Source organism: Olea europaea, chromosome 10 (genome assembly GCF_002742605.1).
Source record: "Olea europaea var. sylvestris chromosome 10, O_europaea_v1, whole genome shotgun sequence".
In the NCBI taxonomy this organism is placed as follows: domain Eukaryota; kingdom Viridiplantae; phylum Streptophyta; class Magnoliopsida; order Lamiales; family Oleaceae; genus Olea; species Olea europaea.
Genome location: NC_036246.1, coordinates 31,541,895 through 31,613,983, shown reverse-complemented (window position 1 = coordinate 31,613,983; position 72,089 = coordinate 31,541,895). Strand labels below are relative to the sequence as shown.

General features: G+C 34.8%; 7 protein-coding genes across 14 annotated transcripts in view; 4 read left to right on the top strand and 3 right to left on the bottom strand.

Annotated features, from left to right (window-relative positions):
* Nucleotides 1–29,957: 29,957 nt before the first annotated feature.
* On the bottom strand, nucleotides 29,958–32,777 carry LOC111401841 (wall-associated receptor kinase 2-like). The gene is made up of 3 exons (XM_023029773.1): nucleotides 31,852–32,777; nucleotides 31,471–31,596; nucleotides 29,958–31,401 (listed from the first exon to the last, which is right to left on the bottom strand). Exons 1-3 carry the CDS (start codon nucleotides 32,711–32,713, stop codon nucleotides 30,344–30,346), a joined length of 2,046 nt encoding a protein of 681 aa, XP_022885541.1. The 5' UTR covers nucleotides 32,714–32,777; the 3' UTR covers nucleotides 29,958–30,343.
* Nucleotides 32,778–35,309: 2,532 nt separating this feature from the next.
* Nucleotides 35,310–46,174, bottom strand: LOC111401839 (2-succinylbenzoate--CoA ligase, chloroplastic/peroxisomal). 4 transcript variants are annotated; one of them, XR_002704123.1, is made up of 12 exons: nucleotides 45,855–46,174; nucleotides 45,180–45,252; nucleotides 44,739–44,904; nucleotides 44,551–44,649; nucleotides 43,901–43,998; nucleotides 43,498–43,691; nucleotides 43,031–43,158; nucleotides 42,416–42,786; nucleotides 42,052–42,266; nucleotides 41,807–41,968; nucleotides 35,852–36,256; nucleotides 35,310–35,716 (listed from the first exon to the last, which is right to left on the bottom strand). XR_002704123.1 is itself a non-coding variant. In XM_023029769.1 (11 exons), the coding sequence occupies exons 1-10, from the start codon at nucleotides 46,052–46,054 to the stop codon at nucleotides 41,842–41,844; spliced, it is 1,671 nt and encodes a 556-aa protein (XP_022885537.1). In that variant the 5' UTR covers nucleotides 46,055–46,174; the 3' UTR covers nucleotides 35,310–36,256; nucleotides 41,807–41,841. The 4 variants fall into 4 exon arrangements, 2 of the variants coding, with proteins under 2 accessions (XP_022885537.1, XP_022885538.1); XR_002704124.1 differs by having other exon boundaries at nucleotides 35,879–36,256; XM_023029769.1 differs by having other exon boundaries at nucleotides 35,310–36,256.
* LOC111400547 (caffeoylshikimate esterase-like) lies at nucleotides 35,569–36,534 on the top strand. The gene has a single exon (XM_023027952.1). The coding sequence runs from the start codon at nucleotides 35,569–35,571 to the stop codon at nucleotides 36,532–36,534; it is 966 nt and encodes a 321-aa protein (XP_022883720.1).
* Nucleotides 46,175–46,263: 89 nt separating the features above from the next.
* LOC111401840 (protein FAR-RED IMPAIRED RESPONSE 1-like) lies at nucleotides 46,264–50,830 on the top strand. The gene is made up of 4 exons (XM_023029771.1): nucleotides 46,264–47,417; nucleotides 48,209–50,361; nucleotides 50,446–50,583; nucleotides 50,696–50,830. The coding sequence occupies exons 1-2, from the start codon at nucleotides 47,405–47,407 to the stop codon at nucleotides 49,240–49,242; spliced, it is 1,047 nt and encodes a 348-aa protein (XP_022885539.1). The 5' UTR covers nucleotides 46,264–47,404; the 3' UTR covers nucleotides 49,243–50,361; nucleotides 50,446–50,583; nucleotides 50,696–50,830.
* On the top strand, nucleotides 49,378–49,986 carry LOC111400546 (protein FAR1-RELATED SEQUENCE 1-like). Its single transcript, XM_023027951.1, has one exon. The coding sequence runs from the start codon at nucleotides 49,378–49,380 to the stop codon at nucleotides 49,984–49,986; it is 609 nt and encodes a 202-aa protein (XP_022883719.1).
* A 3,678-nt stretch (nucleotides 50,831–54,508) lies between the features above and the next one.
* On the bottom strand, nucleotides 54,509–59,041 carry LOC111401837 (ADP-ribosylation factor GTPase-activating protein AGD12-like). The gene is made up of 9 exons (XM_023029768.1): nucleotides 58,865–59,041; nucleotides 58,207–58,288; nucleotides 57,696–57,777; nucleotides 57,369–57,444; nucleotides 57,076–57,239; nucleotides 56,544–56,682; nucleotides 56,074–56,208; nucleotides 55,280–55,375; nucleotides 54,509–55,004 (listed from the first exon to the last, which is right to left on the bottom strand). The coding sequence occupies exons 2-9, from the start codon at nucleotides 58,232–58,234 to the stop codon at nucleotides 54,723–54,725; spliced, it is 1,002 nt and encodes a 333-aa protein (XP_022885536.1). The 5' UTR covers nucleotides 58,235–58,288; nucleotides 58,865–59,041; the 3' UTR covers nucleotides 54,509–54,722.
* A 10,434-nt stretch (nucleotides 59,042–69,475) lies between these two features.
* LOC111401836 (nuclear transcription factor Y subunit A-7-like) overlaps nucleotides 69,476–72,089 on the top strand; it is a 4,547-nt gene continuing 1,933 nt past the window's right edge. For 4 of the 5 annotated variants that reach the window (XM_023029766.1, XM_023029764.1, XM_023029765.1 and 1 more), the window contains exons 1-4: nucleotides 69,476–69,621; nucleotides 69,965–70,015; nucleotides 71,700–71,833; nucleotides 72,024–72,089. The exon at nucleotides 72,024–72,089 is cut by the window's right edge and continues 21 nt beyond it. In XM_023029766.1, the coding sequence (XP_022885534.1) occupies nucleotides 69,988–70,015; nucleotides 71,700–71,833; nucleotides 72,024–72,089 (228 nt within the window). In that variant the 5' untranslated portion in view covers nucleotides 69,476–69,621; nucleotides 69,965–69,987. The remainder of the gene's footprint in view (nucleotides 69,622–69,964; nucleotides 70,016–71,699; nucleotides 71,834–72,023) is intronic. The other variant, XM_023029767.1, reaches the window with a different exon arrangement.

The window sequence follows — 72,089 nt, the reverse complement described above, 5'->3', positions numbered from 1 at the left end:
CCTCAAAATTGAGGAGGGATTCCTTGTACACTAACAATATCATTTGCCTACTATCGCTCATAGCCTTTTTCAACTCACTCTCTTTTGTATAGAAGTTGACCTTTGGCTTTTCTCTCCGCTCAGCTGACTCTTTTTCTCTCCTCTCAACTGACTCCTTTTCTCTCCGCTCATGTGGCTTCTCTCTCTTTTCTCCACTCTCAGCCACCTCACTATTTTCTCTCTTATTGATGGTTTCACTATTGTCTCTCCTTTTTCCTGACTCTCTTATTCTCTCGTCTTCCTCACTTTTCAGCTTGATTTGATCTCCATACACTTGTGCTGGTGTTAATGGCGCAAGAGTAATAGTCTTCCCATCCTTGACAAAGCTATAACGATTCCTATATCCATCATGTGTGACCCTTCTATCATATTGCCATGGTCTTCCTAACAAGATATGACCCAAGTGCATAGGCACCACATCACATACTACTTTGTCACTATAACTCCCAATTGAAAAATTAATTAAAACTCTTCTATTCACCCTAACTTCCCCACTTTCATACAACCATTGCAACTTATAAGGCCTAGGGTGTCTTAACAATGCTAGTCCTAATTTCTCAACTAAAGTTGTGCTAGCTACATTCATGCAACTCCCACCATCAATAATCATACTACATACCTTATCGTTGACGAAACATCATGTGTGGAATATATTTTCTCGCTGCTGCTCCGAATCATCCACTTTGACTTGAGTGTTAAGAGCTCTCTTTGACACAAACGATTCCCCAACAGCAAACTCCAATTTTTCTTCTTCTTCAACGTACTCCAATGCAGGCATGTCCTCAAACTCTCCTTCACTTTTACTCACCACCTCTCCATTATCCAACAACACCATTACCCATTTATTTGGGCATTGAGAAGCAATGTGCCCTGACTCCAAGCATCTGAAACACTTGATGTTTCGGTTCCTTGATGGTTGTGAATCTGTTTTGGATGCTGTTTTGCTAGCACTTTTTTCTTTCCCTTTCTGCCACTCATTCCTACCTTTAGGTACATCTTTATCACCTTTGTTGTTGTTGTTTCACCCTGGCTTCCAAGATGGATTAACACTTGAAGTTCCTAACGGCTGCCTAGCTGCCCCTTTCCCCTTCAGTTGTCTCTCTACCTTCATAGCCACATGCAACATGTCTTCCAACTCTACATAATGTTGCAACTCCACTACATTGGCAATTTCCCTATTCAACCCATTCAAGAATCGTATCATGGTAGCCTCCCGATCCTCCACCACATTGGCCCTAATCATGAGTATTTCCATCTCCTTATGATAGTCCTCTACACGTTTCGACCCTTGATATACACCTTGCAATTTTTGATGGATCTTGATAAGTGTGTTTTTGCACACTTATTTACATCACAAACATGACTTAAATACAAGTAAAATGATTGAATTGTGACTTAATTTTGTTGAATTCATGCAATGTAGGTGATTCTATGGAAATAGTGGAATTCAAGAGAAAACAGACGAAAAAGGACCAAATTGGAGCAAAATGAAAATTCAGGGACCAAATTGCAATTATCTGAAAGTTGATCCGATGAACACATCAAGCAATTGATCAAGCTAAGTACCAATTGGAAGTTATAATGGAACATTGGAGCAACTAGAAACAAGAGACGAGGTCAAGGAGTGAAGGAATGAAACTTGAGGATCAAAATGACTCAATTTGGAAGTTCACTCTACTATGCGGTCGCATAGTAGAAAAGCTATGCGGTCGTGAGTAACCCTCCAGGGATTAAAAATGCCAAAATCCATATGCCTATGCGGTCGCATAGGTATAATCTGTGCCCGATTTTTGCAGTTTCCTTATATGATTGCAACTCCTTTGATAACCTAATTTCGACGGGTTTAAATAGTAAAAAACGTCCAGAAGCCAGAAGGAACGAATTGGGAGGCAAAAACATTCATTTTGGAGAAGATTTGAAGGCAAGAACAAGGATTGACGCGAAGATTTACAAGATTTCTTCAGGATTTCTTCAAGTTTTTATAACCTGGTGATGTATTTTATTCAAAACTTGATAGATTTCGTTATTTTTATCATGATAGGCTAGATTTCTGTAACTAGGTGATCGATGAACCATGTAATTATTATTAAACCTGTTATTTCATGACTTTGAATTCATAGTTCGATGGGATTATTTGAATGAATTATATTGATTTATTTGTTTCCACAATTAATGTGCACTTAATTTGTGTGAATTTGGTGGTTTAATTCTGAATTTGAGAAAATTGGATTAAACTCGACATATATAATTCATCATAGGGTCCGATAGGGGATAGAAATATACCCTTATGCCCTATATAAATCTTTAATTGCTCACAAAAAAAATACATGCCTTCTTGTATAATTGCATCCGTCATAGAAATATAGACTGGTGATTTATGAGAATAAGTTCAATATATCTCAAAAGAGAGTATTGAATAGATTTAGGAGCATTGATTTGTCAAATTCTCATTGGATTATCAAAATTGTGAAATTAGGGTTTACTTAATAATTATTTGGGGATTCGTGATCCTAGTGCATTCGTTTTACATAGATTTTCATAAATTGACAATACATTTCATTTATTTTCATAACATTTCGTAATTGAGTCATTCGTTAAGTGAATTTGAGTAATTAGGGTTTAATTTGAAATTAGGGTTCTTCAATTTGGGGATTTCTCCCAAAATTAGGGCTTTTAATTCTAAAATTCATCTTAAGTCAATTAGTTTCGGTTAAGGCTAAAATATATAAAATTGAACTACTCTTTCTCTGTGGGACAATACTCGAACTTCTAAAGTCCACTTTATTACTTGTCACGACCCGTACACTTGCTGTAATTTAAATCAAAAGAAATATTTCGTGAACAGATCTCTCGATAATAGTGGCTAGGAACAAACTTCTTTCTCATCAATGGCTTCAATTCCTCCCAAGTGCTGATTGGTCTTCCCCCACTCCTACGTTGTGAAGTAATCACTTGATCCCACCATAAATTGCATAGTCACTGAACTCCAAAACTGCTAACTTCACCTTTTTATCCTCCGAGTAGTTATAACACTCGAAGATCATTTCAACCTTCCTTTCCCACTCCAGGTATGCCTCGGGATCACTTCTTCCTTTGAATGAAGGAACTGTCATTTTTATATTTCCCAAGTTTCCATCCAACTCATCCCCGCGATCATTCCGACCCCGTCTGTCGAACCTATCGCCTCTATTCCTCATCCTTCCCATCTCAACACCGTGAAATTCATCTTCACCCATGTCACTCCCATATCCATACTCCTCTTGCCTTTCTCTCTTAGGCTCCCATCTATCCGGTCCTTTGGCATTGGATACATCCACTCGATGCCCTCGACTAAGATTAGCCACCGATGTATCTAATCTATTCATCCAAACCTCCTGCTTCTCCAACCTATCTCTCACATCTCCAAATGCCCTCTCAAACCTCTGCACCAAATCCTCCAATGCATTGTTATTATTGCCTTGTCGGCTTGAGTTTGATTCTTCCCTTTTTGACATTCTAACACTAAAAATTTTATTTTACTGCCTCACCTAAAGTCACTCGGAAACACACAAGGGCTTTTACCCTCTATTAAGCTCACCTCTCTGCCTTTTACCACTCAGTTCTTTCAACAATTACTTCTAAGAACAATCAATAAACTCAATCAATCAATCAAATCGTGTAGAATTCCCCAAACCGGATGTGACTCAATAATTGTAACAAAGGACTCAAAGAAAACTTTTAAAACTTGACTTAAATTGAAGGAATGGAATGATTCAATGTGTCCAAGTAATTTAGAAATGATATTGAATAATAAAAGTTGGTATTTGACAGATCAATAATATTTAAATTTTTTTACTGTATGGATGAACAGTACCGTACGGATGAACAGTTAAATTTTTTTTTCAGATCCAGAAATCAATAATAAAACCAACAAAGAAAACGAAAACTGATTTGGACGAAAATTGAGCCCAGAAACAGAATTTGAAGATTTCTGATGAAACTTTTGAATCAAATGATCAAGAAAAACTTCTGGACATAAGAACACAAGGAATTGAAAAAAAAATTAGAAAACAAAGGATATAACCTGATTAAATTGGAGCCAAAGCTCTGATACCAACCCCGAAGCAATGGAAACTACGAAACCCACAACGAGATTGATGCAGAACCCAAGAACGCCAATACTAACCCGGTTTTGGATCTTGAACCCCAAAAATTGAACCAAGAAACCCTAGATTACCTAAAACTCCTTGATTACAATTAAAAGAACCCACAATCAAATTGTTTAGAACGCCACACGAAATTGAATCTTGATAAGTTCCAAGATTGTTCAAGAAGAACAAGAAATTGAAAGAACAAATTCTCTCTCTATAATATTATTCAAGCAAAAGTCAAAAGTCCTTACAATGAAAAGTATTCTCCTATTTATACTAATGAGCAAAAACGTCCAAAACCCATCAAATTATGGTAATAATTTGATTTCATAAGAATTCTATCGAAATTAGGAAATTCGGCTAAAATTGGAAAATTCGTCAAATTTTTGGCTTGTGTGGCCGCATGGTGTATTTCCATGCGGTCGCATGGTTCAACAAGAAATGTCATATTGATTTTTGGTATGCCACCGTGCGGCCACATGGTGTTTTTCTTGTGCGGCCGCACAGGCTTGTTTTCAGCCTCCGATTTTGTCGCTTGATAACAAATTGATCCAATTTGATTTGGCCTTCGACCCGAACATGAAAGTTGCTCCATTTTGAGTCCCGAACATGGTTCCATCAATGGTTTCTTGAATGAGTAATCCCATCTCTTGTTTCACTTGCTTTGCCCTTGATCACGTCATTGGTCCGCCATCGACTATCAACGGGTCTCGTCTCGCACTTGCTTTCGTCGGGCTCAACTCCTGGATCATATCAAAAGACTATTGGTCCATCACTCCTAAGATATCTTGTCTTGAGTTTATTCCTGACATGACCCATCCAGAATTACCCTAGTGGACTCGAAACGTGGCGTGTGCCGATGATAGAAGCAGACTAGATGTCAAATCCGTCACCAATGCTCACTATGAGTTACTACAAGATATGCAATAAAATTAAATGTTTATAAAAACATAGTGCAATGAGCTCAAAACTTTATTTCGTGATTTAATCAAATTGACTCATATCTTTCAACATGTCGTGTGGTTCTAACTTTGAAATCAACAAGCTCCCCAAGCTATCAAGGATCAATACTACCTGTAAAAATAATTTTAGAAAAATATGAGTTGATAGTTCAGTGAGTGGAATAGTTCGAAAATAATCATACTTTCTCCTTTAAACATTTTTATCAAACATCGAGTTTACATCATTTAATATTTTACATGATAGCCTCATACAATCATAGACAAAAAGTGAAACATTCTCATAACACTGTAAATATCATCGATTAATCACGATATAGTTATCAGTTGATATCTATACTATCATCTTATCATATCACATGTGATCCACCAAAAATGTATCCTTTGACTAAAATCTGAAATCCGCCCATCGAGCTAAACACTTTCGCCATAGGCCTTTGGCCCCCTCAGTGAACGAAAGCGGGTCTCAAAGACCTCTGATAATCAATTCTAGAACACGGTCAATGCCCCTCAGTGAACTATATGTACATGGTCACGATCCCTTCATCCCCAGTCGACTCCTCAGTGTAGTATAAAACACGGCCAAGGTCCCTCAGTGAACTAGAAGAAATATATAATCACGGGTACTTTTTTGATCGATCTCAAGCTCACATAATTCACGGTGTACCATATACAATATCTGAAAGTCCACATGTATCATAATAAAAGATATTTCCATAATAACCATATAATTCGAACACATAATTGCACATACTCTTATAATATACTTAATTTATAAATAATTTAAAAATATTTATATTTTTCCACTCACAGAACTATGTTCGCAAAATTAACTAGGTTGGTAAGCTGTCCCGATGTCAGTATCGCCGCCTGAAATATAATATAATTTTTAAATCAACAATTAATTATTTTAAGAAATTTCAATAATTAAATAGGCAATGTCCAAACTTAATCATTTCATGTTCAAGCGATTTCCACTGTCTCTTTAATCGCTAAAACTAGTTTTTCTTTCACTTTACTCAATTTCATAGTTTATTATACTTAACCCCTTCAATAAAATTGAATTTATTCTAACAATCTAATAACTATAAAATTAAACATGACTTGACAATAAGTAACATTTTACTTACCATTCAAAATTGATAGACTACAGGCAACATAATTTTCTCCATTAAAGATTTCTTATACTAATAAAGTACCATGATTATCACTTGGGTGGAGATAATATGGACTTGAGGAATCATCTGGGGGATTGAACAAAGAACCATTAGAATTGATAGAAGGGTTGAGAGATGAGTGACCAGAATTTATTCTAAGAAATCGGTACAGGAAATTCCAGAGCAAAACTTGCAAAGAAAACACTGATTCAAGAAGATAATGTTGGGGAAACGTTAATTTGATGAATTAAAGCTCTGACACCATGTTAAGAATAAGATGGATTCAAGTTCAAGATCAAGGTGGAAGACAATGAAAAAATGTGAAGAAAAAATTCAATTTCATGAATGAACTGAACTGAACAGAAATTCTGAATAAATATTTACAGCAGACATGGGCTATGTTTATACTACAACTTGACACCAGAATACATTACTTCTATCTTCAACTTTTTTTCTATTCTTTTTAATTCCATGTTGTCAATGAATGATGCAATACTCCAACATTTATTTTTATTTTCCACGATTGACCAACGAAGTGCATTTACTAATGAATCAGTAAGTAACATATTTGTCAAATAAATAAGGGAAACTTGTAGAACTGGTCCCTAACTTTTTCATTTTTTTTCCAGACTTTACCATAACCTTCATTTTGTGCCAGCGGAGGTTCCTAACCTTTCATAAATACACACCCGGGGTATATCTGGACCAAAACCATCCAAAACACCATCGGTTAACCGAAAAAATTAAGGAATCAATATCCAATAAAATCGTCTAAAACACCGTAAAAAAAGGTATCAACATAACCGCCGTGGTAACAGATAATTCAAGGAACTTTTCCAATCAACTGACAGAGTTTTGAACGGTTTCCATCCAGATAGACCTCAGTTGCATATTTATGAAAGGTTAGGGACCTCCGCTGGCACAAATGAAAGTTAGGGTAAAATCTACAAAAAAAAAAGGTTAAGGACCCTGCTAAAATTTTCCCAATAAATAATGCATATGTAGCATGTTATTTATAGTATTTTTCTCTATTGGCACGTTTTGTAAGGAAGATGGTATACAATAGGAATGCACAGTTCCAAAACTTCCAAGAACATTTATTATATCCTGGAAACCTGTACATGTTTCTCCGCAATAATTTTATATGATTTGCTGGAGTGCAATCCTCAAATGGGATTCCGATTGAGTTATGACTTCCAATTTTCAAAGCTTTCCTTAATGATGGTGATGGACAATGTTTTTTTGCTCTACATTGCTTCTAATGCCGATAAAACGCAAAGACACTTCAGGATTGGTTCTCTAATGAGGTAATATTCTCGGGTTGAGTATGACATGCAGATTTTATATCCTTTGCGTCAATACTTTGGATTAAATGCTCAGCTTAAATCAGTAGTGTAGGACTCTTGGAAATTATATTGGTGTCCATACTCTCATCGTTGAACTCTTTGTGCCGCGCGTTTTATGGAACGTGATTTAATCGCAAGTATACGGTGTCAAGTTTTGTAATATGGTGATGTAATTGAATTGTCGAACCCACAGGGATTGTTATTTCCTATCAAATACTATAATTATTTTAACTTCTACTTAATTTAGAAAACCAATTTTTGACTTGATAAATTTATGCAAAATTTATATGTTGTAAATAAAATGGTAATTCAAATAACTCAAGATGAAAGATATAAAAATAATCAATGCAAGGAGGTCTAGGGAATGATGTTACCGCTCTATCAACAATGTCTTTCAATCTTAATGGTTATTTCTCTAATTTATTCTCAATTTATAGGCAAGAACCGTAAGTTAATCTCATTCCCTCTCTCGAGTGCTGATCCGAATTTATTTCTATGTTCTAATCCCTGTATCTCTATTCCAGATTAGATCAATAAAAATTATTAAGCCCTTGGTTATTAATTGGAATTAAGCCTCAAAAAATTCGTGCTTTCTCTCGAAAACCACGAAATCTAAGTTGTGTCATTCATAGATCAAGATCAAATCTCCCTCTCTCGAGTGCGAAAATTCAATACATTAATTCATTCAAACATTGATCAAGTGATTGAAAGCAATAAGCATGAACAACACAAATAAATACCGAAAAATTAAGGAAATATCGTATCAATATCCAAACATTGTATCAAATTAGGTTACACCAACCCTAGATCTAAGAATTTAATTCATGATAGATGGAAATGATATTCTAAATTATAGATAAACAAGCATGAAGAAGAAGAGATTAGAAAGAAAAACTCAGTTGATGCTTTGAATCTTCTTCCAATGATTGTAGATCTTCCTCCTTGAATTTCTTGATCTCTTATTTTTTGCCTTGAGATTTTGTTTTCAATGCCAGAAAAATCCCCCCTTCTTTGTCTTTTTTGTGGTCTTTATCTTTCCCAAAACTTACAAGATGAGAAAGATTGGATCTGGGCCAAAAAATTTGCACTTCCCTTTTTTTATTTTTTTCCCTCGGGCACCGCAGGGCCCAGAATTGGCGTCGCGGCGCCGCGACTTTTTTTTTATGGCGCCATGGCGCTTGGCTTACTGAAACAATTCTTTTATGTGTTGAGCACCGTGGTGCCAAACTTTCTATTGATACTTTCTTTTCCTTGGGCGCTTCAACGTCACAGTGTCCATGAAGTTATCTCTTCTTGTTTTATTCAATTTTTACGCTTCGTTGCTGTGTCATTTTCATTTGGTTCTCCTCATTTCACATTAGAATTTTATGATCTTCATTACGGCTTTATCACAGCTCCAAAATATGGTGTTTTCTTAAAAGTTTTCCAAGCTACAAATCAACACGAATACATATATCAAAACGTTCAAAAGTGCTCAAGAACAAATCAAAAACTCGATTTAAAGGTGTTAGTTTAACGATTGAATTACATTCATCAAACACCCCCAAACTTAGTTCTTTGCTTGTCCTCAAGCAAACACAAACAATAATCAACAATTATCAAACACAAACACATATGACGCCAAGGAATTCAAATACACAATTTAGTTGGATAACTTGTTTTTATTACTCAATATTGAAATACAAGATCTAATTCACGAACTATCTCAAAGCTATATTCCACAAGCTAACTCCCTACCTACCCATTACAGATCGTGTGTGTGTGTGTGAGGAATCAATTATACGCCAGACATTCGCATGTTGATTCAATTTCCACCCCTGAAAGTCAATTATCTCTTCTCTCCGCTTGTGGGATTCACACACCTCCAAACTTATTTTCTTTTCTCTTCCCAAGGTGTATTCTAAAGTTGATTTTCAATACTATTCTCTTACACCTCTCAAGTTCGATTGGAATTCACTAATTGTAGCTCAACATATCGGTAAGTGCAGATTCTCCTAATTTTGACTGCTTTAACCTCCAAGAATCAATCAAGTTACTAACTCCTTGTCAAAGGCCTACTTCTCTAAAATAGGTGTTCGAGGCTTAATCAAACTTAATACAAAGAAATTTTCTATTTTATTTTTTATTTTTTTTAACCGCTCTTTGTGTGGTCATCCCTCCTTTAAGCTTTCTAAATGATCTCTGTAGCGAGTTTTAGGCCGATGACTTCCAAATTGGATGACTTTAGGGCATCAGGTTTTAAACCCTTACATGCTTAATCACTCGAGTCATAAACGATACGAAGAGATGCTTCACAAAGAGCGTATTAAAGTTGTCCTCATTGGGATCTTTTTTTTCTTTTTTTTTAGTGCAATGCCCCTTAACAAACACCTATTCTTAAGAATTGACCGTCAACTTAGAGTATTTACTCAATTTTCATCCCATTGGTCCTACACAGTCCACACAGCATTTGGAACACACGGAATCCATATCCACGTCAATGCTTCCCTACAACAGTTCACCCATCCAACTATCCTAAGGTAGGTTGAGGGGTGTGAATTCTTTTATTTTAAAGGTTGTTTGGATTCATTTCCTAGGGTCATTATTTCAACTTAAAGCTAATCATGAATCAACTCACTTATGGTCGACGTTATACTCGATTCACGTGCATATATATCACAATAATCTGTAAGGGTAAGCAAGACTTTAACTTAGGCAATTGACTCATCCATAATTCACAATCGTCTCACATTCTAAATATATTCATCATTGCTAACAATATCATCCAACTCACAAAAGCATGCAAAATGAAAATGTAAAGTTTTTTTTTTTTCAGTAAGTCCAAAGCATAATTGAAGCATGCGTGCAAACACAACAAAAATAGTAAATAAATGCTTGACACAATAAAGTTAAAGTATGACCCCTCAAACTTAAACGACACATTGCCCTCAATGTGAAAATGAAAGAAGGAGAAGATAAATACCGCATCGAAGAAATCAACTATCTTCATTGCCATCGGGTGGAGCTGGATGATGTGAATGAGATGGAAACTGTGGTTGTGGAGGGAAAGGGAGTTTGGGGTGTGCAGATGCCATGACTGCCAAGCAAGCATTCTGATACTGAAACTAGTCATAGATGGTGGATTGTATATGATTCATTTGTACTTGCATGCCATCCTGCCATCGGGTCATGCACAAATCCATGGCTTTAAGACATCGAAGGATGTCTCCTGTAGCATCAGTAGGTTTTGGAGGTTGGGGTGGTGGGGCTTGATGAGAAGACCGAGAAGAAGAGCCAAGTTTCGATGTCCCCCTAGGCGATCATGAAGTTTTCATGTAAGTGGTGGTTTTGGGTATAATACTTCATCATTTTCCCACGTGGGCACACCCTCGTGTACACAAAGATCATAGATTAGGAAAGGGTGTCCCAAATTGCCTGTAGCTGGTCCTGCTAGGATGCGAAGAATGTTGTTCTGAATGACCTTGCCGAAATCAATAGAATAACTCTTCTGAATAATAAAATTCAGTAAAGCCCTTTCCTTTGTGACCTTGCTAATGTTGCTACTGGGGAGTAGTTTTGCTGATATGAAGTGGTGCCAGGCTTTGCAATTGGGTGTCATACCAGAGGCGAAGAAATGAGTCAAATCACTAGTCGATCTTCTCTATTTAGTACCCGGTCGAGCGAGAGTGCGAAGTAACACATCGGGATCAACCCCCTCGTCACGCAATTGGGAGTAGTCATCTGCGGTTATATCCTGAGTTTGGTAGAACCTATTAATTGAAGAATTGTCAAACTTTATCCAAAAACCCAGGACAAAAAGTTTAAAATTCTCATGTTCCTTGGCATTAGCATAAAATTCCTTCACCAAATGAATGGCAGCAACTGTAGGTTGCCGAGTAAATTTTTTCCATCCCAAACTCTATATTTTCTCGGGCAACAAGTTGTCAAAGCCTCTTTCGGGAATGCAATTCCGATGAATTACAGATTTCCTATATCGTTCCTCTGCTGCAAAAGTGATGAAATGTTGCCGATCAAACGCAATGGAAGATGAAGATTCCGTGACTTTGGATTTCTTTTTAGGTGGCATGTTTCTTTGTACCTTGAAGGAAAGTCTGAAATTCACAAAGATATTAGGGCCACACAACCATTAATGGACCAATGAAATCCCAAAGTGTTCCTCTGTAAATTATATGAGCAACCAATAACCAAACCAAAGCACAATTGCAATATAATTTACAAGAGGACACTTGGGCAAATTTACAAACACCTTGCATACACAAAACTCAAGCAAGTGTAATACACTTTCTAATAGTAGCAATTTATATCCAAGTAATAATGCTTCTTCCTCCCCGAAGTCACCTAATCAACTAATCAAAAGAGATTACAAAGCTTAAAAGTGTGCAATGAAGAAAAAAAATTAACTAACTATGAAATTCCTTACCTTGTATGAGAAGATTCTTTAGTCTAACCACAATGTGAAGAGAATGGTGGATATGGAAGCAACAAAAGTGTGGATTAATTGGAGAGATGGCTAGGGTTCTAATGGGGGGGGGAAAGGAAGTTGAGAGATATAGAGAGAATAAAAAAGGGGTTTTGGGGTTAAAATGAATTGAAAGAGTTATTTATTTTTTTATTATTTTTTGAAAAATGACGTGGGCGCTACGACGCCGTAGCACCCATGTTACTGTCGAAAGATTTTTTTTTTCGAATCTAAAAAAAATTAATTTAACTTTTTCCCCTCTCCCCATGTTGATGCTACCATAACTGAGTATGTCCCTACAAAAACAAAAAGGAATTGATGTTATTAATTTAGCCTACAAAGAATGAAATGTCTACTAGTGCAAAGAAATTCAGGAATGGAGCTTGAGTTGCCTCCCAGGAAGCCCTTCTTTTACGTCATTAGTTGGACGTGATGTGGATTTAATCTGATTCTTTGAGAGAAATTTCTTCTACATATCGATCTTCTTTCCATAATAGTGTTTGAGGCATTGACCATTTGCCTGAAAAGATGTTTCATCTTTGTTCACCAATTCCACTACACCGTAAGGGAAAACCTTTCGTACCACGAATGGCCCTGACCACCGTGATCTAAGCTTTCCTGGAAATAGCTTTAGGCGAGAGTTGAATAGGAGGACTCATTCTCCTGACTTGAATTCTCTCACAAGGATTCTTTTGTCATGGTTTTGTTCGTTCCTTGTATATTTTTACATTTTCATAAGCACCATTCCGGAATTCTTCCAATTCATTAAGTTTTAGCAGTCGCTGGGTACCGACAAATTTCATATCCAGATTTAACTTTTTGACTGCCCAATAGGCTCGATGTTCCAATTCAACTGGCAGGTGACATGCTTTGCCAAATACCAGGCGGTAGGGCGACATTCCTATTGGTGTTTTGAAAGCTGTTTGGTGTGCCCACAGTGTGTTATCAAGCTTCTACGCCTAATCTTTTCGGTTTGTGTTCACTATTTTCTCCAATATCTGCTTAATCTCTCGGTTGGAAATCTCTACTTGTCCATTTGTTCGGGGGTGGTAGCCAAGTAGTACTTTGTACCTGACAGTGTATTTGGCTAAAAGAGAGTTGAAAAGTTTGTTACAGAAATGCGTTCCTTCATCACTCACAAGTACTCTAGGGGTGCCAAATCGAGTGAAGATACTTTCTGCAGAAATTTTAGAACTACCTTTGCATCATTTGTTGGAGTAGCAATGGCTTCAACCCATTTGGACACATAGTCCACTGCAAGAAGAGTGTAAACTTGACCAAAAGATGGTGGAAAGGGACCCATGAAGTCTATGCCCCATATATTAAACAATTCCACTTCAAGCACATTGGTCATGGATAGCTAATGATATCTCGAGATATTCCCGGTGCGCTGACAGCAGTCATATGTTTTCACAAAGGCATAACAATCTTTGAAGAGAGCTAGCCAATAGAAACCCAATTGTAACACCCTGGATGCAGTTTGGATAGGACCAAAATGACCTCCATAAGGTGAGGAATGACAGTGCTCCATAATTGACAGTGTCTCTTCAATAGGAATACACCTTCTAATTATCCTGTTTGAATATCTTTTGAAGAGCAGTGGATCATCCCACAAATATGACTTGACATCATGTAAAAATTCCTTCCTTTGATGGGGGTAAAATCAGGTGGCATTTTTCCACACGTCAAATAGTTGACAAAGTCAGCATACCATGGAGTCAGTGTTGAAACTGCTAAAAGAAACTCGTTTGGAAAGGTTTCTTGAATTAGACCATCTTCTGTTACATTATCATTCTCTAGCCGTGAAAGATGATCAGCAAACAACATTTTCACGACCTTTCTTATCCCGAAGTTCCACATCGAATTCTTGTAACAGCAAGATCCATCGAATCAGGTGTGGCTTAGCATCTTTTCTTTCAAAGAGATAGCAGATGGCGGCATGATCTATGTAGATGATTACCTTAGTACCGATGAGATAAGATCTGAATTTATCACAAGGAAAAACCACTACTAGCATTTCCTTCTCTGTTGTTGTGTAATTCAGCTGAGCTTCATTCAAAGTCTTGCTGGTATAGTGAATTGCTCGAAATATCTTTTCATGCCTTTGTCCTAGAACTGCCCCAACTGCGTGATCACTGGCATCACACATGACTTCAAATGGTCAACCCCATTCTGGAGCTACCATCACTGGAGCTGTGACTAATTTTTCCTTTATTGCTTCAAATGCTTTTAGGGAATTTTCATCAAATATGAATGCGGCATCTTTCTCTAAAAGGTTGTACAAGGGTTTAGCTATCCTTGAAAAGTCTTTAATGAACCTCCTGTAAAACCCAACGTGTCCTAGAAAACTTCGAATGCCTTTGAAATTGATGGGCGGTGGTAGTTTCACTATTGTGTCAATCTTTGCTCTGTCCACTTCAAGTCCCCTTGCTAACACATGGTGGCCAAGAACGATGCCTTCTTGTACCATGAAGTGACACTTTTCCCAGTTAAGAACTAATTTTTTTTCATCACAACGTTGCAAAACTAGAGATAGATTGTGAAGGCAATTATCAAAAGAAGTACCAAATACAGAAAAATCATCCATGAATACCTCCATGATGTCTTCTATCATATCTGCAAAGATCGCTCTCATGCATCTCTGGAATGTTGCTGGTGCATTGCATAACCCAAAAGGCATTCGTCTGTATGCAAGTCTTTTCTTGGTCTTCTGGTACAACTTGTCCCATTGGTACCAGGATTCAACTTAAGTCTTACTTAAGGAGAAGGTTATGAGTTTGAATCCTGGGGGACGAGACAGAAAGCCGTGAGGAGTAAGTGGGCACAAGGCTCACCCAAAGAGAACAATACGTAAGTTAACGGCTTGGGTACAGAGACCCGGGTCGTTACAACTTTCTTCGTGTTTGATCTTTCACTTGGCCATTGATAGCAGCTTGTAGCTATGTCATCTAGCAAAGCATATGCTGTTTTTGCTGTTTTAGCCATTAGAGTTCCTCATGCAGCTGCATCCACAATAGTTATGGTCTGCCCATTTAACCCGTTGTAAAAAATCTCAATCTGCATCCAATTCTGATAACCATGCTGAAGACACCGTCTGAGCAAGTCTTTAAACCTTTCCCAAGCTTCATAGAATGGTTCAAAATCAAATTGCCTGAATTGACCTAATTCACTTCTGAGTTGGGTCGATTTGGAAGGGGGGAAATACTTGGTGAGAAATTTTTGAGCTAGATCATCACAAGTAGTGATGGATCCATATGGCAATGATTGGAACCATGATTTAGCCTTATCTCTCAAGGAGAAAGAAAATAAACGCAGCCTGATTGCATCTTCCATTAATCCATTCATTTTTATTATATCATAAATCTCCAAAAATGAGCCCAGATGAGCATTTGGATCTTCTGTAGCACTTCCTCCAAACTAGTTCTACTGAACCATATGTATGAGCCCTAGCTTCAGTTCAAAATTGTTTGCGGCAATGGCGGGGTGTGCAATACCAGAGTAGTTCTCATTGACTATCGGTTTGACATAGTCTCGAATAGGCCGTAGTTGATTATTTTCTTGAGATGCTCTTGCATCTTGTTCTACCATTATTCTACGTTCGTACCTATGTAAACTTCTTAGAAGAAGAAATGTATGTTTTGGTTTAGGATCAATAGGCAATAGATCAAGATTTCTCGAACAACTAAAAACGAAAACAATGAGTTATTGGAAGTAGAAATTATAAGAATGTAAAATACAATATTTTCCCATCTTAATTATTATATTCGTGTGATTATTTGATATCAAAATATATTCATTATACTTATACTTTGATTCAAATTGGATTTTGGTAGAAAATGTGAAATTTAGAACGAGAAAGGATCAAAATGGAAGAAAGTGAAAGTTCAAGGGCCAACTTGCAAATAATCTAGAGATGAGAGGGGCGATGGAATGATGATTTGAGAAAGCTAAGAGTACATTGGGTGCAATTAGAAGTGAAAAGAAGTTAAATATGACCACAATATTTTCACAGATCAAATTCCGACCGCATAAAGATTTTCTAAATTTTCATCCAGAGATTGAAGTCCATGTTTGACCTAGTAAAGGTCAGAATTTGGAAAATGCTACTTATATAAAAATTGTAGCCCTTTGTGTTAGCTTTCCAACACATTTTGAATTACCTTAATTGGACATCGGGAGAGAAAGTTGGTCAAATTACTAAAAATAGTCGCACAGAATATTCTAGCCGAAAATTTAGTTTCCTTATTCAGTTTAACCTCTTTTGGAAACGACTTAGCACACAATTTTAAGCTCTAGACTGGTGAGAACACGGCTATTCTTCATCTCCACTTCTCTTTGGTTTTTGGCTCAAGAAATCCATGGAGAACTAAACTTATTGGTGAAGCCACGAAGAAACTCGGTTAGATTTGGGAATTTTCATGTCTTTTCTTGCTTAAATGTGTTCTTTCATTGTTAAACAATTCTAGATTTAGATTTCTTATTCTTATGAACATTTTTTGAGTTTGTTTTAATTTGTATTAAATTTTCATGGATTCAATCACGTTTTTTCCATTGAATAATTGAAGTACTTGTTGAATTTCAATCTTAAATCTCCTATTGGTGTGATTCTTTACCATTATATGCTTGATGCATATAATCGCTCTTGGATCTAATTTCAATGGATTATTGTAGAATCTTATTATGAAAGAAATCTAGGTTTGGGGAATTATTGTGGAATTGAATAGGTTTGAAGGTTGAATTTTCCAATTAAACTGTTGGGATGAAAACCTTTAATTGAGTATTTTCATGCAAAAATTGACATTGATTGAACCAATCTAATCGAGGGAATTCCTTCGCTTCACTATTTCATATATTGATATTAAACTTTTACTTCAAATTAATTCCAATCAACAAATTATTTTCACACAAATCGCGACAAAAACCCTAAGCTTTTGATCCTTTAAATAATTTTCTATCTTCATGTGGATACAACACCCTAAAGCTGTGCTACAACTATCGCGTTAATATTTGCGCGTAATCAAATTTTTGCACTGTTGCCGGGGAGACGGTACAAATAATTGAAGGATTTTGGAGCAAAAGGGTGACTTCGTTCCTCTTTTACATCTTTTTTAGTTAGTTTAATTATATTAGTTTTTATTTTGTTATTTCTCACAAAATTCCATATTTTTTGGTGCTTTATGAATAGAGATCAAGATGAGCGGGGACAATTCATTGCAAGGCCACAACCAGTGTTTGAATCTCTTTCTAACCCTCTCTTTGATACTGAATCTATTGGCACACACATCACATCACATAACACAATGACTGATAGTGAACACGAAGAGATGCCAACTAGGACTTTGCATGATTATCTTCACTCCATACGCACATCTACACCATCACGCATTATATTTCCACCTAATATGTCACATATGGGCCTTAAACCAGGAATGATTCAACTTCTTCCAACCTTTCACGATCTTGAAAATGAAAACCCATAGGTGCATATTAGGGAATTTGAAGATGTGGTTGCAACTTTCCACAATCAACATGGTACAATGGATACTGTCAGGCTTAAATTTTTTTCCATTTTCTCTTAAAGAAATAGCAAAGAGCTGGTTGTATTCATTGCGACCATGTTCGATTACGACTTGGGCTGAAATGACTTAAGCATTCTTTGGCAAGTACTTTCCCCACCACAAAACAACTGCATTAAAAAAGCAAATCTCGTCTTTCACTCAAAAGGAGAGTGAAACTTCATATCAAGCGTGAGAAAGGTACAAAGAATTGCAAGCCCTTTGCCCCCACCACGGTTATGAAAGTTGGCGCATTGTGAGTTATTTTTATGAGGGATTATTACCTAGGGAGCGTCAATTTGTTGAAATGATGTGTAATGGTGAATTTTTGCAAAAAGATCTGGATGAGGCCATAGACTACCTTGATGACTTAGCTGAAAAAACCCATACCTGAACTGGACCTAGTGCTACTGAGAATACTAATAGGTCACGACCCACTGGAAACCCGAATAGCACTGGTATTTATAATCTTAGGGAGAAGGATGACCTTAGAGCCAAGGTAGATGCCCTCACTAAAAAACTCAAAATCTTACGTGTTAAGGACTCAAAGCCTACATAGAATGCATCCATGTTGAATCTTTAGGACCGTGTTTTGCAAGTGGTGGAACTGATCATCTAGCTCAAGAGTGTGCTACCTACACTGAGATGAGGAGAGTTTATGAGGAACACTGCAATGCCTTAGGCACATACCAAAAGTCTTATTCTCCTTTTTTTGAAACATACAATTCGGGGTGGCGGAATCACCACAATCTCAGTTGGAAATCTGAAGGCCAGCCAAATAAAGCTCACATTACACATGCATATCAGCCCATGTCCTCTAGGAACTCTTTAGAAGACACTTTACATGCATTTATAGAGGTATAGAGTAAGACTAACCAAAAGTTTGAGACTATGATCACCTAAATTGTTGAAGAAAACAAGGAAATAAAATCTCATATGTCCAAACTAACTAATGCCTTAGTGTAGGAGAGCGGGGAAAATTCCCAGCACAAGCTCAACCGAACGCTAGGGGGCAACACATGGCACAAACTTCAGGATCAGGAGAGACTAACTTGAAGGAAGTGAATGTCATAACCACTAGATCTGGAAAAGTCATAGAACCAATCCCCAAACATAGGAAAAGTGAGAAGGATCCCAGTAGCATAGAAGAGAGCACCTCTAGTGAGGAGGTAGTGAAAAATCTGTCTAGAGTGCCCTTTCCTCAAGCCCTCAAGTCGACCTCAAAATATTCTAGTCAACACAGTGAAATTCTAGAGCATCTCAATCAAGTAAAAGTCAATCTACTTCTCTTGTACGTGATTTCTCAGGTCCCCACTTATGCTAAAGTCCTTAAGGACTTGTGTACTGTAAAAAGGAAGCTCCATGTCAAGAAAACTACCTTCTTGACTGAACATGTGTGTGCCGTAATTGAACAAAAAGTCCCGCCAAAGTATAAGGACCTTAGTTGTCCTACTGTTTCTTGTATCATAGGGAACCATGAGATTTGACAAGCTCTCCTCGACTTAGGGGCTAGTGTCAACATTATGTCTTATGCTATATACTCGGCGTTAGGTCTAGGTGAGATGAAACCAACTACAGTGGTCCTACAATTGGCTGATTGGTCCACTATTAGACCTAAGGTGGTAGTTGAGGATGTGCTAGTACAAATTGACAAATTTTGTTACCCTATGGATTTTTTGGTTTTGGATGTGAAAGTAGATGTGATTGTTAACTCCAAGATTCCCATTATTCTTGGTAGACCTTTTTTGATACAGCTAACTCTCTTATCAATTGCAGGAATGGTTTGATGAAGCTATCTTTTGGGAACATGATCTTAGACGTCAACATCTTTCACGTCATGAAACAGCCCGAGGAAGATGATGAGTGTCATCAAATATACATGATTGATGCACTCGTTGAGGAGGAAGCACATGCGCTTATTGACCCTGACCCTTTAAATTCTTTCTTTTTAAATTCTGAAATTCCCACAAGGTATAATAATAGGGAATATGCTGACATTTATGCTGCTTTTAATGATTTTCAGGATTATGGGACACCACCGGTGACTATTTCCAATGAGTTTGGTGCAATGCACAGAAGGTTGACAACGTCCTAACTGGATGCGGGCTGAAGAAGGCAATATTGAGTCGAGCCAATGACAATAAACAAAGGCGTTGCTTGGGAGGCAACCCAAGGGGAGTTCATTCCCTTCTCTTTCTTTTTATTTTTTTTTTTCATTTATGCATTCTCTCTAGGTTTAATCCATGCATTATTCATTGTATTTCTTTTATTTTTATTTTCTGCATCACCCTCTCCATTAGAGACTTTCAAGCTTCCTATACTTCAACTCATGTGATTCACTTTGGCACTCAGGTGATATATTTCCTTACCTTTATTTGACAGACATGTTTTTGCATTGAGGACAATGCAATGTTTAGTTGGGGGAGAGTTTAACTTAAATTTTGTCGTGAGTTGCATGATTTGGATGGAATTTTGGTCTAATTTTTTTTTTAAGTCCATAATTCACTGCATGTTCTTGAATGACAATATATGCCACTAGAAATTAATGTTGTTTATGAAAGTTTGGATGCTGAGACATTTACTGAATCATTTTTTGCACACAAGTCTTATGGTAAGATAGTGGTTTAACACATGTAGCTAGAGGAGTTTCTTACTGAAGTTTTCTTGTGAGAGTTAGTGAAGATCGAGAGCCACCATAAACTAAAAAAAGTAATAAGCATTCATTGATTTTGTGAATTGGAAACCCTTTTGAGAATATATGGTTTTTGGTAAGATGGTTGATTACTTGGGAAATGATGAAGGTCAATTTAGGATTAACATATAAGTCTTTACGTCTTCTTTTTCAATAATTACAACCCCTAGAAGCCATGTTGAGCCATATACACATATATGGTCTTTTCTTCATACACCCATGTTATACAAACTTCTCTATACAGGAAAGTAGCCTATACACGTATTTTTCCACATTTTTACTTCCAAGTGCATAGAAGGTATTAAATGTTTATTTGTGAAGAATAGAAGCAAAAGAATGGCAAGAGTTAGTATGTGTTCAAGCAGGGCAGATCAAAAAAAAAAAAGAGAAAAAAATGGGGAAAAAAAGAAAATATTGATTGATTTTGGGAATTGAAATATGGAAGAATGCGTTCATTAAAAAGTGTGAACTATTGAAATGCGTGATAATATACTTAGCTATGCACTTGGAAGTGTCTAGATCTTTATATCCCTCTTTTCATATAATCCAACCTGCGCCACATTGCAAACCTTTTACATTGACTGTTTTGATCCTAAGTATGATTGCAGTAAAAAAGTGCTGAATTTTCATTTGATAGTATGCCTATCATAAAATCAATGTTCGCTTATTGCTCATTTAGAAACACCTAAGCCTCCAAATTTTGAGTGTCTCCATTTCTCAGCACCATAGAGAGAAAACCGCACAAAACATTTTGATACCTGTGAGTTATGGGGCTGAACATTTGGCTCAAGGCATACTTGATGCTACATGTGTTAGGGTTGGCGGCAAGATGGTTTTGGCTTGACACACACTCACACGTTTAGCAAGTGTTCTTAATATCTTGATCATCATAACATTGTTAATTTCTTGTGGTGTTGAGTTTGAAAAGATAATGAACTGCAGTTGAATTGGAACTCAACAACTTCACTCGTTAAATGGATCAATCACTCATTTGTTTTATTCTGCATTAAATTGCTAGGGACTAGCAATAAGCAAGTTGGGGGTGTGATAAGAATGTAAAATACAATATTTTTCCATCTTAATTATTGCATTCATGTGATTATTTGATACCAAAATGTACTCATTATACTTATACTTTGATTCAGGTTGCATTTTGGTAGAAAGTGTGAAATTTAGAAGAAAATAATGAAAAAGGATCAAAATGGAAGAAAGTGAAAGTTCAGGGGCCAAGTTACAAATAATCTAGAGATGAGACGGGGCGATGGAATGATGATTTGAGAGAGCTAAAAGTCCATAGGGTGCAATTAGAAGTGAAAAGAAGTTAAATATGACCATAATATTTTCACAAATCAAATTCCGACCGCATAAAGATTTTCTAAATTTTCATTCAGAGATTGAAGTCCACGTTTGACCTAGTAAATGTAAGAATTTGGAAAAATCTATTTCTATAAAATTGTAGCCCTTTGTGTTAGCTTTCTAACACGTTTTGAATTATCTTAATTGGATATCGGAAGAGAAAGTTATGGTCAAAATACTAAAAATAGTCGCACAAAATATTCTAATCGAAAATTTAGTTTCCTTATTCGGTTCAATCTCTTTTGGAAATGACTTAGCACACGATTTTAAGCCCTAGACTGGCGAGAACACGGCTATTCTTCATCTCCTATCACTTTTCTTTGGTTTTTGGCTCAAGAAATCCATGGAGAACTAAACTTATTGGTGAAACCACAAAGGAACTCGGTTAGATTTTGGAATTTTCATGTCTTTTCTTGCTTAAATGTGTTCTTTCATTATTAAGCAATTCTAGATTTAGATTTCTTATTCTTATGAACATGTTTTGAGGTTGGTTTAATTTGTGTTAAATTTCATGGATTCAATCACGTTTTTTCCATCGAATAATTGAAGTACTTATTGAATTTCAATCTTAAATCTCCTATTGGTGTGATTCTTTACCATTATATGCTTGATATGTATAATCGCTCTTGGATCTGATTTCAATGGATTATTGTAGAATTTTATTATGAAAGAAATCTATGTTTGGGGAATTATTGTGGAATTGAATAGTTTTGAAGGTTAATTTTTCCAATGAAAGTGTTGGGATGAAAACCTTTAATTGAGTATTTTCATGCAAAAATTGACACTGATTGAACCAATCTAATCGAGAAAATTTCTGCGCTTCACTATATCATATATTGATATTAAACTTTTACTTCAATTTATTCCAATCGACAAATTATTTTCACACAAATCGCGACAAAAACCATAAGCTTTTGATCCTTTAAATAATTTTTCATCTCCATGTGGATACGACACCCCAAAACTGTACTACAATCACCGCGTTAATCTTTGAGCGTAATCAAGAAATAAAATTAACAAAATAACATTAAAATCCTAATTAAAGTAAAGTTAATTGGTAATAATATCAATTGAGTCACGCGTTTTATGCAACGTGATTTAATTGCAAGTATACGGTGTCAAGTTTTGTAATATAGTGATGTAATTGAATTGTCGAACCCACAGGGATTGTTATTTGATTCCTATCGAATACTATAATTATTTAAACTTCTACTTTATTTAGAAAACCAATTTTTGACTTGATAAGTTTATGTTAAATTTATATGTTTTAAATAAAATGGTAATTCAAATAACTCAAGATGAAATATATAAAAATAATCAATGCAAGGAGGTCTAGGAAATGATGTTACCGCTCTATCAACAATGTCTTTCAATCTTAATGGTTAATTCTCTAATTTATTCTCAATTTATAGGCAAGAACTGTAAGTTAATCCCATTCCCTCTCTCGAGTGCCGAAACTGAATTTATTTCTATGTTCTAAGCTCAATATCTCTATTCCAAATTAGATCAATAAATATTATTAAGCCCTTGGTTCTTAATTGGAATTAAGCCTCAAAGAATTCGTGCTTTCTCTCGAAATCCATGAAATCTAAGTTGTGTCATTCATAGATCAAGATCAAATCTCCCTCTCTCGAGTGCCGAAATTCAATACATCAATTCATTCAACCACTGATCAAGTGATTGAAAGCAATAAGCATGAACAACACAAATAAACACGGGAAAATTAAGGAAATATCGTATCAATATCCAAACATTGTATCAAGTTAGGTTACACCAACCCTAGATCTAAGAATTTAGTTCATGATAGATGGAAATGATATTCTAAATTACAGATATACAAGCATGAAGAAGAAGAGATTAGAAAGAAAAACTCAGTTGATGCTTTGAATCTTCTTCTGATGATTGTAGATCTTCCTCCTTGAATTTATTGATCTCTTATTTTTTACCTTGAGTTTTTGTTTCCAATACCAGAAAAATTCCCCCCTTCTTTGTCTTTTTCGTGGTCTGTATCTTTTCCAAAAGTTATAAGATGAGAAGGATTGGATCTGGGCCAAAAAATTTGCACTTTCCTTTTTTTTTTCCCGTCGGGCACCAGAGCGCCGTGACTTCTTTGTTTTTTATGGCGCCGCGGTGCCTAGATTATTGAAACGTTTTTTTTATGTGTTAGGTGCCGTGACGCCAAACTTTTTGTTGATACTTTCTTTCCTTGGGCGCCCAATTCCAGTGTCACAGTGTCCATGAAGCTGCCTCTTCTTGTTTTATTCAATTTTTATGCTTCGTTTCCATGTCCTTTTCATTTGGTTCTCCTTATTTCTCATTAGAATTTTACGATCTTCCCACGGGTCAAATTATAGCCTTCCAAATAGGAACTGGCCAATCCATGGGTACATCATGAAGTTACAAAGGTTGTACCTGCGAACCAACCCCCTACAGCGAAATAGACACAAGGAAAGAGCAATAGACCGGACAAGCCTACAAAAACGAAACGGTCCCTCCGTAACCAATCATCCATAATATCAAATAAATCATTTTCGTCTTTGGTAAATTTACCAAGGGCTATAGTCATAGTGATCCTCCTATTCAACTACTTCGACCATTTTCGAGCACCGCATAGTATTTTTGGGGCGTCCGAAGATTCTATCATTTCGATGCCAGAAAAATTCCCGCCTTCTTTGTCTTTTTCGTGGTCTTTATCTTTCCCAAAAGTTACAAGATGAGAAGGATTGGATTTGGGCCAAAAAATTTGCACTTTCCTTTTTTTTTTTCCGTTGGGCGCTGCGACTTTTTTTATGGCGCCGCGGCACCTGGCTTACTAAAACATTTTTATTTTTTATGTGTTGGGCACCACAGCGCCCAACTTTCTGTTGATACTTTCTTTTCCTTGGGTGCCCAATTTCGACGTCACAACGTCCATGAATCTGGCTCTTCTTGTTTTATTCAATTTTTATGCTTCGTTTTCATGTCCTTTTCATTTGGTTCTCATTTCACATTAGAATTTTATGATCTTCATTACAGCTTCATCACGGCTCCAAAATATAGTGTTTACTTAAAAGTTGTCCAAGCTACAAAACAACACGAATACACAGATCAAAACGTTCAAAAATGCTCAAGACCAAATCAAAAACTCGATTTAGAGGTGTTAGTTTAATGACTGAATTACATTCATCACTTTATCAGTCAAATCCAAATATTTTTTGCAGGGAAACTACTACTCGAAATTTGCAGTTCTTCTTCATCCTCCTGTACCATATCAGTCCTACTCTTCTTATTTACTATCACACATTGAAAATTCATAGACTATTTTTCAATTTTTCTCAATCCTGATGGGAAAAATAATTGACTAATCACTTTTTTACTTGTGCACTTATTGCAACAATTGTATTCAAAATTCCTTTTACTTTCTTTCTTCTTTGTTTATTTTCCCTCTTTTAACTGGTGTTGGAGGTGTTGAATGTCAAAATTAGAAAGCTTGCATTTTTAACACATAGATTCCCCCGAAAATAGTACTATGGCTTGTTGTCATACATGCAGTCTGTCAATACCCAATGTCTGGTTGTAAGCCAAATGTTGCAATCATGGTGCCTCCAGAGAAGGCTGAGTCTGGAGGCTTCGGGTCGTGGTCCAAGGAAGGCGTGGAGGTTGGGTTCCCCATTTTTGTACTTGACGCGCTCGCTAGGGGCTTCAGGGAGCCACTTCTCTCTCCGCAATTTCTCTATCTTCACTATATTACAAATTGGCTAGCTCTTTGACATCAACTTATTCAGCTCCTATTTGGGTTCTATTTTTTCAAAAATTATTTTCAACCACATATTCCCTATATAATATTATTTCAAGTAAACCCAATTTTTTCTTATTTTTGAACTACATATTCTCCAAAAAAAATTATTTCAAAACACATTTTCCCCCAAATTCTCGGTGCACCTTTGGCTAAGCTTAAAACATATACTACAAGTTTAAAAGTAGTGAAATCAAATACATTATTATACGTCTGAGTAATAACAGAGTTAAATTGGGGAAACGTTTTGTAGCTGAATAATGAAAAAAAAAAAATCCTGACAGATTTGCTGTTATTAGTCCTAGAAGAGGATCAAATTCGTTCAGGTAAATTACAACGCTACTTGCTGTTGAATTTCCTTATGCTGCAGATGTTTTCTTTTTATCGATCGTCTCTATCAGTATGCTAAGTTTCAATTTTAGTTGAACTTAATGTGCTCCTTCTGAAGGTAATAAGCTACCATACAGAAATTATATACTACTACTAGTTTTTGACACGTGCGTTGCACGAATTTTGTATTTATTGTATTTTTATTAACGTCAAAATTGTAGATTTTTCAAAACTGGTAAAAGATTCAAAGTATTTAGTGAAATCTAATCGTTTAGTTCATTACATTATCGCATGATGCATGGATATTTCTTTTTTGTTTTTTATTTTTTTCCTTATTTATTTTTTATTTGTTTTGTTTATATTATAAATATTTTTTTCAATTTAAAATCCTTTTTAATTCTTTTTTCTTTATGAAAAAACTTAATTTTTTCAATTTTAGTTAAATAATATTTATATGTTCTTTATTTAATTTTCGCAACATTCTTTTGTTTAATTTGTTTTTATTATAAATATTTTTGAAGATTGTTTAAAAAAAATCTTCATATTATAAATAATTTTTTTTTATTTAAATTCTTTTCGTTCTATGAATCAAATTCTTTTTTCTTCATATTATAAAAAAAAACTAAGTGATTTAACAATTAAAGATATTAGCGTCAAAATTGTAGATTTTTCAAAACTGGTTGAAGATTTGAAGTATTTGATGAAGTCCAATCATTTGGCTCATTGGATTATCGCAGGATGAATGGAGATTTATTTTTCATTTTTTATTTTTTCTCATTTATTTATTTTTTATTTCTTTTGTTCATATTATAAATATTTTTTTTGATTTAAAATCCTTTTTAATTCTTTTTTCTTTATGAAAAAAACTTATTTTTTTCAATTTTAATTAAATAATATTTGTATTTTCTTTATTTAGTTTTGACAACATTCTTTTGTTTTATTTTTTTTGTTTTTATTATATTTTTTTGAAGATTGTTCTGAAAAAAATTCTTCATATTATAAATAATTTTTTGTTCGATTTAAAATTCTTTTCGTTCTATGTTTCAAATCTTTTTTTCTTCATATTATAAAAAAAAAAACTAAATGATTTAAGAAATTAAAGAAGAAGAAAAAATTGCAGGCAAAAAAAATTTATTATAAAGTTTTTTAATTAAATTGAAATAATTAAAAATAAATTTTATTTAACTAAAATGATAAAATGAAAATAATTTTAAATCGAAAAATAAATTATTTTTAACACGAAGTAATTTTTTTTAAAAATATAATAAAAATAAAAAAAATTTAAAAGAAGTTACGAGAATTAAATAAAGAATATATAAATATTTTTTAATTAAAATTAAAAAATTAAATTTTATCATATAAAAAAAAGAACTAAAAAGAATTTTTTAAATCGAAAAAAATTATTTACAATATGAGAAAAAAAAATGGCTCTCTCCATCCTACTGTGTGTAGATGGAGGATTTCACTTCATTCACACACATTTGAATGTGTGTGGACAGATGGAGAGATTTCTTTCCGTGCATGGGGAGGAATTTTTTTCCTTTTTTTTGTTTGTTTTCTTTACAATATAAATAATTTTTTTCAATTTAAAATTCCTTTTATTCTCTTCTTTTCATGATAAAACTTAATTTTTCAATTTTAACTGAATAATATTTATATATTCTTTATTTAATTTTCGTAACTTTCTTTTATTTTATCTTCGTTTTATGATAGAACGTCATATTTTATTTTTAATAAATAATATTTATTTTTAAATTTAATTATTACAATTTAATTAAAAAAATTATAATAATCATTTTTTTCACCTGCAATTTTTTTCTTTAATTTGTTAAACTGTTTGACTGCAACAATGAAATTTGGGTAAAAAGAAAACGAATTCTAGAGAATTGAATGCCTAGAACTTATTTTTTTGAAAATTATCAATTAAATGTGTTTGATTAATATAATTTTTCACTTAAAAAAATGTTGAAATTTTGGATCTTTTGGTGTACGTTTGATTTTATTTTTCATGAAAATTGTAAATTAAAGAGATAAAATTTTTACAATTGTTCATAGATTTCATTCCCATTGCTAAAAATTAAAAGATAATAATAATAAAGCTGGAAACAGAATTCCCAACAAAATGCACATGTGGGGGAAAAGTTTGGAATGGAATTCCTTAGAAATATTGCAATCAAACACAATGGCTAATCAAACAGGCCTTAGTTTTTTTTATTTGTGTTGGTGTATAATGGTAGTTACAAATTAAATGATTTAACAAATTAGAGAAAAAAAAATTACAGACAAAAATTGAAAAAAAAAATTACAGGCAAAAATAAAAAGAAATAAAAAAAAGTTACTAAAATTTTTTTAAAAAAAGAAAAAAAAGTTATTATAATGTTTTTAAATTTAATTTAAAAATTAATATTATTTAATTAAAATTGAAAAAATTGTGTTTTATCGTAAAATAAAAAAATTAAAAGGAATTTTAAATCGAAAAGATTTATTTATAATATGAAGAAAAAGAAATTTTGAAACAATTTAAAAAATATATACAATAAAAACAAAATAAAAGAAATTTACGAAAGTTAAATGAAGAATATATAAATATTGTTTAGTTAAAATTTAAAAAAAAAGATTTAAAAAGAATTTTTTTAAATCGAAAAAATGTTATTTACAACAAAACAAAATAAAAGGATAAAGGAGGAAAAAAAAAATTCTTCTATGCACTCTATGGGTTCCACTCCGTGCACGGACACTTGGTTTCTCCAGTTCACTCCGTGCACGGAGGAACGGAGTGTGTAGCACTAAGAGTGAGTGCTACACTCCTTACTTCCCATAAAAGTTAGACGCCAAGCACATGAATCATTTTACACTGCTCCGTTCAACTCAATGCAATACAAACTTGGTGTAGTAATTGTTATAAAGATTTTACCATAAAATTATCAAGTTCAAGATAAGTTCCAATCTGAGTGGAAGCTAAATAAGGTGGCTTTCTTTGCTGATTTCTTCAAGAAATGAGGCCACTTTTGGTGGTGCTCCCACCAGCAAACATAAAAAAAAACTATGTAAAAACATTTTTACACTACTGGAACACAAAGACAAACAGAAAAATATATATGTGGACCTTTATAAAGAAGAACAGTGAAGAAAAATGTGCATCTGTGCAAATTATTCAGCATGGTTACCTTTTGAAAATCGATGTAGGCAGATACTAAATTAGGATAAAGAGGGCGATTAACAATCTGTGCTTGATTATCTCTGAAATTTCTGATCATTTGATCTCATGATGAGTTTGAGCTGCTTGTATTAAACCTAGATGATGATCACTAAACCCTCTCGTACTGTTATTATCAATAGGAAATGAAATCAAGGAATGAAGTCTATATAATTCATCCGTAATTAGTAGTGTTAATCGCACTTGCATAAATATTTAAAGAAATTTCAATATTAATTCGATTAATCCATCAAAGATTTATATTAAAAACGACTTTGTTTTTGTGTCGAGAAATTCATTGTTGATTTCTACAAGAGAATATATAAATATTATTTAGTTAAAATTGAAAAATTAAGTTTTATTATGAAAAGAAAAGCATTAAAAAAATTTAAAATTGAAAAAAAAAAAAACTATCTATAATGTAAATAAAAAAAATAATAATAATAATAGTTATTTTTGCCTCCATGCACGGAGACCCAAGTCTTTGTGCACAGAGTCAATTTTATTTATTATTTTTTTTTTTTGAAATATTTGTGTTGTCTACATTATAAATTTTTTTTTTCAATTTAAAATTCTTTTCTCTTCAATTTTTTACTTACAAGTAACTTTTTACATTTTACAAATATTTTCTGTCTTATTATTAGTATTTTTATTTTTTAATAATTTCAAACAGAGACTTAGATTTGAGAATTTTTTTCTGTGTAATTTTACGTTATAAATTTTTTTTTCAATTTAAATTCTTCTCTTCAAATTTTTTACTTAAAAGTAACTTTTTGTAAAATATTTTATGTCTTATATTATCTTTATTTTTTAATTTTTTTAATATAAAATTGATTTTTTTCTTATATCCCTACTATATATTTCTATATAAGAGTGGTTGAGTAAGGAGTGGTGGAAGGTATGAAAATTGCGTGTTGCAGTATTTTCTTGCAGTATAATAAAATATATATCAAGGCAAATATATATCAAGGCAAACAACGTCGTTTTGCTCCTCCACTTGTACAAAACAAAACAAAAAAGATACAGTGGGACAAAATGGATTAAGTCATTGTTACTTTCTACAGTAACTTTACATTCTCCACATTCTCTTTTTTATATAGTAGGGATAAGAAATGCATTTAGTAATGACAAGAAGAACAGATCTTGGAATTTGATTACAAGACATTTCAACACATGTAGTTCAACGTGATATCTTCGTTTATATATGAAGGAAAATTCTAACTTCCAAATTCAAGTGGAGCTAGTTTGTCCCCTACGTCGTTTGATCGCCCTTTGCAGCAATTTCATCGGTGCAACAGTTGGAGCTTGAGCTTTTACTTATGGAATAGTAGTTGTCCTTAGAACTCTCTTCAAGAACCGACAACTCTCGTCCTCCTCAGCTGTTCTAGTTCCGATGCCACTTCTTTCATGCTTGGTCTGTTTCGCGCCTTAAGCTTTAGACATCTCTTGGCAAGCTTGGCAACTGCAACAATATCCTCTTTATGGCCTTCATTTGCCACTAGCTGCTCCAGAATCCCATACAAACGGTTCTCTTTCAGGGCATATCGGAAACAAAGTGCTAGACTTTCATTGCTGTTTTTGGAAGAGATGGCTTTAAGTCCTGTTAAGAGCTCAGCAAGAACTACCCCGAATGCATAAACATCGGTCCTGTCATTTAATTGCCCTGATCGGAAGTATTCGGGATCTAAGTAACCGAATGTGCCCCCTATGAGTGTCGTTAAGTGAGTCTTATCAATGGATACTGACCTCGATAGGCCAAAGTCAGAAACTACAGCCCTATAATTCTCATCCAACAATATGTTGTTCGACTTGATGTCTCTGTGGAAAATGGCTGTTGAAGCACATGAATGCAAGTAAGCAAGAGCTCCTGCAATTTCTGCAGCGATACGTAGACGGTTCTCCCAAGATAATGTCGAGACCTTAGGCTCATCATGAAGATGGTGAGAGAGGGTGCCATTGGGCACATATTCATATACTAACAATGGAACTGCAGCCTCCAAACAGCAGCCTAACAATTTCACTATATGTCTATGGTTTATATGAGACAGAATAAAAACTTCATTTATGAATTGACCTACTTGACCCTCATCAATTATATTGGACCTTTTTACAGCCACTATGCTCCCATCTGACAGCATTCCTTTGTAGACAGTACCATGCCCTCCTTTGCCAATAATACGACTTTTGTTGAATTTGTCTGTTGCCTTCTCCAACTCTTCGATCAAGAAGAGCTTTGTTTCGGGAAACGCATTTGCCGTATTCAAAGAGATCTTTTGTTGAAGTAGTAAACCACCATTTCTCTTGAAGAGCTTCTGCTTAATTTTCCTTTTATTCATTTTCTTAATTTCACGGAAGAGAAAGAGACTAATAGCTGCCAGAATTAGAAGGCCAGCAGCCAGGCCAACTCCTGTTTGTGTAACTCGCATTAGCATAATTCTAAGAACGAATTAAGACGAAAAGTGGAAAAGGTATATACCTAAGGGGACGATCAATGCCAATATTTGTCCTGGACTACGTTGGCAATAGTAGCTTCCCGGTGTGTTCACGCAGAGGCCTCTCTCTTGGCAGTCATTGCGTCTGGGGTCTACACACTCATTAATATCTGCAAAATTGAAAATAAACGATTATGTTGTCATGAGACAGAGAACTGAGAGAAGTGATTTGTTCTATTTACTTGTGACATATGATTTAAGCTTTTCGAGCTCGCTTCCATTAAGTTCAACCTACCTATTCACCATTTTTATGATCCATTCTAATGGTAGAAGTCAAATTTACGGTAAAGCTTGGGCATATGGATTGACTTGTATAAAGTTCCTTTCTCTGCTACAGCTGATAAAAATCTTGGAAGAAATATTACCTTGGCATCCCTTGGGAAGGTAAGGATTTCCTTGGTATCCTGGATTGCATATGCATCTGTATTCCCCACCTCCGCCATTGTCATAACAATTACTATTCGGGCCACAGCGATAGTCAGTTGTTTTCTTGGCATTGCTGCAAGTGGTGTTTCCAATTGTCCAGTTAAAGACTACAGGGACAACATTTCTTTTACTACAAGCGGATAAATTCTGGTAGTGGTCAATTGGCACATCCTTGGCTACAAAAAAGAAAAGACCACATGGATCCGATGGCCAGGAGTCTTTCACGGTATTTATTCTATTAACCCACAAATTAAAAATTGAGAAATCTTTTGGTAAACTTGACTGGCAGCAACCGAAGCCCGAGCAAGATGAAGTGGATCTGACTACGTCAGCACGGTTGCAGAGAGATCCACATCCTGTGAGGAACTCTTTAGTTGTATTATGAACAATGTAGGCATACAAATCGCATCCCATTACAACAAACTTATTTTTCGTGTGGGAGAAACTGAAACGTCTAAAATCAATTTGAGGAGTAGGCTGTTTTCTCATAGTTTCTCCCGATGATCTATTGAAAGTCATACTTAGAACTGGGAAATTGGAAACCCGTACATGGTGATGTGATATGGAGATGTCCTGTAACTCCATTTTGAAGGCAACTAGAGAGGCTGAACCATCGTCGCATTTGACTTCAAATTGCCGATCGAAATAGCAACCCTTGTTTATACCGAATGGATAAGGAATTTGCCTGTCTCCACATTTTTCTTGGCAGCCATCCAGTGCCAAGGAGGCTGCCGCCGTTTCTTGTAATTGGAAGAGTATTATTAGATGAAGCACCAGCAGCAGTCTTCTCTCAGGTACCATTTTTAGAAATGTTGGTGCAGTGCAAGTTTTCGCTATATTATATATTATATATTGGTGGCTATAAAAATACTTACTGAGGCCATCATGTTACATGTATATTGAAGTCAACTATTTGGTCGTCGGTAATGGACGACCACCTTTTTATGGATGCAATCAAAGACGAAGTTGGCTTCTTCAGGAGACGTTAACACGTGAAGGGTCCAAGAAATAGACTCTTTTTTTCGTGGAAATAATTGAAACGTTATAAACGTTGGATTTTTTGGAAAAATTATTATTTTCTTAATTGCACCTTTTTTAATTGGAAAAATATTGTTTCCTCCCTTCCACATTATTTTTTATCTTTATGGTATTTTTAGGATTTGGCATGTACCCCTATAAATATTAGATTTACTGAAATATAGAATAATTGTGTGGGTACAATTATTGTATTTGTTTTCTTCATATTCATTAATTAAATAAAATACTTCTTTGCCTTTAATAATTTTTTTTATCGTATTTATGTTACCTCTATCCATTTTATTTCCCAACAATAAATTTTTAGAAAAGCATAGACATAAATGTTTTTTTTTTCTTTTTTTTTTCAGGGGAAGGAATTTCTTGATCTAAATGGGGAGGCTACTAATGGATTGACTGATCACGTTCTATGAATTTCTGAGATAGTGCAAATCGTATTTTCTCAACAATTGTTTGGTAAGAGAAAAATAGATAGGACGAAAGGATATATTATTTTCTCTCTCGAATTTTATAAACCAAATGTAGGAAAATTAGATATCATTTCGAAGACCTCAAAACAGACATTCTAATGCACTAACGAGAAAGAGCAAACTGGCCCTTCGGGACATAATCCAGTGATACAAATGATAAGAGTGAAGTAGTCTCAGTCTTACTGACTGCCGCAGTGTGAGGATTCGATTCTTGAGATATGAAACTGAATTCTTTGTGGTTACCAGTGTACGAGCAAACTCTTGTTCCCTGATTTGTTGGGGCACATTTCGCGATTTAACTCCCTCACGATACTTCAAGGACGAGACTGTGAAGGCCTTCAAGGTTGAAGTTCAACCTTTGTAAACACGCGGTTCTCAAGAATGCCATAAAGTAGGTCCTAAAAGAGGACGCCAACTTTCAATTTATGACTTCTTTGGTTTATGACCCTAATTCTCAAATTTGATAGATTTGGTTCTCATAAATTCTCAATTTTCAATTTTCCAAGTCCTTTAGTTTTTTGTTTATCATAATCTTTTATGTTTTTCTTATCATAAAGCAATTACATACGCTTAAAAGCACGATAAATTAACCTTTTTTTCATTTGGTAATTTTAATTGACACAACTATGATGACATATTTAGTACTTCTAATTAAAGGTTTAGGACCCAAATCCAATATGTACATTCTCCAGAGGTTGGAGAATTAGGTACATACAGTTTACTTAATTAAAATTAAGGGCACGTTGATCTGTTTGCTAGAAAATGACTAATTGCGCACCAAAACACAAAGGTTCAGGACTTCCATGCCAAGAAATAAACTGAGGACCATTTTCACACTGAAGGCGAAAGTCAAAGACCATTTCCTCCAAATTCCCATGAAAATTACCACTCTGAAAGGTCCGTACATTTACAGATACACGTGAACTTTATCGTACCGTACAATAGTTACTGTAGCCAAAATATAAAGGTCAAGCTTCAACTGCTTTCAAATTGTATTTTTGCCATTTACTTCATAAAACCAGTATCTATTAAATGTTGGGAGGAATTGTAATAAAATTAGTACCCCATCACAAGCTAAAGTTGTTGCATCATAATTGTGGTGGATATGGTTATAGAGTTCACACATACGACTTGATGGATAATCTCCATAATTCTCGATACGTAAACACAATTCGATTCAAACATAACTCTTGTTTGAGCCCCATTCTTTTTGAAAAATTCATTTTTCAACAGTATTTTGACATCATTTCAACTACACATTATTCAATAAAATAATATAACACACAAATCTAAAACTTTTCCTTATTTTTTAACCACACATTTTCCATCAATACACTATTCAAAAAATTAATTCTTCCCCAAAAAATGGGGCTCAAACAAGGGCATAATATTATCACACGAGACCTCGGATAACTATAAAAGACTCTTATAAACACTACGCTAAATAATTGTTGAGAGCTGCTTCACGTACAGGGTACTTGTACTTGTACCAAATACTCAGAGCAGTGGGGATGAGTTGGGTTTTTGGTAGTTTTTTATACATGTGGGTCTAGTGTGAGTGTTGGTAACTACCTTGTTAACCCAGCAAAATTCATGAGTTATGCTATACTTACAAAGATGGGTTACAAAATTGATTGACAAAATAGCATCACACCATTCATTTTAAAAACAGATTTTTAAATCATTTCAAATCAATGGCCTAAATTTTGCCAACACCCTCTGTAATCTAAATTTTGTAACCCAACTTTGTACAATTAGCTTTATTGAAAATTCATAATTGTCGTCAATACTACAAGTGCACTTTGATATTCTTGAAATTGTTTTTTAAGATCACTGACAGTTGGCAGATCGTGACTACAACTGTAATAATTACTTAATTCTAGCTTATAATCTCGTTGAAACAACTCTTTTCCTCATTATTAGAAAAAAGACACTTTTGTTAAATGAAATTATCCACAACTTAAAATGATAGGAATTTGAGGCATCTCCAATTCCATTTATTATACAGCAGGACGACGGTTGGGAACATAAGTCGCCAGCTGATCATCAAGGACAATATTCATAGGATGATTTATGATCATATAACCTTGTAAATGGACACAAAGAAGCCAGGCTGAAGAGTTTCTGCATAGTTCAAGCTTGATGAGAAAAATGGCTCACCCAATTTATGAAGCTAATGAGAATAGCCCTTACGGAAACCTCAGCCGCTACGAGGTTTACAAAAAACACAGAATACTCCATCGAGAGAGCTATATGACGAATGAGCAGAATGTGAAAATCTTCACCCAATCTTGGCAGCCTGCAGATTCAACTTATAAATTTAAAGGGCTTATAGGCATGATTCATGGCTATACATCAGAAAGTAGCTGGCTCTTTGAACTAAATGCAGTTGCAATGGCTAAATCTGGATTCTTTGTTTGTGCTCTTGACTTACAAGGTCATGGCTTCTCTGAAGGCTCACCTGATCACATCCCTGATATTCAGCCGTTGATTTGTGATTGCATTAGTTATTTCAACTCTGCTCGAGCTGATCATCCAAATCTTCCACCGTTCCTTTATGGTGAATCTCTAGGCGCTGCACTTGCAGTACTTGTATGCCTAAAGCAAAGGACTGCATGGAAAGGTTTGGTACTGAGTGGAGCAATGTGTGAAATTTCAAAGAAGTTCAGACCTGTGTGGCCAATCGAGAAGCTACTCCCGACTGCTGCTTTCATTGCACCGTCTTGGAGGATTGTGATTACCCAACCTCCGGCAAGTAGGTCATACAAGGAGGAATGGAAGAGAGAGCTGATAGAGAGAAGCCCTAATCGCCAGACGTGTGGGAAGCCAACAGCAGCATCTGCATTACAGCTTCTGAGAGTTTGTGAATATGTAAAGAAGAATTGCCATGATCTAGAAGTACCTATGCTGATTGTGCATGGTGGTGAGGACATGATATGCGACCCCGAGGGCGCAAAATTTCTGTATCAATCGTCAACTAGCAAGGATAAGACACTGAAGATTTTCACAGGCATGTGGCACCAGTTGATTGTGGAACCAAATGAAAGTGCAGAAGAAGTATTCAACAATATATTGTCATGGATAGAAACGAGAGCTGATTTATCCAGCACCAATTAGATTACGCTTCTTCACTCTTAAGACTAGCACGAGTTATTAATTTATCATGTATGAATGTTCACATTTTGTTTAGCCAGCTAGTCAATTATTATCTTCTGTAATCAACTGCTAGAACATATTTAACCATCTGATTTAGTGTTAATGCGGGTATTGCTTCTTCCCAATTTCTAAAGGTTGTATAAACTCCAAGATAACACTAATTTTCTTCTATGACGGGTAATTTCTGATAGAGCACAGATTTAGCACACACTTATGGAAAGATTTACGAGCACATATTTAGCACACAGATTTACTGCTTGTAATACTCCTCCCATTTTGAGTGATTCATTTTCCTTTTGTACAGCCTAAATTATTGGGATTATATGGGTTGCTGCTGTATAAATATTGATACCAATCAATGGTTAATATACTGAAAATTTCCACCAAACTGTTTATGGTATCAGAGCCTCTCTGTCAACTGAACAGAGTCTGATCCCTCTTCAAAACCCAGCCGTGCCATCTACAATGGAAAAATCCCCGGAGTCCTCTGCAACACCAATAACTTCAGCAACTGATTCTGGACCAGTGATTGCATCAACTCCTATGAACACCACGGCTCAAAACAACTCTTTTCCCCATCAATGGAAATCTCATAGCTCTTAATGCCTCGTCTCAGATTCCATTTAAACTTGCAAAAAATGGCGGAAATTATGCATCTTGGAAGTCCCAAATGACCAACCTCCTCTTCGGTTATGGACTTCTTGGTTTTGTTGATGGAACTCATCCGCGTCCATCGAAAAACGACCCTGGATATCTCCTTTGGACTCGTCAAGATCGTCTTGTGCTCCTTGGCACTCAAGCTACTGTTAATAGCGCAATCTGCCCGACGATAAACAATTGCATCACATCTGCAAATGCCTGGAACAAGTTAGAAACCAGTTACGCTAATCGTTCAACTACCCGTATGCTTTCTATTATGTCCTCTCTTATGTCAAACAAGAAGGAAGGGAAATCTGTGGCAGCTTATATGAGCAAAGTTAAAAGCCTTGTCGATGATCTAACTCTCGTTGGGCATCCCCTAAACGACGCTCAAATCATGTCCTATACTTTAAATGGTTTGGGCAATGAGTTCAAAGAACTTACAGCAGTAGTTCGTGTCCGTGACACCCCCATAACTTTTGAAGACCTCTATGATAAACTACTTGATGAAGAATTGATAAGCAATCATGGAGAGCCGAAGGAAGAAGAAATTCAAGTTACAGCACAACTTACTCAAAGGAGGTCCAATTTTAGAGGTCGTGGTAATAGAGGAGGCCATCGAGGTGGCTACAATAACACCGCATATCGCCACGACAACAACACCAATGGGCAAAACTCTCTGTTCAATCACCTGCAATTCAATCGGCAGCAGTCGAGGCCCTCCTACAGCAGAGGTATAAACCATTCCAACTCTCCATCATACTGCCCTCCATGGAATTCATATCAGCATCAAGGAAATCAAAGCCAACCTCACATTATTTGTCAACTATGTGACAAGTCTGGACATAGTGCAAAGTCCTGTAAACCTGGTGGACTGCCACCTTCCTATATCTCTCGACCTCAAGCAAATATGGCTGAAGGACTATCAAACAACACCAACAACAATTGGGTACTTGATTCAGGCGCTACGCACCATGTCACTTCAGATCTACAGAACCTTTCCTTGCACTCAGATTATGTTGGTAACGAGGATATTATAGTCGGTAATGGTAAAGGAATCTCTCTCTCTCATGTTGGTTCATCTTCGATTGATTCCCCTATTGCCTCATTTACATTCGATAATGTTTTGTGTGCACCCATAATAACAAAGAACCTTATATCTGTTTCCCAATTTTGCAAACAAAATAACACATCTATTGAATTTTTTCCTGATTATTTTCTTGTGAAGGACTTGAATACGGGGGCATCCTTGGCGAAAGGCCGGAGTAAGCACACCTTATATGAGTGGCCATCCGCAATCCCACCTATCAAGCAATCGCCAATCACTCCTTCTGTCTCAGTCACCCTCCCGTCTCAAGTATGGCATCAACGGCTTGGTCATCCCTCTCCTCCAATCCAAAAGAGAATACTCGCTAGCAATAAAATTCCCTTGTCAAATTCATCTACAAATAAAGTGTGTGACTCTTGTCTCTGCAACAAAAGTCGTAAACTATCTTTTAAAAATTCTTCTATTAGTTGTACTACACCATTTCAAGTTATCTATTCGGATGTTTAGGGCCCTGTGCCAGTGACTTCATTTGGAAATTTTCGATATTATGTTATCTTCGTTGATTACTTTACTAAGTACACGTGGTTGTATCCTCTTAAACTTAAATATGATGTCGTTACTGTTTTTGAGAAATTTCGAAAACTCATTGAAAATTTTTTCCATACTAAACTCAAAACCGTTTACACAGATGGTGGTGGTGAGTATAAAGCTCTTTCTCACCTTCTAGCCCAACATGGCATTCAACACCTCACATCACCGCCTTATACACCAGAACATGTTGGCTCAGCTGAACGCAAACATCGTCATATTGTGGAAACTGGTCTCACACTTCTTCACAACGCTGCCATACCTCTACGTTTTTGGACCTATGCCTTCCAAACCGCCACCTATCTCATTAATCGCATGCCCACTCCTGTTCTCCACAATGACACACCATATCACATATTATTTGGTCACAAACCCAAATACACTTCCCTCTGAGTCTTTGGTTGCCTATGCTATCCTTGGCTTCGACCATTCAACACTCACAAACTCGAACCCCAATCTCGACCGTGTGTGTATCTTGGTTTTTCACTGTCTCATCATTCTTTTCTCTGTTTTGATACTCATTCCAATCGTCTCTTTATATCTAGACATGTTATCTTCTTTGAACACATCTTTCCCTACAAGACTACACCCTCTCCTGATATATGTCTCTCGTACCAAACTTTCTCCAAACTTCTATCGGCCTTTACTGGAAAACACCTGGATAAAGTTCAAGCACCCACTGTTGACTCTCTTGACTCTGTTGTCTGGTCTTCCTCCACACCATACTTAATCCATACTCCCTCTACTCAACCTCCATCTACCACTCAACAGGTTACTTCTTCGATTTCTCCCCAGGTTGCCTCTCAATGCGCTCCATCACTGGTAAACAGCTTACCCGAACCTATTAACACGGAATACTCTATACCACATCATGGCACCACCACTCCTGCCTCACCCACACCAGATCTCTCTACCACCCTAACCTCCACACCAAGTCAAGAAATCCACCAACCTGACCAACCAACAGCCCCTAATCCATCTCATTCCCACTCCCCAGTCAAACCATCTCGTGTAGTCACTCGTGCCGTCACTCGTGCCCAAAATACCATTCACACTTCATATGACTACCTCGCCTTCTCCCGCACACATGGAACCTACATCATTTACCCAAGCCAATAAGCACTCTTACTGGCATAACGCCATGAAAGAGGAGTTTATTGCTCTTCAAAAGAACAACACATGATCCCTTGTACCTCCATCCCCCACACAAAATGTTATCGGTTGTAAATGGGTCTATAGGATCAAAGAAAACCCGGATGGCTCTATAGCACATTACAAAGCCCGACTTGTGGCCAAGGGCTTCCATCAACGACCTGGCATTGACTTCAATGAGACCTTCAGCCCGGTTGTCAAACCGGCTACTATTCGCCTTGTTCTCACCATTGTTGTAATTAATGGTTGGATTCTGAACCAACTGGATGTTAACAATGCTTTCTTGCAGGGAACTCTAGCTGACTGTGTTTTCATGCAGCAACCTCCAGGCTTTGTTGACACTGAATATCCCTCTCATATCTGCAAACTACACAAAGCACTCTATGGTCTCCGACAAGCTCCCCGAGCATGGTATACTGAGCTTCGGTCCTTTCTCCTAGCCTATGGCTTTCTCAACTCCAAATGTGATGCCTCTCTCTTCATCTTTAGATCAGGAACCCACATCATGTATCTACTTGTGTATGTGGATGATATTATCCTCACTGGGAATGATCAGTCCACTCTTCATACATTTACTGCTCAGCTTTCCACTCGATTCTCTCTCAAGAATCTTGGCAAACTCAACTATTTCTTGGGAGTTGAATCCACACGGACTCCCAATGGCCTGTTCTTATCTCAGAGAAAGTATATTTTAGATCTTCTTCAGCGAAACAATATGCATGAGGCAAAGGAATTTAGTACACCATTGTCTCCTTCCGAGACCCTCAAACTTAATGATGGTTCCCCTAGTCATGATCCAACTCAGTATCATCAAGTGATTGGATCACTTCAATATTTGTCCCTTACAAGACCGGATGTCAGTTATGTCGTTAATAAGCTATCTCAATTCATGCATCGACCAACCTCTACTCATTGGCTTGCTGCTAAAAGAGTTCTCCGTTATCTTAAAGGCACTTCTCACCATGGTCTCTTCATATCTGCTCATTCTCCCCTTGCTCTTCATGCATTTGCAGATGCCGATTGGGCTGGAGACGCTGATACACGACACTCCACATCAGCTTATGTTGTCTTTCTTGGCTCTAATCCCATTAGCTGGAGCTCTAAGAAACAATCCACCATTGCCCGATCTTCTACCAAAGCCGAATATCGTGCCGTTGCTGCTGCCACCACTGAAGTGAATTGGATTACCAATCTTCTCCGTGAACTAGCAGTACCAATTCACTCTTCTCCAACGATTTATTGTGACAATGTTGGAGCCACTTACTTATGCTCCAATCCTGTCTTCCATTCTCGTATGAAGCACATTGCCATCGACTTTCACTTTGTCCGTGATCAAGTCTCTCGTAAGTTGCTTCGCATTTCCCATGTTCACACAGCAGACCAACTTGCTGACACCCTTACCAAACCACTGGCTCGGACACAGTTCCTTCTTCATCGTTCCAAGCTTAGTGTCCTTCCCGGACCCTCACGCGTGCAGGGGCATGATAGAGCACAGATTTAGCACACACTTATGGAAAGATTTACGAGCACATATTTAGCACACAGATTTACTGCTTGTAATACTCCTCCCATTTTGAGTGATTCATTTTCCTTTTGTACAACCTAAATTACTGGGATTATATGGGTTGCTGCTGTATAAATATTGATACCAATCAATGGTTAATATACTGAAAATTTCCACCAAACTGTTTAATTTCAGTATCATTTATTCACCAATGACTCAAATTCAATCTACATAAAGAAAGCTCACAGATGTTTAGATAAATATTCAGAGGGGACGGAGGAGATGCAAAAAAATTGAATTACTTTGATGCAGCCAATTATGTAAATATTTGATGGAATCATAGTTTGCTGGAGAAAATCGTCTGAGATATAATTTCTTCTCTAACTAGGTCTCTTCTCAGTTTCCCAGTCGTCGTCGTTGGAAATGTATTCCTCCATAATAAAATCTTTTTGGGAATTTTAAACCTGCATAAATAAATAAAAATAATTGAAAAGAATATGTGTTTAAACCCGGGTGGGAAGAGATGCTAATAAATGAACAGAAATACCCTGTCAAATTCTTCTCCCTGCAAAAGTCCCTAAGGATCTCACTGGATAAAGAGTTAACTGTGTCTTTTTCAGAGTGATCAAAACTTAAATCAGACCATTGCCAACTGTCTTTTAGTTTAATACAGGCAACTACCATCTCTGTCAACCGAGGATCTGGAACTCCAACAACAACAATGCCCGAGATCCCTGGATGTTGGGCAAGGATTGCCTCTACCTATGTCACCGAAAAAAGTAGACAATGACACATACTATGATGTTCTTTAGTGATGCCGACTTTAAACAAAACAAAAAAATCCAACCAGCACCATATTTTTCTACATCCCCGTGGGAAAATGAAAATAAAGTTCGATTTGGCATGCTTACCTCATCAGGGTATATATTCTCCCCTCCACTCTTGATTCGATCCTTAGCACGCCCAATAAGCCAGAGGTTGCCACAATCATCTGTCTGTCCCATGTCTCCTGTATCAAGCCAACCTGGATCGGAACTCTTAGATGGAATTTCATCCCAGTATCGGAGCATTACATGGGGACCTCTTGTCAATATTCTCCCAACATTCAAGGAATCCTCAACTCTTACTCTTACTTCAATATGTGGTGCAGGCTTACCGACACAGACACCCCCAGGACAGCTTAAGTTGGATTTTTTGGCATCAAATAATTGGTGGTAATGGTTATCTTTTGTTGGATTGTAAAGGGTCATGAAGGTTAGAGAAGAACATGCCTCTGTCATCCCTTCAGAAAATCAAAGAATAGAAAACTGAGTCAGAAGGAGAATGGGTGTAAATTGCTTCCTACAAGGAAGAAAGCTAATAATGTTAAGAAAACTTATTCTAATGGGCCATTGAATTATATTTGATGGGGCAATACAAATTCATTGGGAATTCCACTTATTCTTGACTTTCCATGTATGCTTCCAACTTCACAGATACATTTGAAATAAACTACCTAAATTTTGAAGATAGATCATCAAACACACCATAAGCTGAAAGAAGTTTGGCTTTTGGGAAGATTTTGGTAGCATCTTCAATGAGATTCGTTGACAAAGAACCACTTCCATTCAGAATCTTCATCACAGTCTCTAGCTGTTCAGATGTTTCCTTCATCCTGTCAAAGTGTCGTTTAGAAATATACATAAGCAGTACATAAATACACACACAATTGCAAAACTCAAATTAGAATGGGTGAATTAAATGGCCAAGGATCCAACCATTAACTCAAAAGTCTCGAGATCAAAGTCCCTCCCAACTTTTTCTATTTTTGCCAATAGCCAAAAGGGAAATAACTAACTAGAAAATAAAAAGAGACAAGATAGTTCTATCTTCTACTAACTCATCAAGGCACTGACTTGGAAGGAGAGTAATTTCAAATATAAGGATGTGCAAACATTATACAACAAAAATATTGCTTATTTCCAAAATTTTGAGAACATAGAGCTGTTTTTACCTATCAAAGGAGATTAAATCAGCCATTATTGTGGGAACAGTGATAAAGGAAGTCACATGATGTTTCTGAATGGATTCAATTGCTAATTTAGCTTCAAACTTGGGTATTATAACTTGACAACCTCCAGCCATTAACATGGCCATGGCTGATGATATTCCACCAATGTGATACAATGGAACAGTGTGCAAATAGACCTGCAAAAGTTAACGCAGAATTTAATAAACAAATTTCAGCATGATCAAAGTAGTATCCATCATGGAAATACAGTTCTTTTGATATACAGATGTATTCCTGGGCTGCCTTTTATGCATTTGAATGTTAATTATAAAATCATCTTGGCCATTCTTTTGAAGTTTCAACATGAAGAACGAGAATAAAGAAAACTTCTCAAGGAAGACCGTACATCACGCTCATCATAGTGAACAGTTGCAATTTTTGCTAGGGACTGTACAACTAAAGCCAAATGGCTTATGGTAGCTCCCCTTGGCCTTCCCGTGGTACCTATGGACATCATGAAAAAGGAAATTATCAGTTAAATAGTAATGAAAACATGTGGTATTACAAATGGGTAAAGTAACTAGTTTCAGCTTGAGGAGGATCTTCGCCTTTGACACTTTCAAACCCCCAATCCCATTAAGGCACTTAAATTAGAAGAGAATTAAGCAACTGATTCAAGATGATTTTTTCTTAAGAAAAATATGCTTCGGGTCATATAATACAGCAGAATTACAAATCCATACCACATTAATTATGGATATAAAATTGTGAAATGCTCACCACGAAAACAGACTATTTCAAGGTGATAATCTTTTAGCTGAAAAACATTCTTTACAAACTTTGAAGTTCATAAAAATTGCTGCAATTACGTCCCTGTCATGGATGATTTCTGTTTTACTGATCTATCCACAAAAATCTATTGCTAATGTGTTATTTCAGAAGCTATCAGGATTTTGACATTCCCTTCTTTCAGATTTCAATTTGAAGCACAAAACAAAGCCAAAGTAACAGTAGAAGGTGAAAAAAATAAAATGAATGAGGATTAGCAACTTGTACCTGAGGTAAAGCATATAATTGCAGCTCTCTCAGGTGCCCACTTATAGTCGTTATTTACCGAACTTCCAGTAGGCTTCTTAAGTAACTCAGTAGTTAAATCTGCACTTTTAACCCAGCTATATAAACATGTAAATGTCCTCATAATATTTTTACTCACCATTCATCAAAATTTGAACATGAATACCCACCAGCCCCAGTGTAGTTGGGTTTAACAGGTGTATCCATTGGGATATGCCATTGCAGAGATGGTACTAAGTCAATGTGGAATGCAGAATGCCAGCAACCAGGGCTCAAGTCAGTGACAAGTAAGACTGGCTGCACAACCTCCATTGCCAATTTTGCCTCTTCTAAGCTCTACAAACTGATAAATATTAGTAGCGATCAGATAAACTACTGTCAGTTAGACAAATTATTAGTGAATAAAACACATCCTGAGAGCTATCTTCAGGCAAGGAATTGGGATTTCAGAATCCGAATAAAAAATGATCCTATTGAGTGCAATTTTCAAGAAGTTCTGATTTCAATTCCCCAATTCAATGCTTAAGTACATAGTGTGTGTTCCTTAAAAGCAAAAAGCAGTGATAATTGGCAATGAAAGCAGGGCTAATATTAAGTGATCGGTTGCTCACCCAACGATAGTTGAGAGGAGCAGCAATTCCACCTACATAAGCAATAGCAAGCAGCCACTCCAGATACAAATCACTGAAACAAAATCCTATCAGCCTTAATAATATCGGGTAAATGGAAGATGACTTTCAACTAAAACATGTTTTGAGTGTTTTTTCCGCTCCTTGTGATTGGCTTATGACCTCCAGACGGGATAGGAGATCGGTGAACAATTAAAAAGTATCTGACTTTAGACGGATCCAGAGTAACAAGAATGATGCAAATCAGCAGCAATGGCTTCAACACAAGTGAGCAGCAACAACAACAATAACAAGCTAAACCTTAACATCTTCTTTCCTTTTAATCCATTTCCATTACATATAACTCCAAATTGAAGTAATAATGCATGCAGTGTTGCCAATAAATTCAAAAGCACAAACACAACATGCCAAAACTCATTTACTGAATAGGGTTTTATTCTGGCGCGTAAACAATAGTTGCACAGTTTAAAAATGCAATCTCATAATATAAGCTGTTAGAATATGATCATTAATCAAATTCGTCTCCACATTTAGGAAGGAATCTTGTTAACAGTTACATCATTTTTTGTCTTCAAGACTTCAACACGATTCCTCAGGTACATTTGAGATTCGTTTTTTCACCAAAAATGCTACTAGTTAGTAAAGGAGGAGGAGGACCTGTTGAGAGCAGAGATAGAGACGACGTCACCGGGCTTGAGGCCGAGTTGAAGGAGCCCACGGGCCAGGCTCAAAACTCCATCCACAAACTGCATGCCCGTTTTCTGCCGGTCTCCCATTATTATCGCCGTTGAGTTTCGCCGGAGCTTCGACAGGCGACTCAAGCACTGGCAAACGTGGGCCTCTGAGCAATTAGCCATGAATTGGAGGGCAAGCACTCTCACCAGACAAACAGGGAGATAACGTGAGCTGACTGTGTAGCGGGATTCGATTAGTTCTTATCCATGAGAAACTGACAATTTTTTTAGGATATATAAAAAATATTAATAATAATTGATACGTGATAAATCCCGATGAATAAAATAAGAGTAATGTTATGTACTTCTACCGTAGCTACATCCTCAATTTAGGCCACGTTTAATGACAGATTAACTAAATGACAAAATTAAATGAGTAATTTAATTGGGCAGAGTTGTAATTATAGAAAAGAATCTTACAGATAACACACAAGTGGGATGAGTGGATGATTTTTTGGCAATTTTTTTTTATTATACATGGGGCCCACACATTGTCTCTATTCTAATGGACTTATGTGAAGGAAAATTCTGTATATATGAAATTTCTCAATTTAATTTCACTTATTATTTAATAAAACATTAGGATTACCGGAATTACAATTTCAATAAAGCTAAAATAGCATTACTCATAAAATAAACATAATAGTTGCATTGACTCTGAATGTGAGTTATTAGTCCGATTTGTTCATGTGCTACTGTTCATAACAAATGTCTCCCTTTCCCACACCTCTGCATCTCCTCCATTCCTCTTTGTCAAACTTGACTTGAACTTGAGATTTTTGGTGTGATGTGATGTTATTATAAATTATTTGATATAAAAGATGGAAAATGCTGGTTGTACAGCATTGGCTCACAGCAAGTTTCACAACATTTCAAAATGGGTGACGTGGAATAGGCGGGAACGGATTTCACTTGAAAAATTCAAGGAAATGCGTGGGTCAATAGCAACCCGGCCCGTTTCAGTAATTCCCAAAAATCTTGAATTCCCACTGTCAAAAATCAAATTTCCCCAATACAACACCCGCGAGCAAATTATTTCCCGGCAGATGGGTTCGTTCCGGTGAGAAGAGAGGAAAAAATTTCTTGATTTCTGGGTCCGACTTCGTAGAAATCCAGCTCTCGCGACTTGGCCACTGGGCCATTTTCGTTGAGCAAGCTTTCCCAGTTAGAATCCCCTCTCACTACGACATCGGTTGGAACACAAAATACCATTCACAATACTGGGTCCACTTTCCTAAATTTGATTTATCGACTTGAACACAAAAAACCATTCTACCACATGACGAAATTTGATTCATCGACTTGGTCCCCTTTGACGACTACAATCCGACCCCCAAATCTGTTTTACCCACGTGACTCCCTCTAAGGACAACCCGAGTAGCATTCGACAAGAAATCCAACTACCTCACCAAAGCCCAACTTTATCCATCTCCAAATCAACCAAGAATCAAGGAAATCTATGTACCTATCAAGATGACAGACAAAGGTAATCTCTTTCTTGGTTATAATGTATACTTGATGCATCGCTGTATTTTGCAACATGTGAATACGTAGAAGGGTTTAAGAAATGAGAAAGCTGTTTCGATTAGCTGAACTATATGTGACATTGTAGACAGTTATATGGCTGTAATGATGTTTTTCAGTATGTTAGGTTGTGATGTTTTGTTCTCTATGAAGTGGATTTTTTCATGCTTATATTACTTGAAGGCTGTTGTTAATCAAAAGTCGAAATGGCATTTATGGTAAAATTGAAAATATTAAGTTCAATATTACTTCGTTATGAACTGAATTGTTTTATTAGTTATTGTTGGGTGATACCTTTTTTGTTGCAAAACTGTCATAGAAAAGTGGATACCGTGTGGAGTTCAGTAAAAGTGGACTCAGTATTGTGAATTGTATTTGTTTTATGAATAGAGAGGCTGATGTGAGTGAAAGTGGATACTATGTGGAGTTCAGTAAAAGTTCAGTGGTTTTTTATATGTGAGCTATTTTTGGTGTTGTGGTGGTGGTGGGAGATTGTGAATTTTATGGCCATCCTGCAAGCATAACATTTCTGTTCATTGAATGAGTGCTCCATGACCTTTTACTATTTCTATTGGAAATGTTTTAAGTATCTTTGAGCTCAATACTAGTTAAGAACTTTGATTTCAGTGTTTTATAGAAATCTTCTGGTATTGTATTCTGGAAAGAGTGAATGGTACCTATTTTTGGTATTGTAATTTCCTACTTGTTTTTTTTTTCTAATAACAACATATGGCTTCGTTGATTTTGATGCAGGACAAGAACTAACGGAAGTATTAGATGACGAAGTCTTTGTCGAATCCAATGATGAGAACTTGATGGACAATGTAATCACATTGGAAGATGATAATGTAGGAGGAAATGCTGCGATTGCGCCGGAAGTGGGTATAAAATTCAACGACGAGCAAGAATGGTTTGAATTTTACAAAAAATATGCGTACGAAGTAGGTTTTCCAGTTAGGAGAAGAAATTTCGGAAAGTACAATGGTGTAGTGACAAATGTTACGCTAACATGTAGTCGTGGGGGACAACGACGCGATAAAAAAGGCTCTTCTTTGAAGCCTCAGCCAACGATTCAGATGGGTTGCAAAGCGAGGATAACTGCTTCCTCAGATATTCGGGGAATATGGAGAATTTGCACGGTTGACCTCGAACATAATCATAAAACAAGTCCATCGAAATCCAGGTTGTATCGATGCAACCGAGAATTGAGTGCACATGTGATACGAAAACTAGAAGTGAATGATATAGCAGGAATTTCTTTGCATAAGAGTTACAACTCCGCAGTAGTTGAAGCCGGTGGGTATAAGAATATGACTTGTATTGAAAAGGATTGTCTGAATTATGTGGAAAAAGTGAGGCGGTTAAGACTAGGTGAAGGGGATGCTGCTGCTATACAATCCTACTTTGCGGAGATGCAAGCACGTTCTAGGTTTTATTTCTCTATGGATTTGGATGACGAGTCAAGGCTTAAGAATCTTTTCTGGGCAGATAATAGGTCTTGGCAAGCATATAAGGAATTCGGTGATGTAGTGACGTTTGATACCACTTACCTAACCAATAAATATGACATGCCATTCGCTCCCTTTGTTGGAGTAAATCATCACGGACAGTCGATACTACTTGGATGTGGGTTGCTATCAAATGAGGATACAGATACATTTGTTTGGTTGTTCAAAACATGGATGTTGTGCATGCATGGTCAAGCTCCTAATGGAATTATTACCGATCAAGATAGGGCTATGCAGAACGTAATTCAGATAGTGTTTCCAAATACGAGACATAGATAATGTCTGTGGCACATATTGAAAAAGTTGCCTAAAAAATTTAGATATCACGTGGACAAGAGATCTATTTTTCCATGTATACACGGATTAGTGTACGACTCACAGTTTGTTGAAGAGTTTGAGAAAGGTTGGGAATTGATGATTGATACTTATAACTTACAAGATAATGAATGGTTGTCCGGTTTGTTTGAGAACAGAGGTCGATGGGTACCATGTTATTTGAAAATGACTTTCTGGGCGGGGATGTCAACTACTCAGCGTAGTGAGAGTGTAAATGCGTTCTTCGATGGATACGTGCATTCTAAGACGTCATTGAAGCAGTTTGTAGAACAATATGAACGAGCACTGCGAAGGAAGATTGAGAAGGAATTCCATACAGATTTCAAGTCGTTTTCGCAAATGGTGCCGTGTGCAACGAAATATGAAATGGAAAAGCAAATTCAGGCAGTTTATACCATAGCCAAATTTCAAGAATTTCAAAATGAGATAACTGGTAAAGTGTACTGTGATGTCTTAAGTGCATCTGACGAGTGTTCGGGGAGGATGTATGAGGTTGAGGAGGATATCATTTACGAAGGCAAGGTGAGGAAGAAAAAATTCACGGTACTGTTTCGTGCGGAGGACTGCGATATTGTTTGCAGTTGTCATTTGTTTGAGTTCCGAGGAATTTTGTGTAGACATGCCATCTCAGTGTTGATGCGTAACGGCATCTCATCACTATCGGATCGGTACATATTACGGAGATGAAGGAGAGATATTTGTAAAGCTCACACGAGAGTTGTAGTGAACTATGACGGTTTAGTTAGCACTCCTGACCAATTGAGGTATGACAAAATGTGTGAAGAGTTTGCTACTTTGGCAGATATAGCCGCAAATAATAAGGACGGATGTCGCCTGATAGTAGATTGGATTCAGTTACAGTCGAAGGAGATAATGTCTACCAAGCAGACTTCTCAGAGCACTAGCATTTCTATGCCAAATCTGCATCTAGGATCCCAGTCGAAAGCATCGCAAGACATGGGCAGTGGCACTTTACAGGATCCTATATGCGCGAAACAGAAGGGAGCACCAAAGAAACAGCGTAAGAAAAGCCCATTAGAGTCAAGTTCAAAGAAATCGAAGGTATTATTATTATTTTTTTTCCGCATTTTGCACCTTCATTTATGAGAACTGATACAAAATATAACACTTCACTTTGTAATACAGGCAGTTGCCTCTTCAAGTACAGGATGTAGACCGCGATCAAGGAATACTAATCTTGTACAGGATACACCTGTCGTTCAGATACCCGAGCAAGCAGAATATCCCGTATCCACTCCAGTTTCATATTCACAATTTAGTATGGTCAGTAAAAAAATTTATTTATTTTTTTGGTGTCGTGTGGGTTTTTTTTTGTTTTTTGTTTTTTTTTACATTGAATGACAACATTTTCTAATAGTTCTTTCATCGCATGTAGGTTGACCGTTGGCCGAAGAGCCATGCAGTTACACAACCGTTGGTAGCTTCAAACTCCATTGCTCCGTTGTCATCAAATGTTGTATTCAATTACCCAAGTAAATTATATGGTGTCGTATGCAAACACATATTGCACATGTTTCTTTTCGTCGTGTGGGTTTTTTTTTGTTTTTTGTTTTTTTTTACATTGAATGACAACATTTTCTAATAGTTCTTTCATCGCATGTAGGTTGACCGTTGGCCGAAGAGCCATGCAGTTACACAACCGTTGGTAGCTTCAAACTCCATTGCTCCGTTGTCATCAAATGTTGTATTCAATTACCCAAGTAAATTATATGGTGTCGTATGCAAACACATATTGCACATGTTTCTTTCCCCCATATCGTTAACCCTGTATTGTTTACAGTAGGTACTACAATTCCATTCCAACCACTAATGTCACCCTCTCAAAGTGCCGTAGTAGGTTGGATGTATAATATCACCCAGTCATCAGTAGGACCGATATTCAAGCCGACTACGGAACATCAATAGGTGATTGTTATTAATGTATTTTTATTTTATTTTTTGGCTTGGTTCAAGATGTGATGATTTCTGATTGTAATGAATGATTTACATCAAGCTCTTTTCTCAGCTTTGTTCAAATTGGATGTTTGGGAGATGCCTTTGTATATGTTTGGTCGGTTTTTCATTAAGTAAGGCATTGTACGAGGCTAATGGACCTCTATTTTGGAGCTAAATTTTGTTTTGTCTTGCATAATTTCTGGTGAGTTTTAGTGCAAATGATGCTGATTTTGTGACTACAGAAATGTTGTACAGTTAGGTGAAAGCTTTGACCCCAGCCTCAAATTATACTCCATTGTCTAATTATTGATTTATCATCCATCTTTATCTTTTCTGTGCTAGAGGAAATAAGCAATGGATCAAAGCAGGGTTTGAGTGAATTAATAAGAATTTGGTTTAGTCACTAGGATGGCTATGACTTCATGTTTATTACTTTAACTGGAGAAAGAGACCAACCTTTGAGCTAACTTGGGGGCTAATTTGGGTTAATAAAAAACTGGCCAGGTTAACATACTACATTATCCTACATAAACACATGTCGTACTACATACTTATACAAACACTTAAGTTTCACATTCCAAAAACATCGAATTTCATGTGAAATCTTCCGAAACTCGTTTCCCCTTGCGCATATTTATATTCAACGAAATTTCCAAGTCTTTCTCATCCGTGAGCTTCGCAAGTGATTTCAACATATGCGACAAACCGTCCACATGCTCATCTTTGTTTGTACTACTGTTCGTGAAAATTCCCGCAAGCGTATGGGTTCGTTGTACAAGTAATAATCGTGATGATAGAGTTATCGTTCCATAGGGAATAAGGATCAATTTTAGTATATTTGATATATTTAATTCGTATTTATAACTAACAAACGATCGAGGGAATAGCTAAATAATTTTTATAATTAAAACTTGTGAAAATAATTAAATTTGGTTTAAAAATTCAAATGTGTAAACGTATTAGATTTCCGACGCCATTAATCAATTCTTAGTTCTAATTCTCAACCAATAATAATTATCTCAATTTATGCAATTGCAACGATCGATAAACCATTTTTATTTATTTATTTATTATTCTTTCCTAAGATATAATAAACCTATAATTACCACGAGACGATCATATTCCTAGTCTGAATTCATATAGCAAACATGCATTGACGTTTAGGATTATCATATAAGATCGCACACGCCACAAATACTATTCCTAATATTTATTGTCCATGTGTCCCAATAATAGTGTTATACCTATCGTGAGTTTTCCAACACTACGAAAAAGTAACTTATTATCCTAATGGTGCGCAAACATTAGAACAATCTAATTATGCATATTATTAGAATCACAACGCAATAATTAACATAAAAACGTAGGTCTCGAATTAAAACTAAAAATTAAACAATTTTGTCATCATCCAATACGTGAAAAGGAATTAGCCAAACATGATACTAGAATTAAACAAATGAAATTGAAAAGATATCACCGCGAAATCGACGAAACGTGATTGATTCCAGTTATGAGCCGGTCCTTTTTTGCGTGATTTTTTTCCTTCAATTTCAGCTCCTGTTGTGCGTGTATATTCTGCCTTTTCTTCTAGATTTTTGTCTGCGTGTATACATATTAATTCCAGCAGTGGAAAACCCGTTTCTTGTGCGTGTATTATGAATTGAATTCCAAGGCAGCCACCTCCTTCACCTGGCTTTGGTTTCTGTGTGTATCAATATATTAAATTGGCCCTCCAAAGCTGCTTCAATTTATGTTTTTATATAGGGTATTCCTGCAACATCGGCCCTTTTATTTCCAGCAGATTCAGCTTCCTTTTTTATATATATGTAATCACTTTCACCAGCTGGCAGCCCGATTTTTTCTTTGCTTTTTTTCCAGCAGTTCTGCCTTTTTTTACTGCCCAAATTTAGCAGCTTGTATGTATAATATGTTGACCCCCAGCCGCTGTTTCTTCTTGCCAGAATCTCTCTCAATTCAGCCCCTTTCGCTGCCTCTAATGTGTACAGATATATAATATATTCAGCAACCGGCCAGCTTCTATAAATTTCTCCTCGATTCCGCCTTTAATGCGTGTATATATATAAAATAAAACCTAGCAGCCGGTCCACAATGCGTGCTCCAAAAAGGACTCCAATTTCAGCCCATGTTATTGTCTTCATGCGTGTGTTTGTATGTGGAATTTTCTGCCAGCAAATTTATTTCATAGGAGCCCATGTAATCCTTTAATTTGATTTCAATTGCAAGTCCAATTTAGTCCACTTCTCATTCCAATTCCAATTGGTAGCTGGCCCATCAACTTTATCCAATAGTCAATTTAGTACCCATACTTTGAATTTGTCATTTTTTGCCCATTTTTGCTTGTTTCTTCAATTCTTTGTTCAAACGTGAGTTGTTCCTAATAAAAATAATACAATACAAATTAGGTCATATTTTGTCGAAAGAACAATAAAATTCCATAGTTTAAAGTCCCGAATTAGTGTAGGAAATACACTTATCAACTACCACTTGATTATGAAATCTTTATTTCAAACTCTGAATGATTACAAGCACGATTATGAAGGGGTTAAAATATGGCCTTGTTTTGAATTAAGCTAATGATGAATAACATCCATTCGACACTAAAAATTTATTTTGAATGATGGCCTTGTTTAGGAGAGATTATTCACTTAAAAAATCTCTTCCAAACAAACATTAAAAAAATTAGTTTAAGTAAAATTAGCTTAATATTATTTTATTATTATGATCGGTGACTTGCACGAATTTCAATGAGTTATTGATACCCCTGTTGGCATCTTCAGCTGGTCCCACTTCACCCACAAGACTTTTAATATTGAGTAATACTATTTAGTCTCACTAGAATTAAAAATGACGTTAACGTAGCATTAAATGATAACTAGAATTAAATAATTTATTTAATTTCACCTTTTATTTGACTTATTATTTAGCGTCATCTAGACTGAGGTTGTAACTCAAAGAGGACTACGTAACATTATTCTTTAATATTAGTCAACTCTAGATTAAGGTTAAACTTTATCTTGTTATAGCATGTACAAGTTGCCTAATTGCATAATTTACAAATAAAGATAATTCTAATTCGTCTGCATTACTCGAATAAAGAATATAATGCATTTTCTATTATATTTAATTATGTTAATGGTGAACAAAACGTGCTTTTGAGTCTATACAAAATCATTTCTCTATCAAAATAAGAATATGTTACTTGTTCTGACAATTAAAATGAAAATATAAAAGATGAAAGAATTGTAAAGAATACATTATCACATATGTGTCAACTTCCATAGAAGTTTATTTCCAAATGTCAATGGGAAATGGAAATTAATTCATATACAACAGGACACCTTTGGTACGTAGTACTAGTTAAATTGGATTACAATAAATAAGATTTTAATTTCTTTTCTTCTTTGACATTGTCGGTCGTAATAGTCTCCAACTTACCAAATGAGCCACTATTGTTCGAGAGGAATCCACTCTAGTTCTAAATCCAATTCTCCAGATTCCACATTCTGAAGTTTGAGTGATACTGCCTGTTTCACCTTCCCATCAACAATGTTAACAGTGCTATCATCTATTAGTGCATTGTCATGTGATTTCAGCCATTTTCCGATCTGCATGTTACCAAACATTCCTGCATCTCCAAATGCCATTGCTGAGGTTATCAATGGCTGAATATCAATGTGAGCTTCTCCCATTATATCGTCAGCCGAAAATGTGTCGTGATCAAAAACTTGCTGTAGTTTAAAGAAATGAAAAAACTTAGATACGATGTCAATGAGATGCCCGTGACAAGTTATATGCTTATTCAGAAAGCTAAAATAAAAGACTAGAAAGCAGAGAAAAGATATGTGTGTCCACAGAAATGTTTCCAAAATTATGAGAATACTATGTGGTTAGTGAGAAGCATCAAGTTGCAAGAAGTAAAATATCAATGCAAGGAACCAAAAACGGAAAATTGTTTTTCTATGCGGAAAAATGATACAAAGAAAAGCAAGAAAAGACATATTACCAGTTTTATTGCACCAAAATCTTGTGGAACAGAAAGCATAAGTTCCTCATTCCAGACGGGATTCAAATTGCTCTTCACGACTGCTGTTTGTGCTTTCTAGTAACACAAAGAAGCTTTACAGAAGTTGGAAAAGTACACATTTTGAACCACCCAAGATTTCAACAACAAAGCCAAAGAAAGCATTGCTATATATGACTTATGATTTTGAGTTGAATAAGAAATAAGATTTGTTTTCGTCCAGATATTCTCTCTCAAAAAGTTTGTACAAGTTAGACAAAAGCACAAGCATCTATAACAGCATTCTGATTTACCGGAAAAGCCAATGTAAAAGACTAAAAGTACATAAGTTTGACGGCAATCTTGAACTACGATAGACAAGATTTTAACTTCATATCCTTCCTAGCCCCTATTTGATACAAATTAAAATCCAGATTTTAATTTAAGTCAAAATCAATAACTAATTTTAACCTCACATTTTATAGGATCCACAGCTTTTCAACCACACTTTTCAACAACTTTTATCAAATTCTACTAAAAATCTGATTTATTCCCCACCAGACGGGCCTAATATTAAACCACCACACCAATCTTACCATAAGTTTTTGAGCTTACCAACATTACATATTCGAGCAACGTGAAAATGCATAAATAAGAACATACTCAGCAGATCTCAGTGGAAAAAAATAATAATAATAATTCAAAAGACTGAAGTTACAGAACATAGGCGTAGTTTATCACCTTTTGGATCCATCAGTCTCTGTCCCTAAACCAAAGGAAAACAAGAAATTACTAACCTGCTTTCCAAGAGTTAAGACAACATAAGGATCACTTGACAGCATGTCTCGTACAGCTAAATTTGTGCCTTTGAATATTGTAATCTTCAACACTCCAATAAATTCCACCATGCCTTCTTGTAATTGAATTGTAACCTTAAATACAGAAAAAAGTAATTCACAGAAGCACCAAGATGCCAGTAAAATCTGTAACATCTTGTTGATAAATCTGATCTATCTTAATAAACTTCACATTTCTGTCAGGACACTCATTCCGCATGGATTAAGAAAACTTGGCCAGTGTCACTATTGTGATGCAGATTTAAAAAAGACAAGAGAAAAAATAAAAGAAAAGAGACGCCACGAGAATGCCGAGAATGGAGATAAGCAGCTGTTTACCCTTAATGCAGAAAATTTTGTCATTGGATGGCTGTCAGCTATATATTTGCTGATAACACAGAATGAGATTCAAACAATGGAAGAGAACTTACTGGTTGCTGCGATGACGAACTTGAACTTTGAAAATTATCCATAATCTTCTTGGACAAACTTGATTGCAAAGAGCCTTTTTTAGAAGTTGACGTAATACGTAAGCTAGGTTTCAAGAATTCTTGGAGCTCATATTTGGACCTACATAACAAAAATGGAATGGCTTCAAGTTGAAACCTGAATATCCCACAAAACTTGCACTTGTCCATGCAAACCACTCAGGAATCCAGTAGCATCATGATTGGGAACATTCATCAGATTCGAGAGTTGAACTTAGGATTTGATAGAACGGAAAGGTCGACGTGATAATCATAGAAGAAAGAAGAAAATGTCTGGTCAGAATGGCACAACAAATCTCAGCTAAATATTATCTGGTGAGACTTGGCAGGTGGATTAACAAAAAGTCTCATAAAATTAACTAAATAAATAACCACCCCATCTTCACCAGAGAGAGAGAGAGAGAGAGAGAGAGAGAGAGAGAACCTCCTCACTAAGAAAGTATATAATTGATACTTCTTTTAGGTTCAACCATACCTGATAAATTTTGAACGATCTTCATGGCTAGCATCTGGTCGAGGTTTTGAGACTCCTTCAGGAAGATAAGCCTCGTAAATTGAATTAGCACAAGCATTTCCTCCAACCTCAATCAATGCATCAATTTCATCATCAGACCATTCATCTAATGTCACAGACAAAACCTGCATGATAAAAATTTTACGACGGAAAATGTAAGGAATAAAAGATTATAAAATGTATGAGTGCGAGAGATAGGAGTTGGTGGAAGAGAAAAAAAAAAAAGAAAAAAAAGAACGAACTAAGTAAGTTACCTTTGAAATATGTGTACCAAGGCTTCTGTGCACACCGCAACACTTTAAGCAAATAAATACTCCAATATTTGCAGACCTGAACATGCCACAAGAAATATTAACAAGTAACATTAAAAGAAACGCAGATACAAATAACAGTAATTTACATGTGTTCTTTTTTATTATTGACACATGGATAACGATGAGCTTGAATCCTGAAGCTTTTAAGGTAAGCAGGCAGAAGTAACTACTACTACTTTCCCCCATGCTCTTGTGACATTTTATCAATAATATAGCAAGAAGTAAGAAACGTAAAAGAAATCAGAAGGAAACCAGACTAGAACTTACGCCCATTTCGGATCTGGAGCACCACAATCTGCACAAAAATGGTTATCGCGTTGAACCAAAAGATCTTTCAATCTTCTTTTACCTGTACGAACAGTATTCATCAAAGGAAAAAAGAAGATGCAAGAACTATTAAAACTCTACAATGTCCGAAAAAGGATGATAAATGAATACGTATATCAATTAGCAAGAAAATGTTTTAAAACAAGTTTAATGCTATGTAATCACCAATTAGCAACTAAATGAATCATGTGACGCACACTCATCAAGATGCAAAGAGATTGTCAAACAATGTCTAGTGCATGGAGAAAAGGTCTACTCCATTATTATGTCCATTATGTAAGTGTAATGCAGTGTTTTCACGCACAATTCCACTAAAAAACTTTATGCGAAAATAAAAGGGTAGGGAATTATGGCAGACATTTCTTATAATTTGAACTTGACCTGCACAAATTGATATTCCTCATTCCTCAATGTTCTGAGCCCAGTGGTTCGAGAGAAAATAAAATTATACCTGAAGTTGGTCTACCTAGCTGGCTCATTGTCTGCTAATACACCAATATCATTCAACGTGACTGGTCTTTATTAATAATAACCTGTAAATAGTGATCCATCGAAAAGATTAACTTAAATTTTCGCTTTGTACACAAAATTTGTTATATGTACAATTTACTAGAAAAGCCAAGCAAAAGTCTCGAAAGTATTTTCCCAGTTAAGCTGGCAAACAATCATACCTCAAATACTTAGAATAAAAATCCTAGAACAGTTAAACGAACGCGAAGAAAGAAGCATAGATATCTGAATTTTACAAATTCGAAAATAAATCTTGTTTCACAATGCAGTGTAAGAACACCTAAGATTAGATAGAAAAAGCAAGGGTAAGAACTTAAGTACAAGTCATGTCATAAATTCAAGCATCCGAATCATTCGCAGGAACCCATAAATCAAATTGAATACGTGATAGAAATTATCTTGAAATATGGTCAGAATCGGAACGCATCGATTGAATCAATGAAGCCAAAATTTTTAGATCATTGATTTAGTGCTAATCAAACATTAAAAAATTCGTATGTTAACCATAACGATTGAAGACGGATACAGATTGTCGCTTACAGTAAATTTTCAGCTGAAATTGATTATAGATCTGAGAAAAGAGAGTGAGCAATTGTTACCTTATATATTCAGGAGTTTCTAAGATTCACTCACTTGGAATTAATAATGGAAAATCGACAGAGTTGAAACGCGAAAGGAAGTGCCATTTCTTTGATTTGGATGATAACTGTTTCTGTAACGTGTGTTTGCACCGTTTACTCTGGGAAAAGATTACCGTACCTTTTTGCCTATTTTATCCTTCCTTTTATCTATTTTTTGGGTAAATTCAGCCTTTTATAGGTGCGACACAAATCTCAACCATTCAGAATTTAAATGGTACCCACGACATTCGAATTTCCCCAATTTTCACGCTCATTTCACCTTTCTCCAAGTGATCTCTTTTATATGTTCTTAAAAGTTGAACCACAACCTTTAAGGGTTTTCCACCGTCTCTTTTCTGAAGTATCGTGAAAGAAGTTAATCGCGTGATGTGCTCCAACAGATCAAGAAACAAGAGCTACCTGTACACTGGTGTCCACCAAAAGTCTCAATCTATATTTCAGGAATCGAACCCTCACACTGCAGCTGCCAGCAAAGTTGAGTATATCTCACCTTTGTCCTTTGCACCATTAAAATATATGCCCCAAGGGCTCTCTTTTATATGTTCTTCCTCTAACTCGTGGTAGCAAACCAAGATTCATTCTACGAATAAAAAAACACAACTTAACATGAATTGAAGTTAAAATTACCTCCAAAATATTACAGTCTCCAACATGATTAAGTGTAAAATTTACATTCATCGTGATTGAAGATACCTAATACACGAGTAAAGTGATATTATTATTTTTACCTAGGCTTGATGTTTGGGAGACGTAAGGGGTGCCATGTTTACGTTGTAGGACAAGAGGTATATCTTTGTGATCATTGTCAAGATTATACCGTGTTACCTTAATTTTTCGCGTCTCTAATAGTAAATATCTATTATCCTATAGTTGAAAAAATCTTGATATATAGTGGTTAAATTTAGGAACGCGTTTTTCTCATGGTATAACACCTAGCTGACGTAAAGATATGAAAAGTTAGAGCATCTCCTATCCTTTCATGGGTTGCAAAAACAAATTTGTCACGTGGACAAAAATAGACAATATTTAAAAATTTATTTTTCAATGCAATCTAGCAAAGATTCCGCTAAGTTCATGTGGAAAAAATTGTAAGTATTATGCCCTAAATCCAATCAACTTTGGACATAAATACTTTTATATATAATTAATGCAATTAAATGACAGATCTATTATTTAATTAATAGACAATCAAATAAATAATTGAGTCCGTAGATTCAAATATTTGTAATTTATTAATCACAAGGAGTTGTGATTGTGAGATACAAATTACATCTGATTGAATCTTAAATCATTCGTGGTCGTAAGTAATAACGAGATACAGATATCGTTATTACGGATAAACCATCACGTGTGGCATTTCTTACTTGTGAAGTAAGTAGCTGATCTCACAAGTTAAAGTGTGGTGACACTTAAATGAACACGTGGATATTTTGTTATAGAATAAAACATTGGAGACCCGTCGAGAGATTCCACATGGATAACTATCTGAGTGTCAGCGGTTAATCTCTAACGTTCGATAGTGGAATTGGTCCTTTGACTTCAGGTCGTCATGGTACCTTATATGAGAACAGTCATACTTTGGCGGTGTTGGATGTTGCTCTGAAAAGGGCCGCTAATACGACATCGTTCGGGTACATCAAGAATCGTATGAAGGTTGTGATTGATCAATAAAGGATTCGTCACTCTTAGATAGTGGGAGATTATGATCTGTGTTTCATTCAATTAAGTCGATGATGAAATCCTTGGCCAAGGTGTACTCATAAGTCGAAAAGGAGTTTTCGACTTAAATTGACTTAATAGTGGAGTGAAAGATATGTTCAATGATCGAGATTGACACAATTCCATATCTCGTAATTAAGCCTGGGCAAAAAAATCGAAAAACCGACCGAACCGATTAAACCAAACCGACTCGGGTCGATTTGGGTCGATTTGGTCAAGCAAATCGATTTTAATCGGTTAATATAAAACTACTAACATGATGGGTTGGGTTGGTTATGGGTTAGGGATTCAACCCAATGGTTAACCGACCCGACTATATATATATATATATATATTTTTTTTTTTTTTTTTTTTTTTTTTTTTATTTTTTTTTTTTTTAGAGTCCTAGTTTTTAGAGTTTTCAATTTTAAAGGATTGTTTAAAGTTCCCAATTTTGTAACTTTTCAGTTTTCTATATACTGCATGCATGATTTCACTTAAAATATTAATTAAATCCTAATATAATAATTAAATAAACCAACAGGAAAAACCTAATATTAGAAAATAGAAAACACGTTCATTGCCTTTTCATCTTCTCTTCTCTGTGGTCCCAAAAAAGTGAAAACTGAAAACTATCAAATTCTAATTGCCATAAAACCGTTGCTATTTCCTTTGTCTCTACTGATTACCGCCTCCTCTATCGATTGTCTATCCATTTATTGAATATATATTCTCGACATACTAAAGGTTTGATCGTTCGAATGGAGACATGTGAAGTTTTTTTATTTGATTTAGTCAATAGAAGTAATTGTTAAATTAACTCCTTGTATTTCTTTAATATTTACGTTCAATTTCTTAGCCTTGCTTCCATTCTTGATTCTTGAATTTGCTTTTCTATGAAACGAGAGTTTTTTAATTTGGATTTTTTTCATAAAAAATATGGATTTCATATCCAGTAAATAGTCCGGCATCAACCTTGCAATCAAAATCAGGTCTGACAATGGACAAGTTTATCTACTTCTTGTTGTCGTTCCTACGAGAATAGAAAGCCAGAACAATGGAGGAAAAATAGAGCAAAGAATAGCATCTGCAGTGAATGCAGGGAACCTTTTCAAAGTAGAAAAAATAAATAAATACGGTTAGCATACAAAGAGAATATAGATTGACAACACATAGCAACTAACGTTAATGTAATCTTGATCATTCAGCCACCAAAGGCAATTATTCTCAACAAAAACGAATGAAGACTCCAGCAGCAAGGATGGATGATTCATGCTATATAAAGTTTTTCAAGTAGGTACTGCTACTTTTTTATTTTTTGCATCACATTTGATCCTAGCTTTATAATGAAATATGATTTATGTTTCCATGTATGGTTGCAGGTGAAGGTGATTCAAACCGGATAATTTAACCTTAGTTTCTTGCAGAGAGAAATTCAGCCAGCAAATTGTGCTTAGGATGTTATTTATATGTCAAATGATGGCAATTGGACCAATTTTAATTATTAAATTTGGAAATGATGTCATGGGTAATATTTGTTATTAATTTTGCTTTTGTTACAGACAATGAATTAGTATTTCAAATTTCAATTTTTAATTCCTACACGTTTTGCTCTTTCAATTTTATAGATTTTTAGTGTAAAATCTGGCACTTTGAGCAAAATTAATAGCATGTTATGAATTTACTTAATTCACCAGCTCATAGGTCATGGATTTTTGTTAATTGCAAACAAAAAATATTAGAATTTAGATGTACTCAAATTAGGTCCAAAAGCTTTATTGTTATTTTTTAAAATTCGGTTTAGGCAAAGACAAAGCTGATTAACTGAACCGAACCTATTCGGTTTGGGTTGGAATTTATCCAAACCGACTTAGTCGGTTTTGGTTTCGGGTTGGGGTAAAAACTGACCCAACCCGAACTATGCCCAGGCCTACTCGAAATTGATCGGATCATATTGACGAAGGGATTATAGTTTCACGGTAAACAAACGAATTTGATTTTGTCATACCACTTGACATTTTCCGTCACATGTATTGCTCTGACACATTGCTAGATGTCAATCAGGGACAGCGAGTGTGAACTGACGATAAATTAAAAGGGTGTTTTAATTTATCAATTTTGATTAGATCAAAATAATATTTCACATCGTTAGGTATCGTGGTCGGGAACCTAATGGGTCGCACACAAAGAGAATTGGAAGATTGCAAATTGCCAATTAGTTAATTTAACAATCGTTGGATAAATAAATTAATTGGATTTGTTATTTATATTCCTGAATTAATTAATTGGATTAATTAATTCACGGACCGAGTTTAATTAATTGGATTAATTAAATATTGGATTGGATCGGGCCGGGTCGAGCCCGTTTGGGTTTATATAAATACATAGCTAGGGTTTGAGGTCCATATGATTTTCATTATTCTTGCTGACACAAGAGAAAACCCTAAAAACTGCAATCTTATTCTCTGTGTGGATCACCGTTGGAGGCTGGACAATTAGACAGCTATGGTGGCAAATCAAAGTTGATGGAACTGAAAGAAAAGCAAAGAAGTTTGCATATCTGAAAAATGTACAATTTTATCACAATTTCTATCTAAACACAAACACGATTTTTGGTGGGAATCGAAAATTATTTTAAATTCCGCTGTGCATGTTTAAGTAGATTCCCAACAAAAATATAAATTAATTAAGATGTGTTTAATTACCAGCATGGAATTTATATGGAAAGAAAATAAATTTTAGACAATTTAATTTCATAGAACTTATTTGCATGAAAATAATCAATTAAATGTATTTAATTGATTTAATTCGAAAACTTAAAAAATATTATATTTGTCCTTTTTTATTGATGGGTGGATGAAAGAGGGAGGAGGCAGATGAGAGTGTGAGAGAGAGAGTTACTTGAAAAATAAAAACTTACTTCCCTTAAAGAAAATATTTTTCTTGTTTTCAAGGTATGGTCATATGACAAATAAATAGAAAAATATTTTTCACAGAAAAAATACTAATCAATCAATACAAAAGTAGAAATTTGAGTGAAAATAACATTTTTCATGAAAAATATTGATAATCAAAAGCACTCTTAGAGTTTCGTCTATATTCAAAAACTCCTTTAGATTTGTGGAGACTTGTTGGCTCAATAAATCCTTTTCAAATTTATACTTCTAGTCCAATTTTGGATTTTTTTTTTAAATTTAAGAAAATGAAAGAAAAACACATAGACACGATTTTTGGTTATAGATGAAACTCATTGAAAACCGTTTTGAATTTGAATGTCTGTTGATTAGACGTTAATATCAAATTAAAAAAAAAATCTTTCAATTTACATGTCACTTAAATAACGATCTCATTTGAGATGCTTTTAAAGAATTGATCAATGGACTAGTGACCAAAATTAATTGATTGTTACATGCCCAACACATTCATACTTTTCGTACATTGTAAGTGTAAAGTGATTAAAGGAAAAAGTAAAGTAGAATTTCTTTTCTCTTACTGAGTGCGGTGTTCGATGTCCCTAACATTTCTGATAATTATATCAACTTTTTAACAATATGCAAGTGATATATCCACGCCAAAAGAAAATACATATTTAGTGGTTAAATGGTTACGCGTGATGTCTAATTGAAACATGAGATTGTCCAAAAGAGCAACTTTTAGAATGATTCATTTGGTCTCCGATCTTCGTGCACACAGTGTTAAGAAGTTTAGAACATAAATGCTATAAATAAAAAGTTGGGGATACTATCAACTTATAAAAAATTTGGATCCTCTAAGATATATATCTTATAATGCTATTTGTACGTCATTGTATATATTATCGTATATAAATTATAAACTTTCTCATGTTTCATGTATCGTTATATATACAGTGATATATAAATAGCATCACTTTTATTTATTTGATGTATACGAAAAAGATAATGACGAAAAGTCCAATTTTGTTATCTGTTTCTTCTCTGGAAATTACTGCATCTAAAAATGGTTTTCGGAAAAAAGAAAAAAAAATATATATATATATATAAGTGAAGAAAAGAAAAGAGAACAGAGAGAAATCAATAGACTTGTGTGTATTTTATTAAGAACCAAAACTCTGTATTTATAAGACAGAATTAGGGATACAACAGTAATAATTTCTAGGGTTGCAGGGGTATAATTGTCATTCACTTATAAACCCTAATAAACTTACCTTTTACAATATTCTCCTTGAATGACACATTATCAAATATATGTCTCGTTAAAACCTTATTTGATAAAAATCCAATGAGAAAAAAATCAAACGAAGAAAAAATAGTTCAATTATTTTGGAGTACAAAAAATAAATGCTGTCTCATTAAAACCTTGCTAGGAAAATTCAGTGAGACAAAATCTAAGCGAAGGAAAAAGGGTACAACTACTACCCCTGATGTTGATCATTAAAAATATTTGAGTCAACGCATTCCAATATCATGAACTAATTTCTCGAATGTAAATGTTGACAGTGTTTTTGTGAATAAATCGGTCACATTGTCACTTGAGAGAATTTGTTGGATATCAATGTCATCATTCTTCTGAAACTCATGTGTATAATAGAATTTTGGAGAAATATGCTTCGTCCTATCACTTTTGATATAGCCCCCTTTGAATTATGCAATAAAGGTTGTTTTGTCTTCATACAAAATTGTTAGCTATCCTTCGTTGGCATTAACCTGCATGATGCTTGGATATGATGAGTCATGTCCTCAACCATATATATTATTAGCTTGCTTCATGTATTGCAATAATTTTATAATGATTTGAGGATGTTGTCAATGATTGCTTCACGAATCTCCATGATATAACAGTTTCTTCACGTGTAAACACATCCTGTTTGTGATTTAACTTTATGTGGATCAGAGAGAAAACATGCATATGTATATCCCACTAAAGCGGATCCTGACTTTTGAGAATAAAATAATCTCAAATCAATAGTACCTTTTAGGTAATGAAAAATATATTTAACAACATTCCAATATTTTTGAGTTGGTGTAAAACTATATCTTGTAAAGAAACTTATAAAAAAAGTTATGTTAAGTCGAGTGCAATTTACAATTTAAGTTAATGCTCCAAAATTGAACTAAGGTATAGTATTTTAGGACCAAGAACATTTTCTCCATCTTCAAGTGGACGAAATTGATCATTTTTTACATCAAATGATCAAACAACTATGGTGATGCCAATGGATGTGCATTATCTATATAAAAACATTTTAAAACTTTTTCTGTATACGTAGATTAGTGAACAAATAATCCATCTGCAAAATATTCAATCTGCAATTCGAGACAAAATTTTATTTTTCCCAAATCCTTCATTTCAAATTCATTTTTCAAATAATCAGCAATTTTTCAAATAATCAACAATTTCTCGAGATGTACCATTTGAGTTATGCTTCAAGCATATTAAATCTTTCAAAAAAAACATTAATAATCATGCCAGATCAGTTCACTATCACGTATTTCAAATTTCATGTATCGTCAAGATAATATGATATGAACTCGTAATTTCATCCATGACGATCTTTGCGAAATTCACTATGTTGAGAGTCGTGCATTACATAGTACAACTTCATTTTTCTCATTTCTTTTTCGTATAAGTATATTCCTTTTGATTTTTGAACTATAGGTCCAAAAATTTTTTGTTTATCTAGTAAATTCAATTTAAGATTACGTCTCCTTTTATTTGGCCAAACATTATTTCGATCGATATATTTCGACGCATTTATTTCGATTCCTCGCCATTCACATATGATATTGTATATCATGTACAAAATTTTTGTTGACAACTTTTTCTTTTCTCGTTCAATTATATTTCTTTTCCCATAGTAACATAATTTACTTAGATATCTCAATTTTCAACATATCAGGTACCTGAACCTCTTTTAGGATTTTATAATTTGTTATGTCTAAATACTCATTAAGAGTATATGTCTCCTTAATGAAACCATCTTTGCTAATTACTCAATTTTCATTTAAAGATTTTGTATTAGAATCGAACACTGTCACGCTTCAGGCGTGCCATAGATATATCAAATATAATGCTAACAAATTGTCCCCTAAGACGTCAATTCATATTGGAGTATCAAAAATTGGTACGTGAGATATTGTTGATCTCTTTGATCAATAAATACATCTAAATAAATTATCTTTCAAACTTCTGGTTCAAATAATATTTAACGAGGATTTAGATGATGATGTATTTATACATTATTTTTAACTTCTTAATTCTTCCCCTAGTGCTAAGAGAATTGTCCAATCAAATTGACAATCATATTTTTCAATATTATAAAATATTGCCCATTTGAACTAATAGTTCAAACTATGTACTTATTCTCAGCATTCTTTATTTTCCATCACAGTGTATTATGATATTCAATTTTTACGTATACTACACCATAAAAAATAATTAGATGAAAAAATTAGAATCTGACCATAAGCTTAATATAATAGGGAGAACTGTGATTTTGGTATGATGCGTAATAGAATTTCCTAAATAAAAATGGGAAATAATTTATTCTCAATTAAATTAATTGGAGGCATTTAACAAAAGTAGTATTAAACCATTTATCGACATCTCAATTAACACTTATTAAAATATTGATATATATGCCCATTAGCATTAACAAACCATTAGCATTAACAAGACATAGTCTTGATTATATAATCTAAAAATTATGCTCATAACTTGAATAATAATTTTGTAAAATTTCAGGTTGCGAATATCATGCAATCATCTAATATTTGTGTCAAATCTATTAGATACAAATAATATTTAGATGGTTAACATGGTAAGTGACGGGACCTATATATCATCCTAATTATTTTTAGAAATATAGGGAATTCAATCCCTATTTTAGCTAGCGATGTTTAATGATCAATTATCAATAAAGAGAACAAATAATATATAGGAATTCATTGGATTGAAAAATTTTCTGATTCTTCATTTAATATCTATTAAAAATATTTAATTTCGTATCATTATTGATCTAATAATGGTCCAATTGATCATGCCAAATAATAAAATCAAATTGAACTTCTGATTCAATATAATATATAATTCAATTATTTAATCTCGAAAAATATGATTAAATATTATATAATCATATATCATTCAAGTGGTCAAACTAATCAATGTTCTAACGACATTGGTTATATGTTTTCTTTCAGGGATAAATATGAATTTAAAATAATATATTTTTAAAACATGTGCCGCTTTAAAAGCATGTTATATATTTTATTATTATTATTGCTCATTCAAAAGCAATGTATCAACATTCTTCTAAAATACTGAAAATTATAATTCAAGCTCTTCGCGAGTAATCAAATATTATTATAATAAATTATACAATAATTTACTCTTCGAGTGTAAAAATATAATTTACGTTAGATTATATGTAATTATACTTTTTGAGAGCAAGTAATATCTAACTAGAATATTAATGAAAATTATAATGTGCTACTTTGAGATCACAATATATTTTACTATTATTTTTTCAAGAACAATAAATCAATATTCTTTTGAAATAAGGAAAATTTTAATGTCATGCTCTTCAGGAGCAATAATACATTATTGTTTACGATAAGAATTATGTAAGGATTTACTCTTCAAGAATAAAAACATAATTTTATGTTATATTTTATATCATTATACTCTTTAAGAACAATAAAATCTGACCAGAAATGTGCTTTCTTTCGGAACACAACAAGACATAATTTTCAAGAGCATAAATGCAATATTCTTCTGGAATATTGACATTAACAATTCATTTTACCTTTCGAGCTAAATAATAAAATGTATGCCTTATATGAGTAACAATGAAATATTCATATTAAATATTTATATAATGTGCGTTGCGTTTCTTCGATAACATAAACATTATGTTCGTTTAAAATAACTATAATTTAAATTATGTTTCTTCAAAAGCAATGAGTCAATATTCCTTTGAAATATTGAACTTGCAATATCTTGCTCTTTATAGGCAACTAATATTTTTCTAAAATATTAATAATGTTATGCTACTTTAGGAGCAATAACGAATTATTTATAATATATAGATATAGAATTAATTTTATTCTGAAATATTAATTACAATGTTGTGCTACTTTTGAAACAACAAGATGATAGATTCTTAATTTAAAGTTCATAGAATAATATTTAAAAATATTTAATTACCATATAAACATGATATGAATTTATATAGAAAAATTAATTATCAAACATACATTAAAAAAAGAAATTTCATACATAGAAGTTAACAAAATTGGCTAAATTATTTATGCCTCAAATCTTTTATCAACATGCAAAAGATACTAAACATGCATATAAATTTCACATATATAAAAATTAAAGATATAACTAATATGTAACAGATTCAAAAAACAGAATAAATACTGAAAGTATGTGGAAAAATGATCCAGTATGAATAAAAAAAGTGGATTAATATGTGTTCAGATTACACATACAAACGTGAATTAGAATTAATATGTATGTCAATGAAAAGTAGAGAAAAATAAGCAACATCGTTATGATGCATGTGTATATTGAAATATTTCACATGCTACCAAATTAATTTTGGTACACGTGATAAATATTCATGCCTATAAAAGTTATTACATTCACTAAATTTTAAAAAATTAAGCTATCGTGCTGATAATGTGTTATAAAAGCGAAGAAAAGAAAAGCGAATAGAGAAAAATCAATAGGTTTATATGTGTTTTATTAAAAACCAAAGTCATGTATTTATAGGGTAGAATCAGGGATACAACAGTAATAATTTTTAGGACTGTACGGGGGGTGTGTGTGTGTATATATATCGTTGTTAGGGTGGCAAAATGGTAAATAATATTATTAAAATTTCATTTGCTACTGGCGACTCTTCTTTTTCCTGGTCTCCGCAGACCGGACAACAATTCAGTTTTCGTCCAAAGAGAATAAAAGCCCCAGGCGCCAGAGTTTTCAGAAGGAAGACACCGATAATTGACATCCCTGTGAATTTTCTTCGTCAGGTGAAAATTTTCCCACTTTTAATTAAAATATTGAAATGATAATTTGAATTAAATTTTAGGATTCCGTTTTCCCTCTTGTTTGTTGTTATTGAATTATTATCTCTTAGGCTTGTAGCGTATTCAATTCAATCGGAATTATGATGGAGCTAATTTTATTTAGAATTTTTCACGAAAATGAAGTCGGTTTACCTCCTGGGTATTATTTGGAACTGTTATTTGAGTAATATTTTTGATACGAACACGTACTCTGAGTTATATGTTTGGCTCATGGCTTTGTCAAGCTTTAATCTGCATGTTTGCTTGTTGATCATATTAATATACATTGTTCTATCTGGATTGTCAGGTCTGAACGCATTCAGCACCATTATGACATCATCTATTCATAGCCTCTCCGGTAAATTTTTTTTTTTTTTTTTTTAATACTCATGACACATGACCATTTTTCTCTTCTTTTTATTTTTTATTTTCTTAGAATGTAGTCGGTTACCCCTAGGCGTAGAATTCAGAGAACTAAACAAGGTGTACCATTTTTTCATTGATACACGACGATGGAAAATTTTCAGGGAAGTGAATGGAAATATGATAACATTTCAATGGCAGATAAAGATCACTGATTGAGTAATTAATATTTTATTTTAGGCTACATAAAAAAAAAAAAAAAAAAAAAAAAAAAAAAAAAAGCGACGTTAATCATTGTAATGTGGCATTTTGCTGCAGGAGAAGTTGTAGGTAGTCTATCCCTATGATGTGATGATACGATCACATTATGATGTTTGTTTCTTTGAGATCTGTATCCATGAGTTTCTTGATGCTTTGTTATACATCAAAGGATCGTATAATCCCCTTGTTTGCTGCGAAGTAAGGACTGTAATAACAAGCAATTGAATTTTACCAGTAAGAACTTTATCTCACTCCGTCGTCATTTTTGTATAGTTAAAAATCTAACACCAGTGGAAGTGAGTCTGAATTAAAGTTGTTAGTTAAACTACCACCTCAGCCAAAATAGATTCATCCACCTGGTGCTGGTATCCTAATGAATGTACCGCACCAATATGCTCCATCAACTGAAAACTATTTCTGAACCAGTGACTTAGCATTGTATCATTACTGGAAACATAAGATATTGTATTTTATTCATTGAAAAATCGTAAAAACTGTTTCAATTCATGTAAAGCTTGGCCATCTCAAAAATTTCCTGCAACTCAAGCTTCTTTCTATCTCATTCTGTGGCTTCAGCTTTGGTCAGTTAATGGGTACCTTATTCCCTGACTAATAGATCAACTTTAATAATTAACACCTCTATATGTAAAGCTCGCCAATCAAGATCAATGGCCAATTGATACTGGTAGCCATTGCTCTTCTGGTATAGAAGTTCATTGATGCTAATGTATGATTCACATAGATGCACTTCCATTTTATAAGGCAGTAAGGAATTTTGAATATATTTTTCAGAAGACTCGGATCTTTGAACTTGAGACTGGGAAGGTAAGCGAGACAAAAATTGGTGTTAGGGAGGAGGACAGTGATATTTGAATGCACCAGATTTTCATTAGTTCCATTTAGGAATGGAAGTATTAAATCTCTAGTAGGATTAATGGGAAAAATGAACTTGGGATACACGTTCCTCTTGAAGCAATGCATTGTTTATTGAAAGGATTAAGCAATGAAGTTATGGTGTATACTGGCAGTCTGGCAATGACCTTTTTGGCACAATTTGGTGCCTTTGGCTTATTTATATGATTGTTGCATTTTCATGGTTGCACTCAAATAATAAAACAACAAAGAAGTGGACTGAGGTTTAGTGTCTTGACCTATTAAGGGGCTAAACTGCATCTGCTTTTGGTTAGGTCGTTGTTTTTTGTCATCGTCTCTAAAAACAAATATGATACCCTTACCTTTTGAAAGAAAATATGCATTCTTCTTTTTAAACGTAATTTGAAGCACTTATGGGTCTTATCTTCTTTTCTTTTTTTCTTTTTTTCACGTGAAACTTGAACTTTTTAAATCTCCCTCCTGAAGTTAGTTTTAATGCTTAAATGCTATGTGTTTTGATTATGTGGTAAATTTGTGTGATCCAGATAATAGTGAGGCCGATGAACAACAGAAGCACGCAGAGCCTCAGGTTCAGTCTAATGTGATGTCTTATACTGGTATTGCATTGCCAAATATGAATTATGCAACGTCCACACAACTTGGAGCTGAAAATGCCGTGGTACTATTTGAAACAAAAGTGTTTTTATATTAATTTCAGCTGCGGTATATCGTCCTGAGAATTAGAAGTGTTGTTATCCACGACATATTTAGCTAATTTTATGCTTAAATTCTGATGTTAAGTAGAACAGTAAGCATGGATGATTACTTGTTCTTATTCTTCATCCCTCTTGATAAATTAAATATTGCAGGCACAAACACCTTATCTATATTCAGATCCTTACTATAGAAGTATCTTTCCTCCTTATGATGCACAG

Coding starts and splice junctions, on each gene's coding strand:
- LOC111400546 (XM_023027951.1), top strand. CDS start 49,378: ATGATTGATACTTATAACTTACAAGATAATGAATGGTTGTCCGGTTTG.
- LOC111401841 (XM_023029773.1), bottom strand. CDS start 32,713: ATGGTACCTGAGAGAAGACTGCTGCTGGTGCTTCATCTAATAATACTC. Junction 31,597..31,851: donor CCTTCCCAAGGGATGCCAAG/GTAATATTTCTT, acceptor TCAATTTTGCAG/ATATTAATGAGTGTGTAGAC. Junction 31,402..31,470: donor GGCATTGATCGTCCCCTTAG/GTATATACCTTT, acceptor TTACACAAACAG/GAGTTGGCCTGGCTGCTGGC.
- LOC111400547 (XM_023027952.1), top strand. CDS start 35,569: ATGGCTCACCCAATTTATGAAGCTAATGAGAATAGCCCTTACGGAAAC.
- LOC111401839 (XM_023029769.1), bottom strand. CDS start 46,054: ATGGCTAATTGCTCAGAGGCCCACGTTTGCCAGTGCTTGAGTCGCCTG. Junction 43,692..43,900: donor TTCACTATGATGAGCGTGAT/GTACGGTCTTCC, acceptor TAACTTTTGCAG/GTCTATTTGCACACTGTTCC. Junction 41,969..42,051: donor AGGGAGAAGAATTTGACAGG/GTATTTCTGTTC, acceptor TTATTTATGCAG/GTTTAAAATTCCCAAAAAGA.
- LOC111401837 (XM_023029768.1), bottom strand. CDS start 58,234: ATGAGCCAGCTAGGTAGACCAACTTCAG. Junction 57,778..58,206: donor GCTAGGTAGACCAACTTCAG/GTATAATTTTAT, acceptor CTGTTCGTACAG/GTAAAAGAAGATTGAAAGAT. Junction 56,683..57,075: donor GATCGTTCAAAATTTATCAG/GTATGGTTGAAC, acceptor TTTGTTATGTAG/GTCCAAATATGAGCTCCAAG.